This window comes from Aegilops tauschii, chromosome 6 (assembly GCF_002575655.3).
Source record: "Aegilops tauschii subsp. strangulata cultivar AL8/78 chromosome 6, Aet v6.0, whole genome shotgun sequence".
In the NCBI taxonomy this organism is placed as follows: Eukaryota; Viridiplantae; Streptophyta; class Magnoliopsida; order Poales; family Poaceae; genus Aegilops; species Aegilops tauschii.
The window spans coordinates 55441545-55512765 of NC_053040.3; the positions used below are offsets into that span (position 1 = coordinate 55441545).

The 71221-nt window shown below is 47.8% G+C and overlaps 5 protein-coding genes and 1 pseudogene across 5 annotated transcripts; 4 read left to right on the top strand and 2 right to left on the bottom strand.

Annotated features, from left to right (window-relative positions):
- Positions 1 to 2344: 2344 nt before the first annotated feature.
- On the bottom strand, positions 2345 to 3330 carry LOC109771421 (F-box protein SKIP19-like). The gene is made up of 2 exons (XM_020330111.1): positions 3002 to 3330; positions 2345 to 2819 (listed from the first exon to the last, which is right to left on the bottom strand). Exons 1-2 carry the CDS (start codon positions 3328 to 3330, stop codon positions 2345 to 2347), a joined length of 804 nt encoding a protein of 267 aa, XP_020185700.1.
- A 17886-nt stretch (positions 3331 to 21216) lies between these two features.
- LOC109771422 (BTB/POZ and MATH domain-containing protein 2-like) lies at positions 21217 to 22737 on the top strand (annotated as a pseudogene).
- A 245-nt stretch (positions 22738 to 22982) lies between these two features.
- LOC109771408 (protein LPA2) lies at positions 22983 to 25137 on the bottom strand. Its single transcript, XM_020330099.4, has 3 exons — positions 24642 to 25137; positions 23803 to 23960; positions 22983 to 23244 (listed from the first exon to the last, which is right to left on the bottom strand). The coding sequence occupies exons 1-2, from the start codon at positions 25039 to 25041 to the stop codon at positions 23821 to 23823; spliced, it is 540 nt and encodes a 179-aa protein (XP_020185688.1). The 5' UTR covers positions 25042 to 25137; the 3' UTR covers positions 22983 to 23244; positions 23803 to 23820.
- Positions 25138 to 27273: 2136 nt separating this feature from the next.
- On the top strand, positions 27274 to 27813 carry LOC109771423 (uncharacterized). The gene has a single exon (XM_020330113.1). It carries the CDS (start codon positions 27274 to 27276, stop codon positions 27811 to 27813), a length of 540 nt encoding a protein of 179 aa, XP_020185702.1.
- A 2154-nt stretch (positions 27814 to 29967) lies between these two features.
- LOC109771409 (uncharacterized) lies at positions 29968 to 33917 on the top strand. Its single transcript, XM_020330100.3, has 6 exons — positions 29968 to 30510; positions 30678 to 30837; positions 30950 to 31132; positions 31218 to 31301; positions 32895 to 32976; positions 33199 to 33917. The coding sequence occupies exons 1-6, from the start codon at positions 30203 to 30205 to the stop codon at positions 33627 to 33629; spliced, it is 1248 nt and encodes a 415-aa protein (XP_020185689.1). The 5' UTR covers positions 29968 to 30202; the 3' UTR covers positions 33630 to 33917.
- A 4934-nt stretch (positions 33918 to 38851) lies between these two features.
- LOC120966821 (uncharacterized) lies at positions 38852 to 39277 on the top strand. The gene has a single exon (XM_040393373.1). It carries the CDS (start codon positions 38852 to 38854, stop codon positions 39275 to 39277), a length of 426 nt encoding a protein of 141 aa, XP_040249307.1.
- Positions 39278 to 71221: the final 31944 nt, after the last annotated feature.

A 71221-nucleotide genomic window follows, 5' to 3' on the forward strand; every position in this document is an offset into this window, starting at 1 on the left:
CGGCTTTGTGGAGTCGGCGCGCTTCATGGCTGGCTCTTGGAAGTCGGTCCTCTTGGCGCCGGCTTCCTGGAGTCGGCCATCTCACAACTATCTTGGGGGAGGTTACCAAGGCCGGGTCGCCTTTGGAGAGTCGGCCCCTGGGGTAGTCGGCCAGGGGAAGTCGGCCCAATGCTTCGAACGCTTGAAGGCTCAATCGGCCTGATAATTTTTGAAGAACCATGGGTAGTCGGTTAGGCTACCCATGGCCATTTACTCCGATACCGTGCGACTGCTTGGGACGAAGAGCGAGCGAGGAGAGAGGAGGGAGAACGAGAAGGAGAGGAGGGCGCGTGCGACGTGGGGGTGCGTGCATCATGGGTGGATAAGTGCGTCTGACAGTAGTGGTGGGATGGGGTCGTGCGTTATGGGCTGGTGTGGCTGAGTTTGCCATGTCATCGATCCAGGAGATCAATCCTCATGCTGTGCTTCTTCTTTGCCGTCTGTCAAAAAACACAGACGACAAAGGGTTCAGTTTGCCGTCTGTTAATAAAAAATAGACGGCAAAGATTCTTTGCCGTCTGTGGATAAAAACATACACGGCAAAGATTTTTTGCCGTCTGTGTTTTTATTGGCAGATGGCAAACTAAGGTCTTTGCCGTCTGTGTTTCTTTTGGCAGACGGCAAAGTACACTTTGGCGTCAGTCATTCTTTGCCGTCAGCTGCTGACGGCAAAAGTTGTCTTTGCCGTCAGGCACGACAAAAAGCTGACGGCAAAGACCCCCACGGACGGCAAAGACCCCACAGACGGCAAATTAGCTGATTCCTGTAGTGACATGCGCGCGTTGACTAAGTCTTCTTCCTTCTCCTCCCCCCCCCCCTCTTACAGAGCAGTGGATGGCGGCGCTCCACAGAACCTGCAGAACGGCGCCAATGGGCTCTCATCGCCAGCTTGGGGAGGCAGATGGACCTCACCAGCGTCGAGGTCAAGGACCACCTCTTCTCTCTGCTCGACTATGCAATGGAGAGCACTATATAGGATGTGCGATGGCGGCCATGAGGACAAGCACGCAGGGCGGCTGAGGCAGTGGGGAGGAGGCCAAGGACCACTAGGGCGAGCCCAATATGGAATTCGACGGGGAGCAGCCCCAACCTCGCTGGGCGATGAGATCATGAGATCCGTCTCTGCCCGTGCGCCGCGACCTGCCAGCGGCAAGCCGCCATGGTTCAGTTCAAGGTGGCACAGATCAATGAAGTTACTAGATCTCTCCATGAGCTAGAGATCCACATTGGAATCTTTTTTGTCATCCATCTCTCTGATTAGGTTCAAATAACCACCCAAAACACGACAACGGCCTAGTTGGGTGTTAACTGGTGTCTCACTTCTTTCTTTGACCTTCAATCTTACTCTCATTCTCTTGCTGGTCAAAATAGACGCTTCTCCTGGTTCGGTTTTGCAGCTATGTCCTGGGCCCTATGGACTACTAGGAATAAGTTTACTATTGAAAACACATTCATGTCTAAACATGTTGATTGTCTTTTCAAATTGATTTCTTTTCTACAGCAGTGAAAATTATTGACTAAGGACCAGGATTGTGGAGCAACTGAAGACATGATCGCACGGGTGCATTCTACAGCTTCTTCCTTGCTACAGAACGACCATGCCAATGCTAGCTGACCTAGTTCTTTTTGGTTCGTTATGCCCCTTGGGCGTAGGTAGTTGGCCTGCGTGCCTATTCCGGCTCTTTCATGCCGTGCAACCGTATTGTCTTAATCTCGCTATGTTTGGTTGTACGCTCTAAACTTTTCTGGTGGCTTTATTTATAAAGTTGGGTGTGTGGATTTTCTCTAAAGACCCGACAAGAGCCACAAACAAAGTTGGCCAGCATGCGCAGGCCACATGGGCCACAACCCGGAGGCGGATCCGCATGGGGGCATCGAAGGAGCCAGCCAAAGCTATGTGAGGCCGCACCGCCATGCCTGGAACCCCCGTAGCTAGGTCTAGCCACAGGGCCACTTGCAAGGGCGGAATGATGAGGCGACACCAAGGAACCGATGAGAGGAGAGACAAAGCTGCGCAGGGGTAGAGCGGCGTGGGAGGCATATTTAGCTGGCTACACGACGTCATGTGCGTGACGTGTGAGGAAGCAAACTGTAGGACGACGCCAAATTTTGCAATATCGGCCACGCATGTCATGCACAAAGCAGTTTCGTACCTCTAAAATTCCAGCAGCAAAAGACAAAGCTAATCGACGACGACAACGACATTAAATTTTAACAAGCACCAAAGCATAGACATATGTGAAAAGGAAACGGCAACATTACTTAAATTTGCAGAATAATTACTAGATTATAGTAGCCCGAAGAACTAGCGGGCCAGCAATGTCCGGTGCATCCATGTCACTTCACTAGATGAAATCGGTTCTGGCGTAGTCCAGGATTCAATGCTTGCATCCTCTGATGACCACGAGTCATCGGAGTCATTGGAATCATTAGAATCATAATAAGTGTCATGGATGTCATAATAACTGTACTCATAATCATAACCATGATCGGCTGCATAGTCCCATTGGTTACCCATGTGGAAAGTCTTGATCCTGTCACATTTTGCTCGCAGGACTTCTTCGTCGTCGATCTCGATCTCGCAGCAATTGTAAATATCAACGATCTCCAGGCAAGGACAGTTGTCGAGTATGGCCGTCAGCCCTTGATTGGAGAGTTGAATATCGGCGACCTCAAGACACTGCAGCTCTACCAGAGGCGACTTTTGCATCACCTCGATGAATACTTCGTCAGTGATGTCGTGGCAGTCTTTGAGGCAAAGACTCTTCAGCGAGGGCGACCTATATAAGATTAGCAACTGGCTGTAGTTAGTACTCAACAACTAAACAGGGAATCAGATATGTTTTTTTTTTTGCGGGAAAGGGAATCAGATATGTTTAGTGACGGATACTTTTAAGATTTTAACTCTAATTAAAAAGACACAAATAATGTAGTTAGTACTTCACTGACACTGAGTACGTACCTTTGAGCAATATAGATGAGGAGCTCATTGGTAACAAAACGCTCTCCCGCAAACATTTGAAGCTGCCCGTCGGAGCGGTCGACGGCCACCTTGGCCATCGCCAACAGTCTGGCAGAATACTTGAACCTCCGCACGAACTTGTGGCCCTCCATCTTCACGCATCGCCACACGTCGGGCAGCTTGGCCGCCTGGAGCCACGAGTGGCACACAAGGCCCCCACCCATGAGGACGTCGATGGCGCCGAGCTTGGTGAAGAGGAAAGAAAGCACGTCGATGGGAAGCTCCGACCAGTCCCGGGCCGGCGGCACCGGCGAAGGTGCCACGTCCATTTGGCAGGATACCTGGAACGGATTCAGATAAGTAAGAATCGGGTGAGGACCGAAAAGCTTTGTAGTACTCCGCCGGGAAGAAGAGGAGTATCACTGTAAGTTGATCCGTACCTAGGCCGACATGCAGCGTGTTGATCAACTCGGCCGGGAAGATGCGGAGCTCTATCTGATTCATCGTTTGTGCTCTTGGATGCAGTTTATAGAAGTGTCTGAAGCCTAGGGGTTTGCCGGGGTAGCTGAAGGGTGAGAGTTGGGCGATTAATTAGCAGGAACGCGATCGGTCGGTGACTGGAGAAGAGCGAAGGTTTTGCGCGGGAATGGAGGGGGTCGTGCGCTGTGCGCGCCCCGTCGTGTTCTACGCCAAATACTACTACCCAGCATTAACTACATCTAATTAGAGGGGAAGAAGAGGGGCCTGGCCATGGCAGTAGTACAAAGTAATTCTTCGGTGACCAATTTCGCAACATAATATGACAGATTTTATTGCCTGGAGTTATACGAAAAATGGTCTGTTTTCGGTACGGTCTGCTTACTCTGTGGAGTGGAACTATCAGTATGGGAGCAAACTAAAATATTCCAACGGGATGGGACGGAGCACACGTAACCCTATATGGTGTCAGATATGGAAGTTATCTTGTCCGGCTAAAGTCAAAATATTTTTATGGCGGACACTACATGGTACTCTTCCATGTCGGACAACACTCACTAATAGACGCATGAAGGTCTCACCCTTGTGTCCTACATGCTCCCAGGGTGCAGAAGATACAAAGCACTTGCTTTTCCTATGTAGAAAAGCGAAGGAGGTTTGGAAAAGGTTAGGGTTGGATATGATTATTGAGAGAGCTTGTGAGATTGATCGTGCTGGGGAGGCAATACTGGAATACTTATTACTTCTTCCAGATCAAGATCTGCGCATTATGGGGTAGAAAAATGTTCGAGAAATAGTAGCTATCTCTGCTTGGTATCTATGGTGGGAAAGAAGGAAATTAGTGCATAAGGAATTCACTCAAAATGCGACTCAGATCTTAATGGGGATCATAGCTCTTACATATAATTTTGTAAATGCATCATCTTCAAATGTGTCCATAAAAAAGGGGTTGGCAATGTCCTCCTAGGGGCTTTGTGAAACTCAATGTTGACGCCTCTTTGCTGTAGGGTACGATGGGGGCAGTATTGAGAGACGACAAAGGTAGGTTTATTGCAGGAGGGAATGGAAAGATAGACTACTGTGCGGACGTTCTCATGGCGGAGGCCTTAGCTCTCAAATTTGGCCTAAATTTAGCGCAAAGGGCGGGATGTAATCGCCTAATCATCAACTCTGACAATCTGAAGGTGGTTGAGACAATGCAAGACGGAGGACAGTCAGCGGGAGCGGCGGTGGCAATCTTCGATGACTGCTATCACTATGCTTGTGATTTTATCATGACTAAATTCGAACATTGTAATAGAGAGGCAAATAAAGTAGCACATGAACTTGCTAGATTAGCTAGATTTTTTTCGACTTCGGTTTGGTTTGAGAAGCCTATTAGTGAAATTGTAACATTTCTCACAAACGATGTATTGGTTATTGCTAATGAATAAAATTTCGTTTATTTAAAAAAAAAATCTTCGGTGAGACCTGGAGGAGGCGAAACGCAGGAGTGGATGCATCGATCTGAAACCACGCAAGCTCAATCGACGGTCTCCTCGGAAATGTAAAGCCTCTGCATTAACCTAGCAGTAATTAACTCGTTCTCGAAACAAAGAAAAACTTAACCAACTCGGCCTGCGTGTGCTCAGTTCTTGACGGGACGGAGTAGCGCTGGACTTCGTTTGAATTTAACACGAACGCGACTAGGTTCTCCAGAGAGAGGTAGCCCGGCATCTCGCTGCTATATATATATATGGACTGTGATATTTGTCAACCGTGTGACAGACTGCAAAAATACCAACCGATCCTGCCAGCGAGGCCCAGCTCGCTGGATGCGTCTAAGGAGGCCCGAGTGCGTTCGATCCAAAATTTTCTCTCGTCCCTATTGCCCTCGCACCTCCCACGTTCTCTCGGCCAGTATTGTTTTCCACCTTTTTTTCGCGTTCCCAAATTTTTTCTCTCGTCCCATTAGCCTCCCACTTCCCCATGTTTTTCCCAGTTAGTTTTTTCTTACCTTTTTTCGAACTCAAGCCCTCCCTCGTTTGATGCTGCAGGGCTTACACAAAGCCCAATAACCAACTAGCCAACACACAATTTCTGTTCACATTCTAAAGAATTATACTACTTCACCGCTGGGGCATATTATTATCATGACATTTACACAGTAGTAATTCAAGGTTTGCTTCCAACAATTTTTTTCCTATGTTAAAAAGTTACCGCGTGTGAATTATCAGGTCTCCGGTGCATATATTATCATGTCATCTACACAAAGATAACCGATGAATATTTTCCACAATTTTTTCCCCAGGGTCAAATGTTACCACGTGTTTTGTACCTAAGTTATCATGTGTGTGATGCGTATATTACCATACTATTTACACAGAAGTTATTGAGGGTATTTCAACAATTTTTTTAGACAAATACTAAAACATGGCTTTGATACATCCGTATTTAGACAAATCTAAGACAAGAATTTTGGGACGGAGAGAGTATATATCTAAGTCATCACACTAGTAGAAAAAGAGGCTTCCATACGCCCCCATTAGTCCCCAAAATAATCGAACCGCGACAAAAGGGTTCTTTAGTCGCGGTTCGGGAGGAGACCCGCGACCAACTATCTAGGCCCAGCGCGCTCGGTCGACAGCTGGCGGACGGGAGGGGCTTTAGTCCCGATTGGCCTGGCCAACCGGGACTAAAGGTCCTCAGGCTGGCCCGAAGGCCTTTAGTCGCGGTTGGCCAGACCAACCGGGACTAAAGGTTAGTCCTTTAGTCCCGGTTGGTGCCACCAACCGGTACTAATGGGATTTGAGGCATTAGTACCGGTTCATGGCACGAACCGGTACTAAAGGGCCCATCAAACTCTACCCCCCCCCATGGACCGCCTTTTTAGTTTTAGAAAAACCAAAAGAAAATGATGGAAATGTCAAAAAAATAAAATAAAATAAGTTTCTCATGTGATATGTGGTCTAGTTGTTGGGAAAATTAACAAATATGAATTTCGACTTTATTTGCAAAATCTCTCTGGAATTTCTTAAAATGGGCATAACTTTTGCATACGAACTCGGATGAAAAAGTTTTTTATATGAAAAATCATCTACTCGAAAAGTTACATCCGAATTTAATCGAGGGAACCCCGTTAAACATTTTCAAAATCCTCAAAAACCTAACAAAAAAAAGATACGAGGCTTTTAAGATCTGGAGAGGCAAAAAATTCAAAAAAATTCAAATTGTGGTCAAACTGTGGTCAAACAATGGTCAAACTAATTATTCTAGAATATTAGTGTTACTAAATAATTATTTCAGTTTTTTTTAAATTTTGGTCAAATCTGGTCAAACTATGGTCAAACAGTGGTCAAACAATGGTCAAACTAATTATTCCAGAAATATTAGTGTTACTAAATAATTATTGTTTTTTAAAACAATAGTTTCAAACTTAAACAGTGAAATGTGTCACTTCATGCTCAAGCTAAATTCCTGAGGGTTAATAGAATTGACATCCTACTATTGTCAGGAAAACAACAAGTGCAGACTTGGAAACGAGGGAGAATAGAACCCGGAAGTTAAGCGTGCTCAGGCTGGAGTAGTAAGAGGATGGGTGACCGTCCGGGAAGTTAGACGATTTGGAATGATGAGGGGTGATTAGAGATTAGAGGATAAATTGAGCAGTGATGAGGAGTGGTGATTAGAGATTAGAGGTTACAATAATTCAGAAATTTGAAAATAAAAAAAAATTAAAAAAATTCGCAAAAAAACCAGGTTTAGGGGTGCTAAAACCCTAAACCTGCGGAGGAGGCCTTTAGTCCCGGTTAGCCACGAGAACCGGGACTAAAGGTCCTCCGCCCCGACGAACTAGGCCTTTAGTCCCGGTTAGCCACGAGAACCGGGACTAAAGGTCCTCCGCCCCGACGAACTCCTGGCGCCCACGTGGACGAGCCTTTAGTCGCGGTTCGTAAGAGGCGCGACTAAAGGGGGGCTTTAGTCGCGCATATTTAGTCCCGGTTGCACAGCCGGGATTAATGGCCTTTGCGAACCGGGACTAAAGGCCTATTCTCTACCAGTGTCATGTCTGTAGTGCATAAATCACCAATTCACCATCAAATGTACAAAAAGAGTTACAACGTTATGTTATCAACAACTTTTCTCCCCGGGTGAAAGTTATCATCGTGTTTCTACGCAATTTATCAAAAATTATCATGCTATTTACACCGAAATTATTGGCCGTATTATCATTTCTGTTTGAACAGAAGTTATTGTATGTAAGTCATCAGGTCCATGATGCGTATATTTCCGTGCTATTCACACAAAAGTTATCGGGAGGTATGTTTCCAACAACTTTATTCCCGGGTCAAAAAGTTATCATGGTGTATGTATTTGAGTTATCAGCTCCGTGATGTGTAAATTATCATATTATTTTCATAGAAGTTACTGCACGCATGCTTAGAGCATCTCCAGCCGCGCCCCCAACAGGCCCCCCGGCGACTTTTTCGGCGCCGGCGCCAAAAAAACGTCCCAGTCGCGCCCCCAGGACGACGAAAAGCGCCGGTTCGGCCCTTTTTCCGCCCGGCGGCCGCAGGCCGAACCCGGCGCGCTGGGGGCGCTTGGGGGCTCCGACGCAAGGGAAAAGCGCGGCTGGCCCATGCCGTCAGGTGAAAAGTCAAGATTTTCTTCCCCGACTCGCCTCCCACCCCCGCGCTCTCGGCCACCACTAGGTATATCCCGGCGCCGCCCCGCTGCCCTTCACCGGTAGATAGCCATTCCCCACCGGAAAAATAGCAGAGGTTCGCCGCGGCAGCCCCTCCGACACCAGCTGGGCGTTTCCGGCCGCCTTTTCCGGCCGCGGAGGGGCAGTTTAGCGGCGGGTGCACGCCCACCGCGCGCAAGGTGTTCGGCGATTTGCCTACCTCGGCGATGGACTCGGATGACGAGGAAGTGCTCGCCGCGCTGCTGGAGGAGGAAGCCGAGGCCGACGTCCAGGAAGAAGAGCATCTCATGGTGCTCGCCGCCCTCGCCCAGCTGCTGGCGAGCAATGAAAAGCCGCGGTGAGGTGGCTCGGCGCCGGGGCGGGTGAAAGCAAAGAACCAGCATCGTCTCGAAGGCTACTGCATGCTCTAATCCGACTACTTCGCCGATGCTCCACTTCACGGCGACAGAACATTTCGGCGCCGTTATCGGATGAGCAGAAAGCTTTTCCTCAGGATTGTGAATTCCATCCGGGAGTTCGACAACTACTTCAAATGCAAGAGAGATTGCACCGGCAAACTTGGATTCACCTCCATCCAGAAATGCACGACAGCGATGAGGATGCTTGCATACGGAGCTCCCGGTGACTCACAGGACTGTTGGGGATCGTACAAGAATTTTAAAATTTCCTACGCCTCACCAAGATCCATCTATGGAGTATACTAGCAACGAGGGGAAAGGAGTGCATCTACATACCCTTGTATATCGCGAGCGGAAGCGTTCTAGTGAACGGGGTTGATGGAGTCGTACTCGTCGTGATCCAAATCACTGATGACCGAGCGCCGAACGGACGGCACCTCCGCGTTCAACACACGTACGGAGCAGCGACGTCTCCTCCTTCTTGATCCAGCAAGGAGGAAGGAGAGGTTGATGAAGATCCAGCAGCACGACGGCGTGGTGGTGGAAGTAGCGGGGATCTCGGCAGGGCTTCGCCAAGCTTCTGCGAGAGGGAGAGGTGTTGCAGGGGGAGAGGGGGGCGCCGGCCCTGGGAGATCAGATCTCCAAGGGGGGCGGCGGCCAAGGGGGAAAGGGGGGTGGGCTTCCCCCCCAAGCCAAGTGGGGCGCCCCCCACCCCTAGGGTTTCCAAACCTAGGCGCAGGGGGAGGCCCAAGGGGGGGCGCCCCAGCCCACTAAGGGCTGGTTCCCTTCCCACTTCAGCCCATGGGGCCCTCCGGGATAGGTGGCCCCACCCGGTGGACCCCTGGGACCCTTCCGGTGGTCCCGGTACAATACTCATAACCCCCGAAACTTTCCCGGTGGCCGAAACTGGACTTCCTATATATAATTCTTCACCTCCGGACCATTCCGGAACTCCTCGTGACGTCCAGGATCTCATCCGGGACTCCGAACAACTTTCGGGTTTCCGCATACTAATATCTCTACAACCCTAGCGTCACCGAACCTTAAGTGTGTAGACCCTACGGGTTCGGGAGACATGCAGACATGACCGAGACGCCTCTCCGGTCAATAACCAACAGCGGGATCTGGATACCCATGTTGGCTCCCACATGTTCCACGATGATCTCATCGGATGAATCACGATGTCGAGGATTCAATCAATCCCGTATAAAATTCCCTTTGTCAATCCGTATGTTACTTGTCCGAGATTCGATCGTCGGTATCCCAATACCTTGTTCAATCTTGTTGCCGGCAAGTCTCTTTACTCGTACCGTAATGCATGATCCCGTGACTAACTCCTTAGTCACATTGAGCTCATTATGATGATGCATTACCGAGTGGGCCCAGAGATACCTCTCCGTCATACGGAGTGACAAATCCCAGTCTCGATCCTTGTCAACCCAACAGACACTTTCAGAGATACCCGTAGTGCACCTTTATAGTCACCCAGTTACGTTGTGACGTTTGGTACACCCAAAGCACTCCTACGGCATCCGGGAGTTACACGATCTCATGGTCTAAGGAAAAAATTCTTGACATTGGAAAAGCTCTAGCAAACGAACTACACGATCTTTGCGCTATGCTTAGGATTGGGTCTTGTCCATCACATCATTCTCCTAATGATGTGATCCCGTTATCAATGACATCCAATGTCCATAGTCACGAAACCATGACTATCTGTTGATCAACGAGCTAGTCAACTAGAGGCTTACTAGGGACACGTTGTGGTCTATGTATTCACACATGTATTACGATTTCCGGATAACACAATTATAGCATGAACAATAGACAATTATCATGAACAAGGAAATATAATAATAACCATTTATTATTGCCTCTAGGGCATATTTCCAACAGTCTCCCACTTGCACTAGAGTCAATAATCTAGTTACATTGTGATGAATCGAACACCCATAGAGTTCTGGTGTTGATCATGTTTTGCTCTAGGGAGAGGTTTAGTCAACGGATCTGCTACATTCAGGTCCGTATGTACTTTACAAATATCTATGTCTCCATTTTGAACACTTTCACGAATGGAGTTGAAGCGACGCTTGATATGCCTGGTCTTCCTGTGAAACCTGGGCTCCTTGGCAAGGGCAATAGCTCCAGTGTTGTCATAGAAGAGAGTCATCGGGCCCGACACGTTGGGAATCACCCCTAGGTCGGTAATGAACTCCTTCATCCAGATTGCTTCTTCCGCTGCCTCTGAGGCCGCCATGTACTCCGCTTCACATGTAGATCCCGCCACGACGCTTTGCTTGCAACTGCACCAGCTTACTGCCCCTCCATTCAAAATATACACGTATCCGGTTTGTGACTTCGAGTCATCCAGATCTGTGTCGAAGCTAGCGTCGACGTAACCCTTTACGACGAGCTCTTCGTCACCTCCATAAACGAGAAACATATCCTTAGTCCTCTTCAGGTACTTCAGGATATTCTTGACCGCTGTCCAGTGTTCCATGCCGGGATTACTTTGGTACCTTCCTACCAAACTTACGGCAAGGTTTACATCAGGTCCAGTACACAACATGGCATACATAATAGACCCTATGGCCGAGGCATAGGGGATGACACTCATCTTTTCTCTATCTTCTGCCGTGGTCGGGCATTGAGCCGTGCTCAATTGCACACCTTGCAATACAGGCAAGAACCCCTTCTTGGACTGATCCATATTGAACTTCTTCAATATCTTGTCAAGGTACGTACTCTGTGAAAGACCAATGAGGCGTCTTGATCTATCTCTATAGATCTTGATGCCTAATATATAAGCAGCTTCTCCAAGGTCCTTCATTGAAAAAACACTTATTCAAGTAGGCCTTTATACTTTCCAAGAATTCTATATCATTTCCCATCAATAGTATGTCATCCACATATAATAAGAGAAATGCTACAGAGCTCCCACTCACTTTCTTGTAAACACAGGCTTTTCCATAAGTCTGTGTAAACCCAAACGCTTTGATCATCTCATCAAATCGAATGTTCCAACTCCGAGATGCTTGCACCAGCCCATGGATTGAGCGCTGGAGCTTGCATACTTTGTTAGCATTCTTAGGATCGACAAAACCTTCCGGCTGCATCATATACAATTCTTCCTTAAGGAAGCCGTTAAGGAATGCCGTTTTGACGTCCATTTGCCATATCTCATAATCATAGAATGTGGTAATCGCTAACATGATTCGGACGGACTTCAGCTTCGCTACGGGTGAGAAAGTCTCATCGTAGTCAACCCCTTGAACTTGTCGATAACCCTTAGCGACAAGTCGAGCCTTATAGATGGTCACATTACCATCCGCGTCTGTCTTCTTCTTAAAGATCCATTTATTTTCTATGGCTCGCCGATCATCAGGCAAGTCAGTCAAAGTCCATACTTCATTTTCATACATGGATCCTATCTCGGATTTCATGGCTTCTAGCCATTTGTCGGAATCCGGGCCCGCCATCGCTTCTTCATAGTTCGAAGGTTCACCGTTGTCTAACAACATGATTTCCAGGACAGGGTTGCCGTACCACTCTGGTGCGGAACGTGTCCTTGTGGACCTTCGAAGTTTAGCAGTAACTTGATCCGAAGCTTCATGATCACCATCATTAACTTCCTCCCCAGTCGGTGTAGGCACCACAGGAATATCTTCCTGCGCTGCGCTACTTTCCGGTTCGGAAGGGGTGACTATCACCTCATCAAGTTCCACTTTCCTCCCACTCAATTCTTTCGAGAGAAACTCTTTCTCCAGAAAGGACCTGTTCTTGGCAACAAAGATCTTGCCTTCGGATCTGAGGTAGAAGGTATACCCAACGGTTTCCTTAGGGTATCCTATGAAGACGCATTTTTCCGACTTGGGTTTGAGCTTTTCAGGTTGAAGTTTCTTGACATAAGCATCGCATCCCCAAACTTTTACAAACGACAGCTTAGGTTTCTTCCCAAACCATAATTCATACGGTGTCGTCTCAACGGATTTCGACGGAGCCCTATTTAAAGTGAATGCGGCAGTCTCTAAAGCATAGCCCCAAAATGAGAGCGGTAGATCGGTAAGAGACATCATAGATCGCACCATATCCAATAGAAAGCGATTACGACGTTCGGACACACCATTTCGCTGAGGTGTTCCAGGCGGCGTGAGTTGTGAAACGATTCCACATTTCCTTAAGTGTGTGCCAAATTCGTGACTTAAATATTCCCCTCCACGATCTGATCGTAGGAACTTTATTTTCCTGTCACGTTGATTCTCAACCTCACTTTGAAATTCCTTGAACTTTTCAAAGGTTTCAGACTTGTGTTTCATTAGGTAGACATACCCATATCTACTTAAATCATCAGTGAGAGTGAGAACATAACGATAGCCACCGCGAGCCTCAACACTCATTGGACCGCACACATCAGTATGTATGATTTCCAATAAGTTGGTTGCTCGCTCCATTGTTCTGGAGAACGGAGTCTTGGTCATCTTACCCATGAGGCATGGTTCGCACGTGTCAAATGATTCGTAATCAAGAGATTCCAAAAGTCCATCTTCATGGAGCTTCTTCATGCGCTTGACACCAATGTGACCAAGGCGGCAGTGCCACAAGTATGTGAGACTATCGTTATCAACTTTACATCTTTTGGTATTCACACTATGAATATGTGTAACATCACGTTCGAGATTCATCAAGAATAAACCATTGACCAGCGGGGCATGACCATAAAACATATCTCTCATATAAATAGAACAACCATTATTCTCGGATTTAAATGAGTAGCCATCTCGAATTAAACGAGATCCAGATACAATGTTCATGCTCAAAGCTGGCACTAAATAACAATTATTGAGGTTTAAAACTAATCCCGTAGGTAAATGTAGAGGTAGCGTGCCGACGGCGATCACATCGACCTTGGAACCATTCCCGACGCGCATCGTCACCTCGTCCTTCGCCAGTCTCCGCTTATTCCGCAGCTCCTGTTTTGAGTTACAAATATGAGCAACCGCACCAGTACCAAATACCCAGGAGCTACTACGAGTACTGGTAAGGTACACATCAATTACATGTATATCACATATACCTTTGGTGTTGCCGGCCTTCTTGTCCGCTAAGTATTTGGGGCAGTTCCGCTTCCAGTGACCACTTCCCTTGCAATAAAAGCACTCAGTCTCAGGCTTGGGTCCATTCTTTGACTTCTTCCTGGCAACTGGCTTACCGGGCCCGGCAACTCCCTTGTCGTCCTTCTTGAAGTTCTTCTTACCCTTGCCTTTCTTGAACTTAGTGGTTTTATTCACCATCAACACTTGATGTTCCTTTTTGATCTCCACCTCCGCTGATTTCAGCATCGAATATACCTCAGGAATGGTCTTCTCCATCCCTTGCATATTGAAGTTCATCACAAAGCTCTTGTAGCTTGGTGGAAGCGACTGAAGGATTCTGTCAATGACCGCGTCATCCGGGAGATTAACTCCCAGCTGAGACAAGCGGTTGTGTAACCCAGACATTCTGAGTATGTGCTCACCGACAGAACTATTTTCCTCCATTTTACAACTGAAGAACTTGTCGGAGACTTCATATCTCTCGACCCGGGCATGAGCTTGGAAAACCATTTTCAGCTCTTCGAACATCTCATATGCTCCATGTTTCTCAAAACGCTTTTGGAGCCCCGGTTCTAAGCTGTAAAGCATGCCGCACTGAACGAGGGAGTAATCATCAGCACGTGATTGCCAAGCGTTCATAACGTCTTGGTTCTCTGGGATGGGTGCTTCACCTAGCGGTGCTTCTAGGACATAATCTTTCTTGGCAGCTATGAGGATGATCCTCAGGTTCTGGACCCAGTCTGTATAGTTGCTGCCATCATCTTTCAGCTTGGTTTTCTCTAGGAACGCGTTGAAGTTGAGGGCAACGTGGGCCATTTGATCTACAAGACATATTGTAAAGATTTTAGACTAAGTTCATGATAATTAAGTTCATCTAATCAAATTATTCAATGAACTCCCACTCAGATAGACATCCCTCTAGTCATCTAAGTGAAACATGATCCGAGTTAACTAGGCCGTGTCCGATCATCACGTGAGACGGACTAGTCAAGATCGGTGAACATCTCCATGTTGATCGTATCTTCTATACGACTCATGCTCGACCTTTCGGTCTTCCGTGTTCCGAGGCCATGTCTGTACATGCTAGGCTCGTCAAGTCAACCCTAAGTGTATTGTGTGTGTTCCGAGGCCATGTCTGTACATGCTAGGCTCGTCAACACCCGTTGTATGCGAACGTTAGAATCTATCACACCTGATCATCACGTGGTGCTTCGAAACAACGAACCTTCGCAACGGTGCACAGTTAGGGGGAACACTTTCTTGAAATTATTATAAGGGATCATCTTACTTACTACCGTCGTTCTAAGCAAATAAGATGCAAAACATGATAAACATCACATGTAATCAAATAGTGACATGATATGGCCAATATCATTTTGCTCCTTTGATCTCCATCTTTGGGGCGCCATGATCATCTTCGTAACCGGCATGACACCATGATCTCCATCATCATGATCTCCATCATCGTGTCTTCATGAAGTTGTCACGCCAACGATTACTTCTACTTCTATGGCTAACGCGTTTAGCAATAAAGTAAACTAATTTACATGGCGTTATTCAATGACACGCAGGTCATACAAAAATAAAGACAACTCCTATGGCTCCTGCCGGTTGTCATACTCATCGACATGAAAGTCGTGATTCCTATTACAAGAATATGATCAATCTCATACATCACATATATCTCATTCATCACATCCTTTTGGTCATATCACGTCACAAGGCACATGCTGCAAAAACAAGTTAGACGTCCTCTAATTGTTGTTGCAAGTTTTTACGTGGCTTCTATAGGTTTCTAGCAAGAACGTTTCTTACCTACGTAAAACCACAACATGATATGCCAATTTCTATTTACCCTTCATAAGGACCCTTTTCATCGAATCCGTTCCGACTAAAGTGGGAGAGACAGACACCCGGTAGCTACCTTATGCAACTAGTGCATGTCAGTCGGTGGAACCTGTCTCACGTAAGCGTACGTGTAAGGTCGGTCCGGGCCGCTTCATCCCACAATACCGCCGAAACAAGATAAGACTAGTAGTGGCAAGAAAAATTGACAACATCTACGCCCACAACTGCTTTGTGTTCTACTCGTGCATAGTAACTACGCATAGGCCTGGCTCATGATGCCACTATTGGGGATCGTAGCAGAATTTTAAAATTTCCTACGCCTCACCAAGATCCATCTATGGAGTATACTAGCAACGAGGGAAAAGGAGTGCATCTACATACCCTTGTAGATCGCGAGCGGAAGCGTTCTAGTGAACGGGGTTGATGGAGTCGTACTCGTCGTGATCCAAATCACCAATGACCGAGCGCCGAACGGACGGCACCTCCGCATTCAACACACGTACGGAGCAGCGACGTCTCCTCCTTCTTGATCCAGCAAGGGGGAAGGAGAGGTTGATGGAGATCCAGCAGCACGACGGCGTGGTGGTGGAAGTAGCGGGGATCTCGGCAGGGCTTCGCCAAGCTTCTGCGAGAAGGAGAGGTGTTGCAGGGGGAGAGGGAGGTGCCAGGGGCTGTGGTATTGCTGCCCTCCCTCGCCCCCACTATATATAGGGACCCCTGGGGGGCGCCGGCCCTGGGAGATCAGATCTCCAAGCGGGGCGGCGGCCAAGGGGGAAAGGGGGGTGGGCTTCCCCCCCAAGCCAAGTGGGGCGCCCCCCACCCCTAGGGTTTCCAACCCTAGGCGCAGGGGGAGGCCCAAGGGGAGGCGCCCCAGCCCACTAAGGGCTGGTTCCCTTCCCACTTCAGCCCATGGGGCCCTACGGGATAGGTGGCCCCACCCGGTGGACCCCCGGGACCCTTCCGGTGGTCCCGGTACAATACCGATAACCCCCGAAACTTTCCCGGTGGCCGAAACTGGACTTCCTATATATAATTCTTCACCTCCGGACCATTCCGGAACTCCTCGTGACGTCCGGGATCTCATCCGGGACTCCGAACAACTTTCGGGTTTCCGCATACTAATATCTCTACAACCCTAGCGTCACCGAACCTTAAGTGTGTAGACCCTACGGGTTCGGGAGACATGCAGACATGACCGAGACGCCTCTCCGGTCAATAACCAACAGCGGGATCTGGATACCCATGTTGTCTCCCACATGTTCCACGATGATCTCATCGGATGAACCACGATGTCGAGGATTCAATCAATCCCGTATACAATTCCCTTTGTCAATCGGTATGTTACTTGCCCGAGATTCGATCGCCGGTATCCCAATACCTTGTTCAATCTCGTTACCGGCAAGTCTCTTTACTCGTACTGTAATGCATGATCCCGTGAGTAACTCCTTAGTCACATTGAGCTCATTATGATGATGCATTACCGAGTGGGCCCAGAGATACCTCTCCGTCATACGGAGTGACAAATCCCAGTCTCGATCCTTGTCAACCCAACAGACACTTTCAGAGATACCCGTAGTGCACCTTTATAGTCACCCAGTTACGTTGTGACATTTGGTACACCCAAAGCACTCCTACGGCATCCGGGAGTTACACGATCTCATGGTCTAAGGAAAAAATACTTGACATTGGAAAAGCTCTAGCAAACGAACTACACGATCTTTGCGCTATGCTTAGGATTGGGTCTTGTCCATCACATCATTCTCCTAATGATGTGATCCCGTTATCAATGACATCCAATGTCCATAGTCAGGAAACCATGACTATCTGTTGATCAACGAGCTAGTCAACTAGAGGCTTACTAGGGACACGTTGTGGTCTATGTATTCACACATGTATTACGATTTCCGGATAACACAATTATAGCATGAACAATAGACAATTATCATGAACAAGGAAATATAATAATAACCATTTATTATTGCCTCTAGGGCATATTTCCAACAAGGACGACTATGGGCGCATGGCCGAGTCCACCAGCATAGAGTGTTTCTACAAGTTCTGTCGGGCAGTGGTGGCAGTGTTTGGACCGCAATACTTGAGAACACCCAATGCGGAAGACACTGCTCGGATCCTAGCACAGAATGCAGCAAGAGGATTTCCTGGGATGCTTGGAAGCATCGACTGCATGCATTGGAAATGGAAGAATTGCCCATTTGCTTGGCAGGGGATGTACAAAGGCGCCAAAGGCGGTTGTAGTGTGGTACTTGAGGCGGTGGCCACACAGGACCTCTGGATTTGGCACTCCTTCTTTGGTATGCCAGGAACTCACAATGACATCAACGTGCTGCAGTGCTTTCCTGTCTTTGCCAAGCTTGTTGAAGGTCATTCTCCTCCGGTGAACTTCGAGATCAATGGGCGGCACTACAACAAGGGGTACTATCTAGCTGATGGCATCTATCCGAGATGGTCGACATTTGTGAAGACCATCAAAAACCCTGTGCCTGGAGGCAAGAACGCCTGGTTTGCGAAGATTCAGGAGGCTTGCAGGAAGGATGTCGAGCGGGCATTTGGTGTGCTCCAATCTCGATTTGCTGTTGTCCGGTACCCTGCTCAGACCTGGTCGAAAGATCAAATGTGGGAGATCATGACCTGCTGTGTCATCTTGCACAATATGATCATTGAGAGCGAGCAGGAAGAGCCAGTGTTTGACACTGAACCATACCACAGGCAAGGTCCTCTTGCCCAAGTTGATCACCAGCTACCGGCAACCTGGACTGCCTACCTCAGTATGCGTCAGGAGATCCGAGACCCACAGGTGCATCATCAACTGCAGCAAGATCTGATAGAGCACCTATGGAGGCTCAAGGGCGACACTGGGCGCGACGTGTGATGAAATATGAGTTTTTATTTGTTGAACTATATAATTTGTATTGAACTATTTGTTGTTGAACTATTTTGTTGAAGTATTTGAATTTTCTGTGATGAAATATGTGATAAAAAATATTTATGTTGATAATTGAACGCCGAGCCACGGCGAACCACGCCGAATATGGGCCTATTCTCGCCCATATGGGCCTTCTTCGCCGAAATGGGGCTTCAAAAGTGGGCCAAAATCGACGACTGGGGGCGACGACTGGGCGCAAAACCGCCCCCAACACCGAACGAATCGCCGTCTCGCCCCCAGGGGCGATTTTTATGCGTCCTGGGGGGGCCAACGGCTGGAGATGCTCTTAGAAATAATTTTCCATGAGCCAAATTTACCACGGTGTTTGTACGTTAGTTATTAGGTCCACAATGTGTACATTACCATGCTATCAGATTCGCAGGCTTGACCTTACTTATAGAACACAACAACAAAACAAGGTATAACCTAGTTATGTATTCTCTACATGGGAAAAACGATGGGACTAGGAGATAAATCGTCAAAGCTCAAAATTGGAAAGAAAAAGAAATGCCTTTTACCACGTCCTATTTCCATCTCAGGCTCTCAGTCCTGACTTACAAAAACTACATAAAACAGTACCCAATCACAACATAGTGCATGCCTAGATGGTTGTCTCAGCTAGCGCACAACCTGTGAGTGCGGCGTTTGACTCCTGCTTTGCTCGTTTTTTTGCCATATTTATGAATTCGTGAGGGCGAGCCATCGAAATTAGCGACGGGGATTGTTGTATGTACGATCATCAATCAAACGGTAGCCAATGCATTCGGTCATTTTGCAAAAACCAGTTGGTGTGCCCATACATTAGTCGTTTCACATAAGTTACTGGTGGTATAATTTTTAATATATTTTTCTGCCTTGTCAAAGTTACCGCGGTGTTTGTACGTAAGTTATCGGGTATATGATTCGTATATTACTGTGATATTTTCACATAAGTTATCTAGGGTATATTTTTCAATAACTTTGTCCCCTCTTTGGTGAAAGTTATCGCGGCGTTTGTACATAAATTATCGGGTATGTGTTTCACATATTACCGTGCTATTTTCACATAAGTTACCGGGGTATGTTCTTCAACAACTTTCCCCCCTTAGTCAAAAGTTACCGCGTTATTTGAAGGTAAATTATTGGGTATGTGATACATATATTACCATGTTATTTTGACATAAATTATCGAGGGGGTATGTTTTTCAACAAATTGCCCCCCTTGGTTAAAGTTACCATGGTGTTACATATATATCGATGATATATTTTCAATAACTTTTGTTTCCGGTGCAAAAGTTGCCATGGTGTTTGTATGGTGCTTATTACCATGTTATTTAAACAGAATTATCGGGGGTATGTTTGAACAGCCCCCCTCGCCCCGGTAAATCTTACCGCAATGTTTGTATGTAAATTATCATATATGCGTTTTGTATATCACCATGTTATTTTCACATAAAGTTACCGGGATAGCTTTTTTGAGATACTTAATATGTGTGTTTGTAGGTAAGTTATCAGGAGGTCCGCGGTGCTTAAAATACCTGTTGTTTACACAAAATTTATCGAAGTATGTTTCAACAACTTTTTTCCTCTAGGTCAAACAACCTTTTTTCTGGGTCAAAAGTAATACCGTGATGGTATCAAAGTTGTCAGGATCAAAGTAGAAAACATCGTCGAAAGATAGTTTACTGCGAGAGAGATGTGTATCTGACAAAAACATCATTCTTTTTGTAGCTTTTTTTCTTTTAATTTACCACAAAAAATGGAAGAAAAGTGCATAGAAGCTAGTAGATTGCATCGGCTACTAGCATGAAATAGCAGCACCACTCGGGGATATTCCCTTTTGCTCCTACGTGCATATGCACCCATTATCGAAATACACATTTCGAAAAGTTGAAAAATTCGGAACAAAAATCCCGCGTGTATATCCGGACATTTTATGTCCGTTCACAAGGTTTCGGTGAAAAACGACGTTTTTTGTGGCTTGTGTAAAAAAGACAATTTCTGATGCTTCATTCTAACTATTCACGAGGCATTTCTTTATCTTTTTTACACAAGCCACAAAAAACGTCGTTTTTCACCGAAACCCTGTGAACGGACATAAAATGTCCGGATATACACGCGGGATTTTTGTTCCGAATTTTTCAACTTTTCAAAATGTGTGTCTTCGACAATGGGTGCATATTCACCTAGGAGCAAAAAAGCCTAGTAACTAGCCTAATTAGCAGACAGCAGCTAGCCTAGCTAGCCTAACCTAGCTAGTAAACAGCAGCAGATCGCATATGGAACAGTGACAGGAACAACAAATAGCAGCAAGCGCATGGAGCACCCTCAAAAAAAAACAAGCGCATGGAGCCACGGGAGGAGCTGCACATGGAGCAGCAGCAGAAAAGTCCACGCGCGTCTTGCGCGGAAGGGGAAGGAGCAGCGCGCAGCCCACGCGCGGGCGTTTGCGGAAAAAAAGCGTTGACCGCTTGATGCAAATCGTACGGCGCTGGATGCGGTAGGTAGTTTTGCAGAAAAACTTCCGTGTGCCAGATACATATTTCGTATATATATATACATATCTGCACTACCTCGGGCGATCTCCTCGACCGGCTCGTACCATCCTGTCCCACTCCCACCCCGGCCGCCCGGCGACGGTGATCGGCGATCCTCTATTTCTTCGATCAGTAAGCATATATGTAATCTAGATATGCTTCCCCCGATCGACCCCGATCGACCCAATGCAGCACCACATCTCATATCATATAGCATGCGTTTCTTGCAGCTCTACTATTCGAGGCTTGCCCAACATGGCCTTTGCTGGCGTATCTCTCATTGCTGACTGCAAGCTGTGCGCCTCCACCAAGTCGGCCATCAACTCCGGTGCAGATAGCGGGTACCACTTGCTCGTTGTCGAAGGTTACTTGCGCACCAAAGAGACTACTCCCAACCGCGAGTCCATCGGGTCTCGTCCTTTCATTGTTGGGGGCCGTCGCTGGGCCATCGGCTACCACCCTAATGGTTTGGACAAGGATGCTGAAGAATTTATATCGGTTTCCCTTGTCCTTGAAGACGATACCAGGCCAAGCGTTGAGGTTCAGTATGCCTTCAGTTTCATTGACCAGCCCTAGTTGCGGGTGCCAAAGCACATCCGCCAAAGCCAACCAGTTTGCTTGGGCTTCTATGATTCTTTTGATGGCCAGTTTGAATTCATGAAAAGGGAGGGTTTTGAAAGATCAAGGCATCTCAAAGACGACAGCTTCGTCATCCGGTGTGACCTTGTTGTCCTCAAGCCGGCCGCGGACAAGGAGCAGGGCACCACCGCTCTTCCTTTCACCGAATTGCCACAGGCCGACTTACCAAGCCATCTTGGCGATCTCCTCCTGAGCAAGGAGGGTGCTGACGTCACGTTTGAGGTTGACGGCAAGGAGTTCGCTGCGCACCGGTGGATGCTTGCAGCCCGATCTACCGTCTTCAAGGCACAGCTCTTTGGCACCATGAATGTGGGCAATGCTACGTCAAGTGTTGTCAAGATAGACAACATCAAAGCAAACGTCTTCAAGGGCTTGCTAACTTTCATCTACACTGATGGAATGCCTGAATTCGAGCATGACGATGACGATGAGGCTGGTGACATGGAACAGGATGATGACTCAGAAGAAGATGGAATGAAAGAAGACTGGCTGCTACAGCTCCTTGAAGCTGCAGAAAAATATGGTCTCCAAAGGCTCAAGTCAATCTGTGAAGAGAAGTTGACCGAATTGATTTGCAAGGACACGGTGGCAGACATCATTGTCGTGGCTGAGCGGAACCAGTGCCTCTGGTTGAAGGAGTCTTGCTTGGAGTTTGTCAAAACTCGCACAAATTTACACATAGTTTTCACCGCTGATGGCTTGGAGCAAATAATCAGGACCTGCAGCCCCTCTGTTCTCAAGGAGCTTCTCTCCAAGTTTGCTTCCTGAATTGCTTGAGTTCTAGACCTATGGTTCATGATTCCTCTATATAAGGTTATTATTGTGTCCCTGATGCATATCCATATTATGACATACAATTGTGTCGTCTACCACTACTATTCTAAATGTGTGCTCAGTACTGAAATATGAAATGCAGCAAAATAATCTATTCTATGTGCTTTGCTTGAATTCATTTGATCATGCATGCATGGCTCTATGTTGAAATGTTGAGATGAAAAAGTTTGTGTTGGGTGCATCCATGGATAACCTGCATCAGCTGCAAGTGTAAAAACTAGCCAGCAGCATACAAGTTCGTTAGCATGCTCCCTTCTCTGATCCAATTGAGGGTGCATGATGTTACAAATAACCTAGATAAATCTCGTGGATAACCAAAGCAATGGTACGAAACAATCACAATAAGATAAATAATTTGACTACAACGACCACACATTTTACTCGAGATAATTGGCGACATCCTATGATACATAACTGATTTTGATTTGGATTCTTTTTCTTCATGAAAATAAGCATAATTAAACTCAGTTAGCATCATTCTGACAGTACCATATCCATGCACTCCATGTACACTGTACAGGGCACAATTGCTCGATACGAGTAGCATGTACGGACAGCCAGGTGACTAATGTGTAGGAACCAATATACAGCTCAGTTCACATGAATATACAATGGCTATTACCTTTACATAGAAGATCATCAGTAATTCAGGATTGGCGACAAAAGGAGAAATTCTTTTACAGCAACAGCCTAGCTCAGTCTCTGGGACTCATCTCCTGCCTTAAGCTAATTCTGAGACACTTATGTGCCCTTACCACACAGTAACAACGAACTCCACCTCTCAAAGTTAGCAAACTCTGCTCCGAGATGCTGTATCAGATGGAATGAACAGGGTCATGAAAAAGAAGAATGGATGAGAGGGTCATAGTGTGGACTATGGAAAAGACACCAAACGGAAAATCAAGTTTCAAATCATGTAGCTAGACAATAAGGCTGGTCTCAGTTCAGTTGTAACAACTGAAGAATGTGGAGCTGCATAAAACATGACAGGGAAGGCAAACACCATGTATGTACTAGGTAGCTATTGTTTTAGCAACCTCTGTATCTTTGGGGGATTATGATTTATGACTAGTTCTTTCTAAATAAGAGGAGCACACGTGGTGCTTTCCGCAAATGTAGATGATCTGTTACAATGTGAAATGTGTGGATGCAAGCACATATATACGATAATATAGTAGTCAATGATGATGAGTCTATTGTGTTGTAGCTTTCTAAAGCTGGAACAAGAGATCTTATCCAACAATAGCTACATAATATATGAAGTAGGCATGTAGTTCAGACTATCTGGAGAATACCTCAGGTGGGGTGAACAAAACGAACGTAGCAAAGAACACCACATATTCACGGGATGATGATATTTAGCCTCACCTTTGTTTTGAAATGAATCTAGTCTTTGCTTTTCTCGCCTTCAAAGTACTTGAAAACGCCATATCCAGTCGTACCCCCGAGGAACAAGAGTACTGTCGGAGTGAACGACGGATACAGGTACTTAACTAAAAAACTGTCCCATTCTGTGGGCAGAAAACCTGCATTTTTCATAAGAAGGTTCAGATATGATTAGTTGAGTCAACAATTCTACAGTAGCAAAACCTTTCCCACCCTTAGCAAATAAAAATTGAAACAGAGGCCAAAGATTTGCCTCATTCATTAATTAAGGGAAAAATATAGTGTTATGGTTACAAAGATAACGCCCAAACGTCCACCAACATAGAACAAGGACACTACTCTCCCGGCATGATTAGACCTAAGTGTTTCGCCCCCGCGATGACCCAAAGTTTTGCCTCTTTCACCCTCAACGAGGATTGTCGGCGGAGCGGACTTGTGGCGGAAGACCCTAGCATTTCTCTCATTCCAAATGGTCCAACTTAGATAATTTAGAACGAACCAAGGCGACGATGAGTTATATGCATCGCTCAGCATCACGCAAGAACAATTTCAGTTCAGTTAAAATCACCAAGTCAACGGCATGATGGCAAACCTGAAAACTGCATCCAACATTTACAGAGCAAAGGGTGTTTCTTCACACCAGACGCCACTCAAGTTAGTAATACGTAGTACTCCACTGCGCCACAATGCTTCTTAACTCTTATCGTATCATGGCATCCCCCTAAATTTCAAATACCTATGATGTCTACGGACAATGTCCACCAGATTCCCCATAGCACAAGCTTAAATCAGCTACTAGATAGCATAGGTAGGTGAATTACCGGAGGCGGCCAGCGCGAGGCCCTGGAAGAGGATGATCCCGCCGAGGCCCAGCCACGCGAAGAGGAAGGCGCTCTCGGTGGCCTGCCTCTGCCGGACCTCGTCCTCCGTGAACCGATTCCCGCGGCCGCCGGGGTTGAACCCGGCCTTCGTCCGCTGCTGCTCGAACACCGACGCGCTCCCCGCCGGGGCGCGGCGGACCGCCACGTCGGGCGGCGGCTCCAGCGCCTTGTCCTTGCCCTTGCCCTTGCTGCTGCTGCTCTTGGACTTGCCGGGCTTCTTCTTGCCGCCGCCCGAGCCCGAGGCCGCGAGGGCGCGGAAGAGGGGGCGGGGTTGCGGGCGGGGTGGGGCTGGGGAGAGGAAGGACGCGGCGGAGAGGGAGGCGGAGGCGGCCGTGGCCATGGCGACGGCGTGCGGTCGCTGCGCTGCCGGCGCGTCCGAGTTGGTTATCCCTGGCTTGGCTCGCTCGGTGGAGTGGGCGGTGGAGGTGGAGGCGACGAGGCGGGTTTGGTGGGCTGGGCCGTGGAGAAGAGACAGTGGGTTTTGTGCTGGCGAAATGGAAGTCCGTTTTGTTTTGAGAGCTCAGGCCCGGTAGTTTCGGCCTGGCCTTTCTACTAGTAGCATGCACCCACGATCAGATTTCTCAAAAAATAAATGCACCCACGATCATCACATTTTTTTTGCGGAGCGGAATTTTGTGCATGCCTTGTAGGTTTCCATATTGCTTTGGCTTTACATAGCCCCATCACTCTAGAAACAAACTGCCTGATCCTAAAAAAAAAAACTGCCTTTTTGTGAAGAACTATTTAGCCGATGGAATCCTCGACGCATCAGCTCTCATGGACTTGAAAAAAGAGGCTAAAGGGGCCATCCGCCTTCTGTAGCAATTCTTCCCGGTCAATAGGGGGCACTAATATGATGGCGCATAAGATTGCAAAAAACAATTATGATTTATAAAATGGATGGGGTTTTTAATGGGTGATGCGCCGTCGTGTGTAACGTCCTGTGTAACAAATGATTATATGCCTTTGATTTAATTAACATATGGGTGTTTTGAAAGACAGGTAGGAGTAATTCCAGTTGAGAAAATGTGTGCTATCAGGTAACAAAAATTACAAGTAAATAAATGAAACATTTCATGTGTGCGCGTGGTCTTTTTTTTTTTTGAATGATTTGAGATTGCTCGCCATGTGTGTCATGCGGTAGTTGTGTCCTATGTGTGTGCTTTTGTAAAATTTTGGAAGAAAATAATTACACGCACGCACAAAAGAAAGAAAAACACAAATAACATGCACATGGTAGCAAAATCAATAATTACCTGAAATGCTAAACAATGTTTTCACTAAGGTAGCCCCAGGAGCTAGCATGTGCTTTTGGGAGCCATTTCGTCGTGCCGGTCAATATAATTAACAGGACGGAGGTGCCCATACACAGCCGCTAATTTCATATCACAAACAACGTGTAACACACCCGAGCATATGCATGCACACACACGCACAAAGCTTTAGCTAGCAGCCATGCATTATTAGCTGTCCCTTGACCTGAGACACGGATGCGCGTCGCACACCAACTAATCAACTAAACAATTAATCAGTGGGAGCTTTCGCACCCATGACCCCCAAGGACTACGAAACCTTGTTAATTTTTAGTGCTAGTAGTACTACTTTTAGTGCCCTTCACTCACCGCCAGTCACGATCACTACTCATTTGTATAACTAGTTAAATTAAATTGCTAACCCCTTTAGCACGGCCCCGTGCATTATATAGTAGTACTAGAAGTTTAGCAATGGATGGTAGTACAACATATGGATCGTCCGTTTTGTCTGCCCTTTGGCAAGTGCAGGGGTTGCAACCATCAGAAAAGTGACTTTAAGCCGAAGCGTTTTGCAGGTGCTTAAGCTAAACCATATCGTTTAGCTCGACTATGGACTATAGGTTGGCGTCATGTAGTATCTTTTACTCCTCTGTAAACAAATCCAATATGAACAAACTGGTCGGCCGTGATCACCACAACTAATTTGTTTTCGTGTTAAATACCTGGGACTGTGGTAGTAGTATTTACATAGTTGCACGGCAGCACCTAGACTGACTGAAGTGTAGTAGTAATAGACACATGTACTACTAGCATAATTAGTCTTCCAGAACCTCAATTGTCCGATTCGGCGAAGATGCCAGGGGAGAAACACTGATAATGATATCTAAAGAAAAAGCATCATGATAAAAACAATATTTTATAGACACACGGGCGCCATTTGTCAATCGAGCAGGATAAGGATTAGTGTCTGAATTAAGCATATAAGAGCAACTCCAACGGGCCGACCCAAACGGACGGCGTTTTTGTCCGCTTTTTGTCCGTTTGGGTCGGCCGTCCGCCCGCCGTCCCCCCTCTTCTAGTTTTGGGTCAGCAGTGCGCCCAACGGGCCGACCCATTTCATGACCGCACGCGTTTAAGATCATGCCGTTGCCCTGATTTTGGCGCTCCAGCGCGCGGGAAAGGTTCGCGCGCGCGGGGGAAAGCGGCCTAGCGCGCGCTGGTTTTGGCGCTCCAGCGCGCGCCGCGGCCGGCGCTCGTTATAAAGAAGGCGCTCTCTCCACACTCTGTCCGCCGCCCACTCTCGCCGCCTCTGCGCCACCATGTCGATCCGCCGCCTGGGCGCTTCGGATTTTCGCGGAGTCCGCGAGCCCTGCTCCGGCGCCTTCTCCTCCGAGATCTGGTTTTGCGAGAAACGTCTCATCCTCGGCACCTTCGACACTGCAGAGGAGGCGGCCCGCGCGCACGACGCGGCGGCGTGGCGCCTCCGGAGGCCTTGTCGGGATATGAATTTTCCCAACGTGTCGAGCCAGCGGGCGCAGGATCTGGCGCCTCTCCCACGGCTTTTCACCAACGAGGATCGTCGTGTCCACCGGAGGCGGCAGCGTCGCCTCGCCATCGCAGAGAAGGACGTGGAAGCCTTGGTGGTGTGGCGCGGAGGCTTCCCGCAGGACATCGTCGACGAGCGCCAGTTCTACAAGCAATTGAGGTTGGAGAGGGACGCGAGGAGGAGGGAGCGAGCCGCCTATCGGGAGGACAAGCGTTCGCGGAAGCAGGCAGCTCAATTGAAACTGAAGCTACGAGAAACGTCGGGTTGGAACTTTGAAGACGAGCAGCTTGCTGACGCCTACATTCAGACGTAGGAGGAAGATATTACCGAGTCGGAGTCAGAAAGCGACGAGTAGTGGTCTTTTTCTTTTATCTGTGTACGCTAGAACTATCTATGTATCCATTTTAATCTGAAAAAATGGCCGGCGGGGTCAGCGACGTAGCAGGCGGGCGAATGTGTGAATCTAATGTGCCACCGACCAGCGGGCCCGGTGAGGAAAGAGGGCGAGCGCGCGCGTCCGTCTTGTGTCCGCGCCGACACAAATCAGGCTAAAAAATGGACCGGGAATGGGTCGGCCGGCGGACGAAAGCGACGCGCGTCCGTTTGGATCGGCGCGTTGGGCCGGCTTTTTTGTCCGCGCCGACCCAAACGGACGGCCGCGGACGAAATGGGTCGCCCTATTGGAGTTGCTCTAAATTAGCCTAATTTTATCTTTGGTGATGATGTTCAGTAGGTGAGGCACCAACCCCACAACCAATCAGAAGCTGGCCTCCGCCGTTCTAATTTTGTTGGCTGCCTGGCTGGCCAATGGTCACACGACCCGACTGACCCTACTCGCCTTCGGCGCGCGTACGCGGCGACGCGCGATTGGACGGCGTGGGGGCTAGGACCCCACAGGAATCAGACACGCGCCACCCCGACCTCTATCCCCAAATCGCCTTATCTCTTGGGGGTGCTGCCCTCCACGTCTCTGCGCCAAGTCCATACACCACCAGCATTCACATGTACGGTAGTAAAGTATCTATCTGCTGTGTTTTGGCCTTGTGTGTGAGGGAGGAAAATTCGTGTGACATGTACGTATTTGTGAGTGGATAGAGTGACACGTCCCTACATAAAATAGAGGATAGGGTGAGAGGTTTTCATTTGGTTCAGTACATGCTATACTCAAAATGATCGTATACGCAAGCCGATGTGTGTACGTTTACACGCCGCCACCTCCTTGTTAAAAGAATAGAGATCCTCTGCCTCCCACCGGCATCGTCACTTGCCTGTCTCGTCTCCGGTGGCCTTAGGGCCATGGAAGCATGATGGATCCCTGCCCTTGCCAGTGGGAGGGCTTCGTTTTTAGACGTTTCGTCGAGATTTGTTAGGGTTTGTGTCCTTCTCAAAAAGATGAGACGACGACACGGCTCCTGAAGATTGAATAGAGTTCTCCTAGTCTAGCCCTGTTCCGGTGGTGCGCCTAGCATCGTTGGTGGGTGTGTAGAGGTGTGTCTTCGGCGGATCTGTGTTTAGCAGATTTGCTCGAATCTGGTCGTCATTCGTCTACGTTTGTGCGTCTTGAGGTTGGATCCTTTCGATCTATGCCACTCTTCATGAGCGGCAGTTGCTGTTCAGGTGCACTGGTCCTATGGGGCCTTAGCACGATGACTTCTCGACTGTCTACTACAACAAGTTTTGCTAGGCTCCGGCGAGGAAGGGGCGATGACGACAGCGCGCCTTCGACTCGCTTTAGTGCTTGAAGTCGTCACTAGGTGGTCCAAGGATCTGGTTGTAATTTTTTATTATTTCTAATGTTCGTTGTACTGTCATGATTGAAGATGAATAGATCAAAAGTTTTCTCACATAAAATGAGTGTGGTGTATTTTAAATCATGGACAAAGTGGAAAAAGGCGACAAATGGACTTTAATACTTTTACCGACTCAAAATCAACTCGTTGGTAGAATCAACACGGTAAAATCCACATTTCCACATTTCTTTGCAGTATATGTACCATAGATCTAGGTCATCACCATCGGACCACTTGTTTCGAGAGAAAAGATTCGAATTTAGCTCCAGCGTGTTACACATTTTTATGGAAAGTTATATCTAAAACTTTGATTGTTATAAGACCGAACGTGCGTTTCTTAGTCTCTATAGAAAGGCTTTGATACCCCTGGACCATCTTTTGTACCTTAAAGGAACAACATGAAAAACATATTAAACACCCATCTGAAAATGACTCCTGAACCAACATTGAATTGACCGAAGTTTATACTATTGTACTTTTTATTTCCATCTTTTGTACATCGCCTCGGAGACTTATTTTCTTTTTACTATATGCACATTACAATTTTTTTATAAATATCGTGGAGGCCAAAAAGATCTTGATTGGAAGTAAGCATCCTATGGCTACAAATATATACTTCTTCTGCAACTGAAAAAGAGTTCCACAAAAGGCAGAATATAGATGGAAATAGATAGAAAAGGAGTTCCAACAGACAGAGTCCATGCGCCGTGTCCACACACCAGTCGTCACATCGCTACTCGTGCACCACACCTCACCGTTCCTTTCCTCCACCAACGAAACCCAATAAAAGAGAAGATAGGGAGCGAAAAAATCGAGTCTTTAATCCTCTCCGGTAGGCCGCAAAGCCTCCCCCATTCCGTTCTCCCCTCGCCGCAATCCACAGCTCCGCCCCCGGCTGCGGCTGCGGCGCCGATGGGGTACGTGCTGTCGGCGGTGGCGAGGGTGCTGGAGCAGCCGACGGCATGGGGCGCGGCCTGCGAGATGGCGCTGCTCGCGGGGCCGCTCTGGGCGGCGGCCCTCGTCGGCCTCCTGCTCGGCTGGGCCTGGCGCCCGCGCTGGGCCGCCGGCATCGTCGCCCCCGCCGCCGACCCGCCGCAGCTCGCCACGCTCGACTTCTGGAGGGCCCAGCTCCCCGCCCGCATCCGCGCCCCTCTCGACTACCTCGCCGGCGCGCGGCAGCAGGAGCAGGAGCAGGAGGACGACGAGGCTTCCCTGCAAGGGTACGTTGCCTAGCAGGCCCGCGAGATGTTCGTTGAAATGCGTGCCTGGTTCTTCTTGGTGTGCGGGGAGTAGCTTTTGGTCAAAGCCGCGTGTTCTTTAGTGGGGATTTGGCGAAATTGGAGTGGTCTTCGACCCCTGACCTGCTGCTGCTGCTTCGCCTTGGCAGGTCGCCGGAGATGGCGAACGAGGATCTGGCGGTGGGGAAGGCTGACCTGGTGAACCTCTGGAGGCTGGTGGAGGGCAACGACGGCGGCCCGGCGTGGATCAAGATGATGGAGAAGGCGCTGCCCAACATGACCTACCAGGCCTGGAGGAGGGACCCCCAGGTGAATATCACTTCTCAGTAGACTGATTGGGTTCTCTTATACTTGTTGATGTGAAGTACTGAATGCCTATTTGGGAGCTAATTATGGGTGTACTGTACTTGGATGAAATCAGAATGGGCCTCCGCAGTACCAGAGCAGCACAATCTTTGAGAATGCAACCCCTGATGAAGTAAGAGACTTCTTTGGAGATGATGAGTTCCGGATGTCCAACAAGTGGGATGATATGCTCATCTCTCACCAGACGCTGGAGGAGTGTCAGACAACCGGGACGATGAAAGTGCATTGGGTTCGCAAGGTAGATGGCCTTGAGATGGTGAATTAGCTCTGAGTCCTGCTAGGTTGTCACTTCATGCTTATCGTTTGCTCTCTCTTGCTCGCAGTTCCCCTTCTTCTGTAGTGACAGGGAGTACATCATTGCTCGCCGGATATGGAAACTGGGAAGCGCTTACTATTGTGTTACAAAGGTAAGGAAACTTGGGAACTTACTAATGCTCATCAATGATGCTTCCTTCTATTCTTCGGGTTTGAGATTTATAGGAGAACCGTGCTTGATCCTTAGCATATGATGGTGCTGACAGAAATTATGTAAAATTGCAGTTACATCACTGCAATGTCCATAATTCAAATTTATATGTTTCCTTGTTTGCAATGGGAATTTTATTTACTCCTTTTGCATTAAAAGAATGCACAGCAAGATGCTCCAAAATACAAGGGACTAGTGTGAAAAATCCTGTGGGCAAAATCTAGAGTTCTGCTGCTTTAACATCCTTGTAAACAAATCGATGATGTTGACAAAAAGTTGCATCGTATCCCATCACGCAACTCAGTTCAGAATAGGCATTGCTAGGTAAATTTAATGATATTGTTGACTGGACAACGACGCTTCTGTGGATACCTTATAAATGATAATGAGGTATCACGTATGGTAACTTGGTAAGATCAGCTTTTCTCTGTCAAGCGTGCTGATATCTTTTTCTAATGATAATGATATGAGGCCACTTCTCCATCCTTTGAGTACATGTACAGATGTACCAGGACAGACTTCTAACATCATGAGTCTTGATATTAATGTTAAGTTGTTGATAAAGTGGAAGTCTCCAGTTTTTTCTTTTTCCGCTATTATTTGGTTGAAATTAAACAATGGGGACAGCTAGATAACCTCTTGCATTAAGTTACATTTAATAGTGGTAACCACACAGTACAAAGGAACGAAGAAACTAGGAAGAGTTGGTACATCAGTGTCAAACTTAAAAACATGTCAATACCAGTTCTGGTTGTAGTTTTATTCCATGCTGTCTTCCTCATCTTAAAATCATCTCAATAAAGACACGTGCAAGTACCTGTGTGTTTGAACTCAGTACCTGGACCACATTTCAGCAGTAAATCCATGTTTCCTTGTCTTGGTTTCATTCCTGATATAACAAAATCTTATCTGATGTCAATACTTATCATGTGCCTTATAGAAAGTTCTATGCATACTATCGTTTCCCTTGACATGCATGTTCATGTCATCTGACCTTTTTGTCTTCTGTTATTGCATCCTTCTCCTTTTTCCTATCTTTAACCACCCCTCTGCACCCAGTTATTCATTCTTTGATAAATTGGTATGCTTATGTTTTATATGGCTTCATTGAATTGCCTATTTTATCTTGATGAGAGTTCTCTCTTGGTTGCTTTTGTAGCTTGTAGGCACATGCATACTAAACTAAAGTAAGAATCAGTTATGTAATTCTGATTTCCCTAAAAGGAATGGTTTAGATTTGGTGGATATCAAGTCCCTCAACAGTTCTTATTTCAGTTATTTGCACAGCATAAAGTGATTCTTTAGAATATTTCTCAAAACTCTAGATTCTTCACATCAGCCAGAAAGTAGCATGACTTTAAAACTGGTGCAGAACAGTAAAGTGAAATAATTTGTTAATGATCAGCAGTTTAGACTCTTGAACTAATGTCACCTTGCATGAAGTGAATTACTAGAACATGTTGATGTGCACATGTATACAAGTTACATCGTCTTGCTCAGCTACTTATCTGTCTCCGTTTTATGCATGGTGCAGGGTGTGCCATGTTCATCCATCCCGCGGCGCAGCAAACCTCGCAGAGTAGATTTGTATTACTCAAGCTGGTGCATCCGTGCAGGTAACCACTTCCCTTCACTACCTTGTTTGCATATGAGTGGTAAGAGGTGAAACAGAGCTATTTGAATAGTGAGGTTAAAGGAAATACATTTTATACATGACATGAGAAAGGAACAAAAATGAGACAACATATTTTCTAGAAATTAATGAAAAGAATACCTCTTTCTTTCTTCCATTCTTTCTTTGATAACTAAGAATTTCTTTTGTTTTGATCTTGGAACAGTGGAGTCAAGACGAGGCAACGGTGGCTCGACTGCCTGCGAGATTCTCTTGTTCCACCATGAGGATATGGGCATCCCATATGAGATAGCAAAGATTGGCATTCGGCAGGGCATGTGGGGATGTGTGAAGAGAATTGAACCTGGACTCCGGGCCTATCAGAAAGCCAGGGCTGCTGGGGAGCCACCTTCGCCGAGCGCCTTGATGGCCCGGATCAACACCAAGGTCGGCGACAATTTTGTCCGAGGACTGGAGTCCAACAGTGACCAAGACATCATGGAGGCCGAAGAGAAACCTGTGAAAAACCGCATGGCGAGGTTCCTTGTGCTCGGTGGGGCCGTCGCCTTGGCGTGTACTCTCGACCAAGGGCTCCTGACAAAGGCTCTCATCTTCGGCGTGGCACGGAGGTTTGTGGGGCAGAGGAATACATTGTAGGATCTGACATCTTCCTCACAATCCTCTGAGCCAATTTGCGTGGAGAGAGCGGAGATGATCTGGCTAACTGTAGCACATGCCATTGACGGCAGATGAAGGACATTGGTGTATATATGCTGCCGGCACTTGATGAGAGAGGGGGAGGCAACGGAGTAAAAAGATGTAATTTACATTTGGAAAATGGATTCCAGCTATATATGAATTTTTTATCTTTGTTTCACGCGATCTTCTATGTGAACTGGATATATGAGAAACCGTAAATCAGAATGTAATTACTTTTTTGGCTCATTTTATGGAGTATCTATGCAGTGGCTCTTCCATTCTAATGGTGAAAACGAGTAAAATGGTTTTCCAATCATAGTTACATGGTACAAAATGCATACATGCCAGCGTAGATGTACAAAATAATATTCACTTATCATTATTTGACTAGAACAGTGCCCGTGCGTTGCATCGGGATATAAATATTCTAGTATGTTAGGTTGTGATTTAGCTACAAATAATAATGCGATTGTGTAAATAAATGTTTATCAAATTCTACCTGTGAATTATCTTATATTTTGATTAAAAGTCTGATAAGTAAATTAAAATAGAATTAGTTTAGAAGATAAGTAAATTAAGGTGATTGATTATTATATACATGAAAGGTTGGACGAAGGATGATGGGAAGAAAGGTGAAATGAAAACCTTACGTTTTTTTTATGTAGTAGAGATTTGGTCAGAGGCGATACACCCTGATAATTTTGTTTGCTTACTCATGCATGAAGTAGTAGCTTTGATTTGCTATGGTTCAATGCTTGTGTAGTTCGTGCTCACATTTCTTTTAAAATTGCTGGTTTAATGCCGGATCACATACTTTCAAAATGAATGTAATTACGTTTTTGTTCTTTACGGAGTATGTAGTGGCTCTTTCATTCTAAGGCCCCTGTTCAGCAGCCTATTTTTGGATTAAAAAATCAAGGTAAAATACAGGCCTGTAAAATGGTTCATTTCAGGCCCCGCTTGGAATGGGGCTTGCTCTCGGTCCGTGTGCTGGAGGCAGAGCTCCTCCACCTCTTCGAAGGCGAGTGGGATTGGCAAGTTACTCCGGTGGGTGCGTACAGTTTCTTGGTGGTGTTTCCAACAAGGCGATGCTGCGGATGGCGACGCGGAGTGGCAAGCTCTTCCTCTCCCTCAACAACATCATGGCAGACATTCGGGGGTCGCGCGAGGAGGAGCCCAAGGCCATGTTCATGCCGGAAGTTTGGGTGAAGCTGGGGGGCGTGCCTCCCAAGCAGCGGCGGGTGGGTCGGCTCATGGCGGCCACCACCATGATTGGCCGCCCAATCGAGGCCGACGAGCTCTCTCTGTCTCGGGCGGGCTCTGTGCGGTTGCAGTTTGCTTACCGCTCTCACGCCAAGCTGCGCGACCGTGTCGAGCTGTGGTTCAGCGGGGAGGGGTACGGCATCAAGCTTGAGCCCGAGCTCGCTCCTCCGGGCCATGGCGCGGCCCCTCCCCCCCACCCCAACGGCAAGGGCCCTGGCGACAAGGAAGCGACCCAGGACCAGGATGAGAGCATGGGTGATGACTCCATCGACACGACGGCGTGGGACAAGCTGGGCCTCCACGACAAGATTCTGGACAAGGCGGCGGGCTCTCCCAAGGCGGGGGCACGGCGGCGGCCGCGGCGCTTGCTCCGTCTGGCGTCTCCCTGACCCTGGATCAGTATGGCTCCAACATGCTCCTGGATGTGGAGGCGGACAAGGGCGCGACGGCCTCGTGCGACTCGGGCCATCTCTCGTCCTTGCTCATGGGCGTGCTCTCCCCGTGAGCGGCTGCTGGGGGCTCGGGATTGGGTTCTGACATGTGGTCATCCCCTCCCTCTGGTGGCTTGAGCAAGAGCGGCTCGGTGCGGCAGGCGAAGAAGCCGTCGGGTCGCAATGCGGCCGTGGCGTTGATCCCCGGCTATGGAGAGCCTCGGCGCTTCGGCCACGCCTAAGCAGGTGGTCATGGCGCTGGCCTCCCCGACAACGACGGCAGGGGGCGGGCTGGTGGCTGCTCCTGTTGGCCCAGTTGCTGATCTGCTGGCGGAGGCCGTGGTGCCTACAATCTCCAAGGCCAGGCGTTCCAAGGCGGTGGCCGCTGCTTCGACCCTGACGCGCGCACGTGGCCATCCCAAGGGTGCCAAGGGCAACCTCCCCTCGCTCCAGCGCGCTCAACTCCTGCAAGCTGAGAACAACATGGAGATTGAAGGTAATCCCCCCTCGCTTTACGATCCTTGAATCCTTTTAGGATGACCACTTGTGCGAGATTTTGGGGGATAGCGGGGTAGATCTTGCTAATGCGGGTGAGGCTCGAGAGTTGATTGCCCTCATTTGTTCGAAAGAGCTTGCGCACGTAGCTTTAGCTCAAGCTGCGGCTGCGCGTGCAGCCGCTCCGGTAGGGGATGTGGGGGCATCCTCGACCGTGGCTGTACAACCCGATCAAGGAGTGGTGGTAGCAGGGGCTGCTACCAACTCCCCTCATCGTCAACAGGCGAAGACGAGGCGCGTGGCTAAAGCGGTGACCTCTCGAGGGATCCGTCTCCGCAACCGTAAAATCTAAATGCAGTTCCTCTTTCAGAATATCCGTGGCTTCGGCCACGCTGGGAGGCGGACCCAGCTCAAAGAATATATGCGCAATGAGGGCATTGACGCGGTAGGCATCCAGGAAACCATTAAGGCCGAGTTCCATCACCACGAACTGCTGGCTATAGATCCCCTCAAATGATTCGCGTGGAAGTGGGTCCCAGCCCGGGGCCATTCAGGCGGCATGTTGCTGGGTCTTAATATCAAATGCTTTGAGGTGTTGTCCTGGGGGCAGACACTTTCTTTATCTCTGCTCACGTCCGGCATTGGGCGTTGCTTCGCGAGTGGGTGGTGATCGTGGTTTACAGCCCGGTCGACCATTCGCGATCCCTTGAGTCCCTGGATGAGATCCAGGCTATAGTGGGAAACACGGTCTCCCTCAACCTACCTCTGGTGGTGGGGGGTGATTTTAACTTGATCCGCTCGGAAGCGTATAAGAACAATGCGAATATTAACTGGACAAGGGTCTCCTTGTTTAATAACGCTATCGCGGCTATGGCTCTTAGGGAAATGCCCAGATCCGGTGCTCGGTTCACGTGGACGAACAAACAGATGTCGTCAGTCCGATCTGTTCTGGACCGGGTTTTCGTTACGTCTGACTGGGAGGTCTTGTTCCCCATGTGCTCGTTTGTGGCCGAGACCCGTATTGGGTCCGACCACATCCCTCTGGTCCTGTCTACAGGGGAGGACAGGCTGAGGCGTAGCCCATGTTTCTTCTTTGAAATGGCCTGGTTTGAAATTCCGGATTTTGACCAGGTGTTTAGGCAGAAGTGGGATGCTTGCCTTCAAAGGCTGGGCCCCCAGCGGGGGCCCATGGAGTTCTGGGTCGCGATGGGGGCGGGCCTCCGCGCATCCCTTAAAGGCTGGGGGCCAACCAAGGGCGGGACGACAAACTGCAGAGGGCACGTTTAGTCCAGGAGCTCATTGTTATTGATGCGCAGGCCGACTCACGTTCGTTTTTCGCGCAGGAGTGTGCGCATCGCTACAACCTGGAGGGCCAGGTGGAGGCTCTCCTTCGGAGCGAGGAAGAGTACTGGCGTAGGAGAGGGGGGCTCAAGTGGACCCCGAAAGGGGATGCGAACACTAAATATTTCCACGCCTACGCGAACGGCCGTCGCCGCAAATGTGCCATCCTTCGGTTGCAATCGGAGCAGGGGCTCCTGTTGCGTCAAGTGGACATCACACGCCACGTGTATGATTTCTACATTCAACTGATGGGCGCATGCGAGCCTCCCTTAGCGCGCATTCGCAGGGATCTGTGGGATCCTTCGTGTAAGGTGTCTGACACCGAAAATGAAGAGCTGAGCCTGGCATTCACCCCTCAGGAAATCGACTCAGCCATCCTCGACATGAAGACGGATACGGCCCCGGGTCCCGATGGATGGCCGGTGGCTATGTTCAAACGCTTCTGGCCCTTACTTAAGGGTCCGATTTTCGCGATTTGCGACGGTTTCATGCGTGGGGAAGTTGATATCTCTCGCCTGAACTTTGGGATTCTCTCACTAATCCTGAAAGTTCAGGGAGCGTATAACATTAGGCAATTTAGACCCATTGCGCTGATAAACGTCCCGTTTAAAATTTGCTCCAAAGCATGTTCCACGCGATTAACCCCAGTTTCTCACCATATCATTAGTAGACACCAATCAACGTTCATTCGTGGTCGTAACATTCTGGAGGGGCCCCTTGCTCTCCTTGAGATAGTTCATGAACTCAAACGCACGCGGCAGCTGCCAGCGATTCTTTTGAAACTTGACTTTGAAAAAGCGTACGACCGTGTTAACTGGGACTTCCTTAGACAGGTCCTCTTGGGAAGAGGATTCTCGTCGATGTGGGTCCACCGCATGATGCAATTGGTCTCGGGGGGCCAAACGGTAATTGTGGTCAACAGAGAAGTCGAGCACTTCTTCCGCAACAAGCAGGGACTGCGTCAGGGCGACCCAGCTTCCCCGCTCTTGTTTAACTTCGTGGCAGATGCCCTCGCAGCAATGTTAGACAGAGCTCGAGCGGCAGGCCATCTAAGGGGGGTGGTTAACCACTTGTTCCTTGGAGGGGTTTCCCACCTACAGTATGCAGATGATACACTGCTGCTGTTTGAGCCGGACAGACATAGCATAGATACGGTCAAAGCTATCTTGTTGAGCTTCGAGCTCATGTCCAGCCTAAAAATCAACTTCCAAAAATGCGAAGTGGTTTCCATGGGGATGGAGACCGCCGAGGTTCAGGAAGTGGTAGATCTGCTCAATTGCAAAATGGGCTCTCTCCCATTCCAATACCTTGGGCTACCGATTGGGGCTAGAGCTCCTACCATCCAGGACTAGGCCCCCCTTTGCACCACGGTAGCGGGCCAGGTTAGCCCATGGAGAGGTAAATTTATGTCGTCGGGAGCACGACTCATCCTTACCAACTCCAGCCTCTCTTCATTGCCCATGTTCACTATGTGCCTCTTTCTTTTGGCTGACGGTGTGCATACCAAGCTAGACACGCGTCGTCCCGGTTCTTTTGGGAGGGAGCCGGCACTAAACGCAAGTATCATTTGGTCAAATGGACAGCCGTATGCCGCCCCAAGTCCCAGGGGGTCTTGGAGTTATGAATTCCAAACTGATGAACGTGGCGCAAATGTGCAAGTGGATCTGGAGACTGTCTCAAGGGGAGACAGGGCTCTGGCTTGATTTTCTCAGGGCCAAATACTTCCCGTCCGACAACTTCTTCGCGTCCACGGGGAGCGGCTTTCTTTTCTGGAACTCTATTCAAGCGCTCAGACCTATCTTTGCCATGGGGGCGAAGTTTTCGGTCAAGGGCGGGCGCTCGACGCGTTTCTGGTTGGACCTTTGGATTGGTGACCAACCCCTCTGGTCCAGATTCAGAGACCTCTACAACATAGCTCTTGAACCCAATTTCTTTGTGGCTCAAGCTATGGGCGTGTCCCCACCAGGGTTGCTGTTCCGTCTTGAGCTCACCGGTTCGGAGACAACAAGTTTGGGAAACTTGTTGACTCTTGTTGGGGAGGTAACAATATCCCAGGGTCCAGATATCGTGTCCTAGCACCTCAACGCCTCCGAAAAATTCTTGGTTAATTCCCTCTACCGAGCATTTGCTCAGGGACCTTATCAACATGTGGCGTCCGGGTTGTGGAAGGCTCGGATGCCCCTCAAGATTAAGGTGTTTTTGTGGCAGCTGTGTCGTGATAGACTCCCCACGTCCGTCAACATAGCCAAGTGCAACGAGCCGGCCAACGGGCCCTGTGTGGTTTGCGGGGCGCCAGAGACCGCCAACCATGTCTTCTTCAACTGCCACCTGGCCCGTTTTGCGTGGAGTACGGTCCGCGAGGCTGCTGGTCGGGATTGGGATCCCCGGTAGTTCTGAGCTGAGTGCTCTTCTTTCGTCGGTTAGCAGGAGTGCTAGGCGTGTCATGTGGTGCTGCGTTGGGGCTTTTTTATGGGCTCTGTGGCATGTTAGGAACAAGCTAACAATTTAGGGTTCCTTCCCGTCTCATCCCGCTGAAGTGATATTCAAATGTGTCATCTTTTTGCAGCAGTGGGTGCCGCTGGGAAGGAACCAAGACGCTGATCTTCTGCAGCTCGCCCTTGCCCGTCTCCGACAAGTCTATGTTTTGGCAAGAGCTCCTGCGCCGCCTCCCTAGGGTCGCGAGGCATCTTTTGGCAACAACTTCGCGAGCCTGTGTGCTCTGATTCAGCCGGCTGTGGCCTGTAATCCTAGACTATTCCCCTCCATTCGCTCGATCTTTTGAGGGTGTTTGTTGCGTTGTAAAACTCTGGTTTCGCGTACGCTGCCTGTTGTGGGTTTTATTAAGTTAAAACCTGACGCTTCTAACGTCTTCATTCTAATTCTTTTATTTTACATATGTAAGTTACAGGTCAACACTCAATATTAGCCTGGAACGAAAACAGCCAAAGGAGGTCGATACAGGCCAGAAAACGAGCGGAAACGCTAATCAAAACGGGGCCTCAATTATAATATAAACTTGTATGGAACATCAGTATTTGGCCGTCTAAAACCGATTGTTCACAGTTTACATGCGGGAGTAAATAACTTGGGAAGTAAGAGTACACATGTGTGCGTTCACCAAAGCCTTTCGAAATCTAGTTTCAAAGATATTGATGCAAGAAACAAAATGATTCTTCGGTTGGACTACTTGGTTCAAAAGATAAGTTCATAATTGGCTAACCCAAATGATAAGTGCCAAACGTGTGGCACGAAGCACTCTGGCCCTGACGTTTTTTACAACTAAAATTGCCATCCAAAAATAAAAAAACAAACCTAAAACAAATTGAAACTTACCATCCGAAAGTAAAAGCTATAATCCAACACCAACACCATGCTACTATGCTCGCGTTTCATGTGTCCATCTAGAAAGCCCGGTGTCGCAAAATGAGCGTAGCTCAGATGACTAGGTTTCTTGTGGTGGAAAATGCCCATTAGGGTTCGAGTCTTAGACTTGACACGAGTGTTCGCATATTTTCTAGATTTATTCCAATCTTTTCGGCCCTACTCTTTCAGTTGTATAGCATGTTTGCCAACTACAAGGCATCTATGGTTTCGTCAATTTTAAAATCTGTCGGCTCAGTCTCTTAGAGGTGCTCATACACGTAAGTTGTGTGTGCGTGCACGTATGTGAGTGTTGTGAGTATGGTTGATTTGCCATTGATACATATTGGCAATACTAAGACTTGCCAAATATTGACAACTTTATGTGAAATCGAAGAGACAACTTGATAACCAACCAATTAGTGGCCAATATTTGACACAAAACCGAACATCGGCATTACCAATTTTTGGCATCAAATCAATCATGATATGTGTTTAAAAAAACCTAGTACCTTCTTCATTATTTCTTGGGAACAAAGAGTACAATATAAACACGTGTACACACACTACCACCTCACGCACAACATCTACTAAATACCAAAGTTTTTCCTAACTTTAACATGGAAGTATTGTGTTTCAAATCGTGTGCCGCTTAGCCCTTCAAAATATTAGCTAACTGCCCGTGCATTGCAATGGACGCATGCATATTCTAGCTGTTAAACATCAATCGTGTCTCATATATACCTTCACCCACTATCACCACCTCCCCAATCCAATCTCACAATCTATGTCAATGTCCCATCCTTGGTAGTACTCGCAAGAAGATTTAGTACTATCAAATGTTACAAACTAATGGATTAGGCATGACAGCCAGCTGAATATTTAACTTCCTTGTAATGTGGTAAAATAAAGGCAAGAGTAATAAGTCTCAATTTGCATAACAAAAAAGGGTGTCTAGGGCACATCTAGATGTGCTCTAGTTATTGCACATCTAAGTGAGTGAATCAAGAATAAAGTGGTAAAGAAAAATGAAAAAGGAAATATCCACACGAATCTCAATGTAAGATGAGTGACATAGAACTTAGATGTGCAATACTTATGGCACATCTAGATGTGCTTTAGCAAAACTGAATAAAAAAAAGATTAGTTTTCATATTATTGCAAGATCTTACGAATTCGGAATAGGCACGGGTGAAAAAACAACAGGCGAAGTATATAAAGGCAAGAGTACTAAGTTTAATTTGCATAACCAAAATAAAATTAGTTTTCATTTCATTGCAAGATCTTACAAATTCGGGCTAGGTACAAGTGAAAAAACAACAGGCAAAATAAAGGAAGGGAATGAGTAGGACATGGAAAGAAAAGTACCGATTTGGTTTAGTTTATTTCAGGTTAGTCTATGTATGTACATTAAAAAACAAAGTATGTACATTTTTTTACGAAATGAGTAGGACAAAAAAAATGAAAACATCGACTTGATTTAGAAAACTCTGTCGGTGTCAAAACCGGCGGATCTCGGGTAGGGGGTCCCGAACTGTGCGTCTAGGTCGATGGTAACAGGAGACAGGGGACACAACGTTTACCCAGGTTCAGGCCCTCTCTATGGAGGTAATACCCTACTTCCTGCTTGATTGATCTTGATGAATATGACTATTACAAGAGTTGATCTACCACGAGATCGTAATGGCTAAAACCCTAGAAGTCTAGCCTGTATGACTATGATTATGATTATCCTCCGGACTAAGCCCTCCGGTTTATATAGACACCGGAGGGGACTAGGGTTGTACAAAGTCGGTTACAGAGAAAAGAATCTTCATATTTGGACGCCAAGCTTGCCTTCCACGCCAAGGAGAGTCCCATCCGGATACGGGAGAGAGTCTTCGGTCTTGTATCTTCACAGCCCACTAGTCCGGCCCATGTCCAACAGGCCGGACACCCGATGACCCCTTAGTCCAGGACTCCCTCAGTAACCCCTGAACCAGGCTTCAATGACGAGCTGTCCGGCGCGCAGATTGTCTTCGACATTGCAAGGCGGGTTCCCCTTTGCGAATACTCCAAGATAGTCTTCGGACGCAACGAATGTGTCCGGATCTGCAACACAAGTACCACACACAACCGCAGAGAGTATAATATTTCATGAATCCAATCCGCTGACAACTTTTTTTAAGGTGACATCACATCTGCCCGGTCATTATTTCGAACCGTTTTTATCTGCCGTTCCACGTTTCGAGATGCGGTTTTCATTGGCACATCTCGTCAAAGCAGAGATCGTGTCCCCTTATTGCGGGATTCTCATCAATACGGGCGTGGGTAATCCAACCGTGCCGTTTGCACAGCCCTTGGGTACAGGCGAGTTTTAAGGCGAGTGGGGAGGCGCTTGATATTCACTGCCTCTATAAAGAGATAAGGATTCCCTCTTCTTCACCCACGCCTTCTCTCTTTCTCTGCCCTTCCATTCTCGAGCTCCAGCGCCCAAGTCCTCATCTTTTCCGCCTTAAGAAAGCACTCAACCATGTCCGGATCTAGAGCGCAAGGCAAGTGGATGGCCTCCTCCGTCAAGGAGAAGGACATCATCGAGCTTTGGGAGGCCGGGTATCTGGCGAAAGAGATCGCTCACCGGCTTCCGGCCAAGGGGCAAGTCGTCCCCACCCCGAAGCCCAATGAGAGGGTGGTGTTCATCCCCCATTTCGTTCGCGGGTTAGGGTTTCCTCTCCACCCTTTCGTCCGCGGACTTATGTTCTATTACGGGCTAGATTTCCATGATCTAGCCCCAAACGCCTTCCTCAACATCTCGGCATTTATTGTCGTGTGTGAGGCCTTCCTCCGCATTGCTCCCCACTTCGGACTATGGCTCAAGATCTTCAACGTGAAGCCGAAGGTGGTGGATGGCCAACACGCGGAGTGCGGAGGTGCCATGGTGAGCAAGATGCCCAATGTCACATGGACCAAAGGCACGTTTGTGGAGACCATCAAGGAGTGGCAGAAACTGTGGTTCTATATCACAGAACCCCGCGACGCCACCTGGGCCGCGGCTCCCGAGTTCAAATCCGGAGCTCCAATGCGGCTCACCTCCTGGATTGAGAAGGGCCCAAATTGGTCTTCGTCAGACGAACTGATAGCGCTGCAAACGCGCATCCAAAGCATGGTGGATAAAAACATCAAGCTCGTCAACGTGGTCCAGGTGATGCTAGTTCGCCGGATCCTTCCATACCAAAGCCGAACATGCCCTTTATGAGAATTCGATCCAGAGAAGCACCAGACCTTGGAGGGCTCTTCGGAACCACTTTCGAAGATGTCTGGAAGTTGCTCTTTAAAGGCAACGAGACACCGCCGACCATAGACTCGGACCGCGGGAACGATCTAGCCCATCCTGCTATTGCGGTAAGTCCTTCACATCGAGGTGCATCCTCTACTTGCTTGTTGAAGGAAGATGTCTAAAACTTCACTTTTTATTTTTTCAGGTATGGACAGAGAAAGCGGAGCGGATTCGGTGCCCGGCTCCGCTGCCCGAGGAACCAGTCATCCCGCTCCTGGCGAAGATGCTGGTTCCGGTGCCCTCCAAGGCGCCGGAGAAGAAGGCCAAGAAGAAGGCCAAGGGGGTCAGTGTTGGGGAACGTAGTAATTTCAAAAATTTTCCTACGCACATGCAAGATCATGGTGATGCATAGCAACGAGAGGGGAGAGTGTTATCCACGTACCCTCGTAGACCGACAGCGGAAGCGTTATCACAACGCGGTTGATGTAGTCGTACGTCTTCACGATCCGACCGATCAAGTACCGAACGCACGGCACCTCCGAGTTCTGCACACGTTCAGCTCGATGACGTCCCTCGAACTCCGATCCAGCCGAGTGTTGAGGGAGAGTTTCGTCAGCACGACGGCGTGGTGACGATGATGATGTTCCACCGACGCAGGGCTTCGCCTAAGCTCCGCAACGGTATTATCGAGGTGTAATATGGTGGAGGGGGGCACCACACACGGCTAAAATATCGTATATCAAGTGTGTTAAGAGGTGCCCCCCTGCCCCCGTATATAAAGGAGCAAGGGGGAGGCCGGCTGCCCTAGGCGCGCCAAGGAGAGGGGGGGAGTCCTCCTCCTAATAGGAGTAGGACTCCCCTTTCCTAGTCCAACTAGGAAAAGAGGGGGGGGGGGGAAGGAAAGAGAGGGAGAGGGAGAGGGAAAGAGGGGCTGCGCCCCCCTCTCCTAGTCCAACTAGGATTCCTCATAGGAGGGGGCGCGCCACCTCCTGGCTGCTGCCCTCTCTCTCCCCTCAAGGCCCACTAAGGCCCAATACTTCCCCCGGGGGTTCCGGTAACCCTCCGGCACTCCGGTTTAATCCGAAACTTCTCCGGAACACTTCCGGTGTCCGAATATAGTCGTCCAATATATCAATATTTATGTCTCGACCATTTCGAGACTCCTCGTCATGTCCGTGATCACATCCGGGACTCCGAACAACCTTCGGTACATCAAAACATACAAACTCATAATATAACTGTCATCGTAACGTTAAGCGTGCGGACCCTACGGGTTCGAGAACTATGTAGACATGACCGAGACACCTCTCCGGTCAATAACCAATAGCGGAACCTGGATGCTCATATTGGTTCCCACATATTCTACGAAGATCTTTATCGGTCAAACCGCATAACAACATACGTTGTTCCCTTTGTCATCGGTATGTTACTTGCCCGAGATTCGATCGTCGGTATCTCGATACCTAGTTCAATCTTGTTACCGGCAAGTCTCTTTACTTGTTCCGTAATACATCATCCCGCAACTAACTCATTAGTCACAATGCTTGCAAGGCTTATAGTGATGTGCATTACCGAGTGGGTCCAGAGATACCTCTCCGACAATCAGAGTGACAAATCCTAATCTCGAAGTACGCCAACCCAACAAGTACCTTTGGAGACACCTGTAGAGCACCTTTATAATCACCCATCTAAGTTGTGACGTTTGGTAGCACACAAAGTGTTCCTCCGGTAAACGGGAGTTGCATAATCTCATAGTCATAGGAACATGTATAAGTCATGAAGAAAGCAATAGCAACATACTAAACGATCGGGTGCTAAGCTAACGGAATGGGTCAGGTCAATCACGTCATTCTCCTAATGAGGTGATCTCGTTAATCAAATGACAACTCATGTCTATGGCTAGGAAACATAACCATCTTTGATTAACGAGCTAGTCAAGTAGAGGCATACTAGTGACACACTGTTTGTCTATGTATTCACACATGTATTATGTTTCCGGTTAATACAATTCTAGCATGAATAATAAACATTTATCATGATATAAGGAAATAAATAATACTTTATTATTGCCTCTAGGGCATATTTCCTTCAGTCTCCCACTTGCACTAGAGTCAATAATCTAGATTACATAGTAATGATTCTTACACCCATGGAGTCTTGGTGCTGATCATGTTTTGCTCGTGGAAGAGGCTTAGTCAACGGGTCTGCAACATTCAGATCCGTATGTATCTTGCAAATTTCTATGTCTCCCACCTGGACTAAATCCCGGATGGAATTGAAGCGTCTTTTGATGTGCTTGGTTCTCTTGTGAAATCTGGATTCCTTTGCTAAGGCAATTGCACCAGTATTGTCACAAAAGATTTTCATTGGTCCCGATGCACTAGGTATGACACCTAGATCGGATATGAACTCCTTCATCCAGACTCCTTCATTTGCTACTTCTGAAGCAGCTATGTATTCCGCTTCACACGTAGATCCCGCCACGACACTTTGCTTAGAACTGCACCAACTGACAGCTCCACCGTTCAATGTAAATACGTATCCGGTTTGCGATTTAGAATCGTCCGGATCAGTGTCAAAGCTTGCATCAACGTAACCACTTACGATGAGCTCTTTGTCACCTCCATAAACGAGAAACATATCCTTAGTCCTTTTCAGGTATTTCAGGATGTTCTTGACCGCTGTCCAGTGATCCACTCCTGGATTACTTTGGTACCTCCCTGCTAAACTTATAGCAAGGCACACATCAGGTCTGGTACACAGCATTGCATACATGATAGAGCCTATGGCTGAAGCATAGGGAACATCTTTCATCTTCTCTCTATCTTCTGCAGTGGTCGGGCATTGAGTCTTACTCAATCTCACACCTTGTAGTACAGGCAAGAACCCTTTCTTTGCTTGATCCATTTTGAACTTCTTCAAAACTTTGTCAAGGTATGTGCTTTGTGAAAGTCCTATTAAGCGTCTTGATCTATCTCTATAGATCTTAATGCCTAATATATATGCAGCTTCACCGAGGTCTTTCATTGAAAAACTCTTATTCAAGTATCCCTTTATACTATCCAGAAATTCTATATCATTTCCAATCAGTAATATGTCATCCACATATAATATCAGAAATGCTACTGAGCTCCCACTCACTTTCTTGTAAATACAGGCTTCTCCAAAAGTCTGTATAAAACCAAATGCCTTGATCACACTATCAAAGCGTTTATTCCAACTCCGAGAGGCTTGCACCAGTCCATAAATGGATCGCTGGAGCTTGCACACTTTGTTAGTTCCCTTTGGATCGACAAAACCTTCCGGTTGCATCATATACAACTCTTCTTCCAAAAATCCATTCAGGAATGCAGTTTTGACATCCATTTGCCAAATTTCATAATCATAAAATGCGGCAATTGCTAACATGATTCGGACAGACTTAAGCATCGCTACGGGTGAGAAGGTCTCATCGTAGTCAATTCCTTGAACTTGTCGAAAACCTTTCGCAACAAGTCGAGCTTTATAGACAGTAACATTACCATCAGCGTCAGTCTTCTTCTTGAAGATCCATTTATTTTCAATGGCTTGCCGACCATCGGGCAAGTCAACCAAAGTCCATACTTTGTTCTCATACATGGATCCCATCTCGGATTTCATGGCTTCAAGCCATTTTGCAGAATCTGGGCTCACCATCGCTTCTTCATAGTTCGTAGGTTCATCATGGTCTAGTAACATAACCTCCAGAACAGGATTACCGTACCACTCTGGTGCGGATCTTGATCTAGTTGACCTACGAGGTTCAGTAATAACTTGATCTGAAGTTTCATGATCATTATCATTAACTTCCTCACTAATTGGTGTAGGTGTCGCAGAAACTGATTTCTGTGATGATCTACTTTCCAATAAGGGAGCAGGTACAGTTACCTCATCAAGTTCTACTTTCCTCCCACTCACTTCTTTCGAGAGAAACTCCTTCTCTAGAAAGGATCCATTCTTAGCAACGAATATCTTGCCTTCGGATCTGTGATAGAAGGTGTACCCAACAGTCTCCTTTGGGTATCCTATGAAGACACATTTCTCCGATTTAGGTTCGAGCTTATCAGGTTGAAGTTTCTTCACATAAGCATCGCAACCCCAAACTTTAAGATACGACAACTTTGGTTTCTTGCCAAACCATAGTTCATAAGGTGTCGTTTCAACGGATTTCGATGGTGCCCTATTTAGAGTGAATGCAGCCGTCTCTAAAGCATAACCCCAAACGATAGCGGTAAATCAGTAAGAGACATCATAGATCGCACCATATCTAATAAAGTACGATTACGACGTTCGGACACACCATTACACTGTGGTGTTCCGGGTGGCGTGAGTTGCGAAACTATTCCGCATTGTTTCAAATGTAGGCCAAACTCGTAACTCAAATATTCTCCTCCACGATCAGATCGTAGGAATTTTATTTTCTTGTTACGATGATTTTCAACTTCACTCTGAAATTCTTTGAACTTTTCAAATGTTTCAGACTTATGTTTCATTAAGTAGATATACCCATATCTGCTCAAATCATCTGTGAAGGTGAGAAAATAATGATATCCGCCACGAGCCTCAATATTCATCGGACCACATACATCTGTATGTATGATTTCCAACAAATCTGTTGCTCTCTCCATAGTTCCGGAGAACGGTGTTTTTGTCATCTTGCCCATGAGGCACGGTTCGCAAGTACCAAGTGATTCATAATCAAGTGATTCCAAAAGTCCATCAGCATGGAGTTTCTTCATGCGCTTTACACGGATATGACCTAAACGGCAGTGCCACAAATAAGTTGCACTGTCATTATCAACTCTGCATCTTTTGGCTTCGACATTATGAATATGTGTGTCACTACTATCGAGATTCATCAAAAATAGACCACTCTTCAAGGGTGCATGACCATAAAAGATATTATTCATATAAATAGAACAACCATTATTCTCCGATTTAAATGAATAACCGTCTCGCATTAAACAAGATCCAGATATAATGTTCATGCTCAACGCTGGCACCAAATAACAATTATTTAGGTCTAATACTAATCCCGAAGGTAGATGTAGAGGTAGCGTGCCGACCGCGATCACATCGACTTTGGAACCATTTCCCACGCGCATCGTCACCTCGTCCTTAGCTAATCTTCACTTAATCCGTAGCCCCTGTTTCGAGTTGCAAATATTAGCAACAGAACCAGTATCAAATACCCAGGTGCTACTCCGAGCATTAGTAAGATACACATCAATAACATGTATATCACATATACCTTTGTTAATCTTGCCATCCTTCTTATCCGCCAAATACTTTGGGAAGTTCCGCTTCCAGTGACCAGTTTGCTTGCAGTAGAAGCACTCAGTTTCAGGCTTAGGTCCAGACTTGGGTTTCTTATTCTGATCAGCAACTTGCTTGCTGTTCTTCTTGAAGTTCCCCTTCTTCTTCCCTTTGCCCTTTTTCTTGAAACTAGTGGTTTTACTGACCATCAACACTTGATGCTCCTTTTTGATTTCTACCTCCGCTGCCTTTAGCATTGCAAAGAGCTCGGGAATTGACTTATTCATCCCTTGCATGTTATAGTTCATCACGAAGCTCTTGTAGCTTGGTGGCAGTGATTGAAGAATTCTGTCAATGACGCTATCATCCGGAAGATTAACTCCCAGTTGAATCAAGTGATTATTATACCCAGACATTTTGAGTATATGCTCACTGACAGAACTATTCTCTTCCATCTTGCAGCTATAGAACTTATTGGAGACTTCATATCTCTCAATCCGGGCATTTGCTTGAAATATTAACTTCAACTCCTGGAACATCTCATATGCTCCATGACGTTCAAAACGTCGTTGAAGACCCGGTTCTAAGCCGTAAAGCATGGCACACTGAACTATCGAGTAGTCATCAGCTTTGCTCTGCCAGACGGTCATAACTTCTGGCGTTGCTCTTGCAGGAGGCCTGGCACCTAGCGGTGCTTCCAGGACGTAATTCTTCTGTGCAGCAATGAGGATAATCCTCAAGTTACGGACCCAGTCCGTGTAATTGCTACCATCATCTTTCAACTTTGCTTTCTCAAGGAACGCATTAAAATTCAACGGAACAACAGCACGGGCCATTTATCTACAATTAACATAGACAAGCAAGATACTATCAGGTACTAAGTTCATGATAAATTCAAGTTCAATTAATCATATTACTTAAGAACTCCCACTTAGATAGACATCCCTCTCATCATCTAAGTGATTACGTGATCCAAATCAACTAAACCATGTCCGATCATCACGTGAGATGGAGTAGTTTCACTGGTGAACATCACTATGTTGATCATATCTACTATATGATTCACGCTCGACCTTTCGGTCTCTGTGTTCCGAGGCCATATCTGCATATGCTAGGCTCGTCAAGTTTAACCTGAGTATTCCGCGTGTGCAGCTATTTTGCACCCGTTGTATTTGAACGTAGAGCCTATCACACCCGATCATCACGTGGTGTCTCAGCACGAAGAACTTTCGCAACGGTGCATACTCAGGGAGAACACTTTATGTTGAAATTTTAGTGAGAGATCATCTTATAATGCTACCGTCAATCAAAGCAAGATAAGATGCATAAAGGATTAACATCACATGCAATCAATATAAGTGATATGATATGGCCATCATCATCTTGTGCTTGTGATCTCCATCTCCGAAGCACCGTGCTCGTGATCTCCATCTCCGAAGCACCGTCATGATCACCATCGTCACCGGCTTGACACTTTGATCTCCATCGCAACATCATTTGTCGTCTCGCCAACTATTGCTTCTACGACTATCGCTACCGCTTAGTGATAAAGTAAAACAATTACATGGCGATTGCATTTCATACAATAAAGCGACAACCATATGGCTCCTGCCAGTTGCCGATAACTCAGTTACAAAACATGATCATCTCATACATCAAATTATATCACATCATGTCTTGACCATATCACATCACAACATGCCCTGCAAAAACAAGTTAGACGTCCTCTACTTTGTTGTTGCAAGTTTTACGTGGCTGCTACGGGCTTAGCAAGAACCGTTCTTACCTACGCATCAAAACCACAACGATAGTTTGTCAAGTTGGTGCTGTTTTAACCGTCGCAAGGACCGGGCCTAGCCACACTCGGTTCAACTAAAGTGAGAGAGACAGACACCCGCCAGTCACCTTTAAGCAACGAGTGCTCGCAACGGTGAAACCAGTCTCGCGTAAGCGTACGCGTAATGTCGGTCCGGGCCGCTTCATCTCACAATACCGCTGAACCAAAGTATGACATGCTGGTAAGCAGTATGACTTATATCGCCCACAACTCACTTGTGTTCTACTCGTGCATAGCATCAACGCATAAAACTAGGCTCGGATGCCACTGTTGGGGAACGTAGTAATTTCAAAAAATTTCCTACGCACACGCAAGATCATGGTGATGCATAGCAACGAGAGGGGAGAGTGTTGTCCACATACCCTCGTAGACCGACAGCGGAAGCGTTATCACAACGCGGTTGATGTAGTCGTACGTCTTCACAATCCGACCGATCAAGTACCGAACGCACGACACCTCCGAGTTCTGCACACGTTCAGCTCGATGACGTCCCTCGAACTCCGATCCAGCCGAGTGTTGAGGGAGAGTTTCGTCAGCACGACGGCGTGGTGACGATGATGATGTTCCACCGACGCAGGGCTTCGCCTAAGCTCCGCAACGGTATTATTGAGGTGTAATATGGTGGAGGGGGGCACCGCACACGGCTAAAATATCGTATATCAAGTGTGTTTAGAGGTGCCCCCTGCCCCCGTATATAAAGGAGCAAGGGGGAGGCCGGCTGCCCTAGGCGCGCCAAGGAGAGGGGGGGAATCCTCTTCCTAGTAGGAGTAGGACTCCCCTTTCCTAGTCCAACTAGGAAAAGAGGGGGGGAAGGAAAGAGAGGGAGAAGGAGAGGGAAAGAGGGGCTGCGCCCCCCTCTCCTAGTCCAACTAGGATTGCTCATGGGAGGGGGCACGCCACCTCCTGGCTGCTGCCCTCTCTCTCCCCTCAAGGCCCACTAAGGCCCAATACATCCCCGGGGGGGTTCCGGTTACCCTCCGGCACTCCGGTTTAATCCGAAACTTCTCCGGAACACTTCCAGTGTCCGAATATAGTCGTCCAATATATCAATCTTTATGTCTCGACCATTTCGAGACTCCTCGTCATGTCCGTGATCACATCCGGGACTCCAAACAACCTTCGGTACATCAAAACATACAAACTCATAATATAACTGTCATCGTAACGTTAAGCGTGCGGACCCTACAGGTTCGAGAACTATGTAGACATGACCGAGACACTTCTCCGGTCAATAACCAATAGCGGAACCTGGATGCTCATATTGGTTCCCACATATTCTACGAAGATCTTTATCGGTCAAACCGCATAACAACATACGTTGTTCCCTTTGTCATCGGTATGTTACTTGCCCGAGATTCGATCGTCGGTATCTCGATACCTAGTTCAATCTCGTTACCGGCAAGTCTCTTTACTCGTTCCGTAATACATCATCCCGCAACTAACTCATTAGTCACAATGCTTGCAAGGCTTATAGTGATGTGCATTACCGAGTGGGCCCAGAGATACCTCTCCGACAATCGGAGTGACAAATCCTAATCTCGAAATACGCCAACCCAACAAGTACCTTTGGAGACACCTGTAGAGCACCTTTATAATCACCCATTTACGTTGTGACGTTTGGTAGCACACAAAGTGTTCCTCCGGTAAACGGGAGTTGCATAATCTCATAGTCATAGGAACATGTATAAGTCATGAAGAAAGCAATAGCAACATACTAAACGATCGGGTGCTAAGCTAACGGAATGGGTCAGGTCAATCACGTCATTCTCCTAATGAGGTGATCTCATTAATCAAATGACAACTCATGTCTATGGCTAGGAAACATAACCATCTTTGATTAATGAGCTAGTCAAGTAGAGGCATACTAGTGACACACTATTTGTCTATGTATTCACACATGTATTATGTTTCCGGTTAATACAATTCTAGCATGAATAATAAACATTTATCATGATATAAGGAAATAAATAATACTTTATTATTGCCTCTAGGGCATATTTCCTTCAGTCAGGAGTGGCCCCCGCCGCAAGGGAGCTTCGGACGTGTCGTCTGAAGACAAGAGTCACTCCTCTACCGCCGAAGATGACGAGGAGGAGGAGGAAGAAAGCAGCTCTCCCCCTTATGGGGGAAGGAAGAAGAGGGCGGCCTCCACAAATCTGGAGGCGGAGGCGCCCAAGAGGGGAAGGGCCCCCTCGCGGATAACCCCGCGTGGGACGTCGACAGCAGTCCAGCGCGACCCCCTCGAAGCAAGCCCCTGGCCGCATCGTAAGCACTAAAAATCCTGATGCGTCCATATATCCGGACTATCTTCTTCATAGTTTTAATATGTTGGATTATGCTATTGCAGTCCGGCCCACGACAGCTTCCTGCGATCCTCATCAGGAGGTTCGCTGGATTCAAAGGCGATGGCCAGCGAGTCACCACCGGCCGCTCACTCTCCCACGGCCAAGGGCGACGACGAGGTGCTGTCCCAAAGGACCTTCCCTGGCTAGGGAGAGGTTCAGGAGGCCATCAGGGTAGCGCTAGAGGGCGAAACCTCGGCCGCCGGACACATGGGGGAGCAGATCCCCATGGAGACTGGCGACGGGGGCCATGTTCAATTCGGCCCCCAGCTGAAGACGGTTCTGGAGACCTATACGGCTCCGGAATCCGGCGAGCATCCTCCTTCGAGAGAAGGAGGTGTGCCTATCCCGCCAGTGACCTCTGTCCAACCAGAGGCACCGGATAATCTGCTGGAAGCGCTACGAGGCGCTTCCATTATGGAGGAACACCGTGTCCTTATGGGTACGGTGGTTGAGAGGGTTCAGTCCGTCAAGAGCGGACTGACCGAAGCCTGCACCAGTCTGCTGACAGGCTTTGAGGTAAGCGACACAAAAGAAAAAAGTCATGGTATAGATAGTAGCCCCTGAGACACTGTCCGGTGTTTGGAAAGAAAAGCCGGACAGAGGATCAAGTAATTTTCGCAGGAAACCAACTAAATATGTCTTGTGTGAATGTGCAGGCGTCGTTGCTGGCCGCAACCTCTCATGCTGCTGAGGTCTCCGGACTAAGCAGAGTCTGGAGCCGGCCGAAGAAGAGCTCGGCCTTGTGAAAAGGCAGCTGGAGGACAAGCAAGGTATGTGGTGGCTTGCTGTATATTCGAAAAGAATAAATGATATGTGCTGACCGAAGTGTCATGATATTTGTAGGGGCGACGACCGAGGTCGAGGTCCTTAAGAAGGCGCTGGCCGAGGCCAAGGAGAAAGCTGCCAAGGAACAAGCCGCTCGTGAGAAGCACGAGGCCAGGGTTGATGAGGTCCAGCAAGAGCTCCAGGATGCCATGAAGAAATGCGAGATCTTGGAGCGCGATGTTTCGACTCAAAAGACCGAACTCGCCAAGGCTCGCCAAAACGCAGAAGCGGCCCGGGTTGAAGCCAAGGGCGTCCTCCAGGAGATCCAGGAGGCCAAGAAGATCGCGGCATGTAAGGCGTTTAGTATGCAAAGCAAGTATGTGGAGAAGAAGTATCTCTTACTAACCCGGATTTCGAGTTCTCCACGGGCGTTTGTGGATCTGCCGCGCAGTGTTTCTAACGCTGCGGAATTCTTCCGAGCCGAAGAAGGGAGATCAAGGGAGAAGCTGTTCTGGTCGCAATACCTTGCGCCAGAACATCCGGTGCCCTTTAGCGATCAGCTAAAACAGCTGGTCGAGCTGCATAGGGTTGCCGAACTGGCCATGAAGGATTTAATAATCCGGCTGTGGCCTGCCGAAGCTATACCCAGTAGCTACTTCAGGCTCGTGAAGCGGCTAGTGAATGTCTGCCCTCGGCTGGACGTCGTCAAGCGGTCGGTCGGCATCGAGGGCACGCGCATGGCCTTCGCCCGCGTCAAAGTGTGGTGGGCGAAGATGGACGCCGTCAAGCTTGTGACCGAGGGACCGCCTGAGGGCAAGGAGCACCGCACGCCCGAGCGGTATTTTGAAGATGTCCTGGAGGGGTCTCGTATTGTGGCGACGCAATGTGCGCAAGACATTATTTTCGAATGAATACATTCATGTTGTCTCTGCCTTGTATGATGAAACAAAGTCGTTACGTAATATAATGTTTGTTTAAAAAATTTCACCTCCTATGCGGCCGTGTTGTGTGAAATCTTAGAGTTGGCCAGTCGTCGGCTTCTGCCCCCACGTAGGTAGTACGGGGGTGTTCGGGATGCAATCTAAACACTCTTGATCCAATTGTTTGGTCCTTGAAGGAGGTGTTTAGCACAACGAACCAGGCAATCGGACTATGCGGCTTTAGCACCCTCACTTAGCCATAGGAGTTTGACAATAAAAATATAGGCGCAGCCCCTAGTATCCGAACTAGGATGCTGTAAACACCTGATCGGGTAAGTACCGGTCCCTCGCGTAATGCGGGAAAAAAAATCTCTATTTGAGACCTCCGAAGAGCAGACCGGCTCTCGCCGCATCATGACAGTCAGTTTTCGGCTTTCTCTACTGAGGTGCTCATCCGGGTAAACCAGGGCACAATCGCAGTAGTTCTCCCTTTACTACCCTAGACGATATAACGGAACGTAAGGTAGCAAGCACAGGAGCCGGGCAACCCAACTATTGACCAAAGACATGATTCGGAGCCAATGCGTATAGTGCTAAATTCGGGGTGCCGAACTATACTGTAAAAAGTGTTCGGACTTTGTTGCCGTATTGCGGGAGCTGTGAAGCCCCTGGCAAATTGAAACGTACCAAAATGTACGGGTGCTATCTGATAAAGTTATCAACATAAAAGGAAAACAGGAAAGAAGAAAGGGTAGTAAGCTAGGGCCGCAGAATTTGGGCCACAAACTGTTTTTGTTATAATTTGGTTAATATGTCAAGGCGCATTCATATAAATAGTGTAATAAGCAAAAGGCTATTTAACATGCCACAACCAAGGGAGAGCTGTGTGTGGGTCCTGAAAACAGGTAGAGTGATCGTTAAAGATACCACCCAGAAATTCCCCTATACGTCCATGCTTACTGCCGTCTTGGTGTATGTATCCTTCGAAAGGAACTGTGATCAGGCCATCAAGGAAGGCCTGTGGAAGAGAAACCTAAAAAGGAGAAAAAGGAAACAGTGAAAGTATGTGTGTCCGGGGGCGGTCGAGCCGTATTGTGGATCACAAGCTAGTTATGCCTCTGTCTATGCCCATGGTATTTTGAGTGCATAGTTATGTACGCGCGGTATGAATGCCGCCATTTGACCGGGACTGGGACGGAGGCCGGATTGCTAGTCGAGCTCTTGACGAGCCGAGCTGTCCTGCTGCAGAATGGTCCGGACTCTCTTTACAGTTGCTACCTCTTGAGCATGCGTTGGTTTTCCCTTGAAGAGGAAAGGGTGATGCAGCAAAGTAGCTTAAGTATTTCCCTTAGTTTTTGAGAACCAAGATATCAATCCAGTAGGAGGCCACGCTCAAGTCCCTCGTACCTACACAAACAAATAAGAACCTTGCAACCAACGCGATAAAGGGGTTGTCAATCCCTTCACGGCCACTTGCAAAAGTGAGATCTGATGGAGATGATAAGATAATATTTTTGGTATTTTTATGATAAAGATTAAAAGTAAAGATTGCAAAGTAAACAAAGATAGAAATAGCTTGTTGACGGAAGATTAATATGATGGAAAATAGACCCGGGGCCATAGGTTTCACTAGTGGCTTCTCTCAAGATAGCATAAGTATTACGGTGGGTAAACAAATTACTGTCGAACAATTGATAGAATTGAGCATAGTTATGAGAATATCTAGGTATGATCATGTATATAGGCATCACGTCCGTGACAAGTAGACCAACTCCTGCCTGCATCTACTACTATTACTCCACACATCGACCGCTATCCAGCATGCATCTAGAGTATTAAGTTCATAAGAATGGAGTAACGCTTTAAGCAAGATGACATGATGTAGAGGGATAAACTCATGCAATATCATATAAACCCCATCTTTTTATCCTCGATGGCAACAATACAATACGTGTCGTTTCCCCTACTGTCACTGGGATCGAGCACCGCATGATTGAACCCAAAGCTAAGCACTTCTCCCATTGCAAGAAAGATCAATCTAGTAGGCCAAACCAAACTGATAATTCAAAGAGACTTGCAAAGATAACCAATCATACATAAAAGAATTCAGAGAAGATTCAAATATAGTTCATAGCTAATCTTGATCATAAACCCACAATTAATCGGATCTCGACAAACACACCGCAAAAGAAGATTACATCGAATAGATCTCCAAGAGAATCGAGGAGAACTTTGTATTGAGATCCAAAGAGAGAGAAGAAGCCATCTAGCTAATAACTATGGACCCGAAGGTCTGAGGTAAACTACTCACACATCATCGGAGAGGCTATGGTGTTGATGTAGAAGCCCTCCATGATCGATGCCCCCTCCGACGGAGCGCCGGAAAAGGCCCCAAGATGGGATCTCACGGGTACAGAAGGTTGCGGCGGTGGAATTAGGTTTTCTTGGTGCTCCTTGATGGTTTGGGGGTACGTAGGTATATATAGGAGGAAGAAGTAGGTCGGTGGAGCCACGAGGGGCCCATGAGGGTGGAGGGCGCGCCCAGGGGGGTAGGCGCGCCCCCCTGCCTCGTGGCCTCCTCGTTGGTTACTTGACGTCCACTCCAAGTCCTCTGGATCACGTTTGTTCCAAAAATAATGCTCCCGAAGGTTTCATTCCGTTTGGACTCCGTTTGATATTCTTTTTCTGCGAAACACTGAAAATAGGCAAAAAATAGCAATTTGGGCTGGGCCTCCGGTTAATAGGTTAGTCCCAAAAATAATATAAAAGTGTATAAATAAGCCCATTAAACATCCAAAACAGAATATATAATAGCATGGAGCAATCAAAAGTTATAGATACGTTGGAGACGTGGCAACAGTATCCGGGAGCTCAGCCGCCGATTTAAGGTTCTGCTTGAAAAGGCCGCTCTGTAGTTCTGCTACTAAGGCCACGGTGTGCTCCTCAGTGCGGAGGGAGCGTTCCGTGTTTCCATTAGCTGTTATGACGCTGCGTGGTCCGGGCATCTTGAGTTTGAGATAAGCATAGTGTGGCACTGCGTTGAATCGAGCAAATGCGGTCCGTCCAAGTAGTGCGTGATAGCCGCTACGAAAGGGGACGATACCGAAGATTAACTCTTCGCTTCGGAAGTTATCCGGAGATCCGAGGACAACCTCTAGTGTGATTGAGCCCGTACAGCGGGCCTCTGCACCTGGTATGACCCCTTTAAAGGTAGTCTTGGTGGGCTTGATCCGTGATGGATTATTGCCCATTTTCCGCACTGTATCCTGATAGAGCAGGTTGAGGCTGCTGCCGCCGTCCATTAGGACTCGCGTCAGGTGGAATCCCTCAATTATTGGGTCGAGGACCAGTGCGGCTGACCCGCCATGACGGATACTGGTCGGATGGTCTCTGCGATCAAAGGTGATCGGACAGGAAGACCATGGGTTGAATTTTGGGGCGACTGGCTCCATCGCATAGACGTCCCTGAGTGCGCGCTTGCGTTCCCTCTTGGGGATGTGGGTAGCGTATATCATGTTCATCATTTTGACCTGAGGGGGAAACTTCTTCTGCCCCCCTGTGTTCGGTGGCCGAGGCTCCTCGTCATCGTCCTCACTTTGTGACCCCTTCTCCTTGTTCTCGGCATTTAACTTGCCGGCCTGTTTAAAGACCCAACAATCTCTGTTGGTATGGTTGGCTGATTTCTTTGGGGTGCCATGGATCTGGCACGGATGGTCGAGTATGTGGTCCAGGCTGGATGAGCCCGAATTGTTCTTTTGGAACGGCTTCTTCCGCTGACCGGACTTAGAGCCACTGAATCCGGCATTGACGCCATATCATCGGTGTTGCCACTGTTGTTTCGATGCTTGTGCCTGTTGCGTCGGGGCTTGCCATTGCTATTTCTGGCTTCAGATGTGCCGGCGTCGCTTGCATTGTTATTGCTACATGCCAGCCAACTATCCTCGCCCGCGCAAAAACGAGTCATGAGTGCCGTGAGGGCCGCCATAGACTTCGGCTTTTCTTGGCCGAGGTGACGGGCGAGCCATTCATCGCGGATGTTATGCTTAAAGGCCGCTAGGGCTTCGCCATCCGGGCAGTCGATGATATGGTTCTTTTTAGTTAAGAACCTAGTCCAGAATTTCCTGGCTGACTCTCCGGGCTGTTGAACTATGTGGCTTAAGTCGTCGGCATCCGGAGGTCAGACGTATGTACGTTGGAAGTTGTCGAGGAAGGCGTCTTCCAGGTCCTCCCAACTGCCATTTGAATTTTCGGGCAGACTGTTCAACCATTACCGAGTTGATCCTTTGAGCTTTAGCGGGAGGTATTTGATGGCATGAAGATCATCACCACGTGCCATATGGATATGGAAAAGAAAATCCTCAATCCATACCGTGGGGTCCGTTGTCCCGTCATATGATTCGATGTTCACGGGTTTAAACCCTTCCGAGAATTCATGGTCCATTACTTCATCAGTGAAGCAAAGAGAGCGTGCGGCGCCTCTATATCGGGCCACATCGCGACGTAGCTCCGATGGAGTCCGTCTGCGGTTTTCGGCCTAGGCGTGACTAGGCTTGTCACGTCCGAATACATAGCCGTCGTCACGTGTCGGGGCACGTCCTCGTGATCCGTAGATCGATCTAGTATGTCCTGCTCTATTGTCCAGTTTCTGCTGAAGGTCATATGTATGACCACGAGCTATTTTATCTCTGCCTTTTCGATGAGGCGGGGCAGGCTGGTGTTCGGCTTGAGTTGCCCTTTTATCTCGACCGCGTGGTGGTCGGTCAGCCGCATTGCACGATGATGGAACGGGATCCGGCGCCTCTATTGGAAATATGCCCTAGAGGCAATAATAAAATGGTTATTATTATATTTCCTTGTTCATGATAATTGTCTATTGTTCATGCTATAATTGTGTTATCCGGAAATCGTAATACATGTGTGAATACATAGACCACAACATGTCCCTAGTGAGCCTCTAGTTGACTAGCTCGTTGATCAACAGATAGTCATGGTTTCCTGACTATGGACATTGGATGTCATTGATAACGGGATCACATCATTAGGAGAATGATGTGATGGACAAGACCCAATCCTAAGCATAGCACAAGATCGTGTAGTTCGTTTGCTAGAGCTTTTCCAAATGTCAAGTATCATTTCCTTAGACCATGAGATTGTGCAACTCCCGGATACCATAGGAGTGCTTTGGGTGTGCCAAACGTCACAACGTAACTGGGTGGCTATAAAGGTGCACTACGGGTATCTCCGAAAGTGTCTGTTGGGTTGGCACGAATCGAGACTGGGATTTGTCACTCCGTATGACGGAGAGGTATCTCTGGGCCCACTCAGTAATGCATCATCATAATGAGCTCAATGTGAACAAGTGTTTGGTCGCGGGATCATGCATTACGGTATGAGTAAACTGACTTGCCGGTAACGAGATTGAACAAGGTATTGGGATACTGATGATCGAATCTCGGGCAAGTAACGTACCGATTGACAAAGGGAATTGTATACGGGATTGATTGAATCCTCGACATCGTGGTTCATCCGATGAGATCATCATGGAACATGTGGGAGCCAACATGGGTATCCAGATCCCGCTGTTGGTTATTGACCGGAGAGTCGTCTCGGTCATGTCTGCATGTCTCCTGAACCCGTAGGGTCTACACACTTAAGGTTCGGTGACGCTAGGGTTGTAGAGATATTAGTATGCGAAAATCCGAAAGTTGTTCGGAGTCTCGGAAGAGATCCAGGACGTCACGAGGAGTTCCGGAATGGTCCGGAGGTGAAGAATTGTATATAGGAAGTCCAGTTTCGGCCACCGGGAAAGTTTCGGGGGTCAGCGGTATTGTACCGGGACCACCGGAAGGGTCCCGGGGGGTCCACCGGGTGGGGCCACCTATCCCGGAGGGCCCCATGGGCTGAAGTGGGAGGGGAACCAGCCCCTGGTGGGCTGGTGCTCCCCCTTGGGCCTCCCCCTGCGCCTAGGGTTGGAAACCCTAGGGGTGGGGGGCGCCCCACTTGGCTTGGGGGGCAAGCCACCCCCTTGGCCGCCCCCCTTGGATATTGGATATCCTAGGGCTGGCGCCCCCCCAGGGGCCCTATATAAAGGCGGGGGGGAGGGAGGGCAGCCGCACCAAAGCCCCTGGCGCCTCCCTCTCCCTCCCGTGACACCTCTCCCTCTCGCTGAGCTTGGCGAAGCCCTGCCGAGATCCCCGCTGCTTCCACCACCACGCCGTCGTGCTGCTGGATCTCCATCAACCTCTCCCTCCCCCTTGCTGGATCAATAAGGAGGAGACGTCTTCCCAACCGTACGTGTGTTGAACACGGAGGTGCCGTCCGTTCGGCGCTCGGTCATCGGTGATTTGGATCACGACGAGTACGACTCCATCAACCCCGTTCACTTGAACGCTTCCGCTCGCGATCTAAAAGGGTATGTAGATGCACTTATTTCCCTCTCATTGCTAGAAGACTCCATAGATTGTTCTTGGTGATGCGTAGAAATTTTTTAATTTCTACAATGATCTCCAATAGTGGCATCATGAGCCAGGTTTATGCGTAGTTTCTATGCACGAGTAGAACACAAAGTAGTTGTGGGCGTCGATATTGTCAATTTACTTGCCGTTACTAGTCTTATCTTGATTCGGCGGCATCGTTGGATGAAGCGGCCTGGACCGACCTTACACGTACGCTTACGTGAGACAGGTTCCACCGACTGACATGCACTAGTTGCATAAGGTGGCTAGCGGGTGTCTGTCTCTCCCACTTTAGTCGGATCGGATTCGATGAAAAGGGTCCTTATGAAGGGTAAATAGAAATTGGCATACCACGTTGTGGTGTTGGCGTAGGTAAGAAACGTTCTTGCTAAGAAACCTATAGCAGCCACGTAAAAATTTGCAACAACAATTAGAGGACGTCTAACTTGTTTTTGCAGCATATTCCGTGTGATGTGATATGGCCAAAAGGATGCGATGAATGATATATGTGATGTATGAGATTGATCATGTTCTTGTAATAGGAATCACGACTTGCATGTCGATGAGTATGACAACCGGCAGGAGCCATAGGAGTTGTCTTAATTTATTTATGACCTGCGTGTCAACATATAACGTCATGTAATTACTTTACTTTATTGCTAAACCGTTAGCCATAGTAGTAGAAGTAATAAATGACGAGACAACTTCATGAAGACATGATGATGGAGATCATGGTGTCATGCCGGTGACGACGATGATCATGGCGCCCCGAAGATGGAGATCAAAAGGAGCAAAATGATATTGGCCATATCATGTCACTATTTGATTGCATGTGATGTTTATCATGTTTTACATCTTATTTGCTTAGAACGATGGTAGCTTAAATAAGATGATCCCTCGAAATAATTTCAAGAAAGTGTTCCCCCTAACTGTGCACCGTTGCGAAGGTTCGTTGTTTCGAAGCACCACGTGATGATCGGGTGTGATAGATTCTAACGTTCGAATACAACGGGTGTAAGCCAGATTTACACACGCAATACACTTAGGTTGACTTGACGAGCCTAGCATGTACAGACATGGCCTCGGAACACGGAAGACCAAAAGGTCGATCATGAGTCATGTAGAAGATACGATCAACATGAAGATGTTCACCGATGTTGACTAGTCCGTCTCACGTGATGATCGGACACGGCCTAGTTGACTCGGATCATGTTTCACTTAGATGACTAGAGGGATGTCTATCTGAGTGGGAGTTCATTGAATAATTTGATTAGATGAACTTAATTATCATGAACTTAGTCTAAAATCTTTACAATATGTCTTGTAGATCAAATGGCCCATGCTAATGTTGCCCTCAACTTCAACGCGTTCCTAGAGAAAACCAAGCTGAAAGATGATGGCAGCAACTATACGGACTGGGTCCGGAACCTGAGGATCATCCTCATAGCTGCCAAGAAAGATTATGTCCTAGAAGCACCGCTAGGTGACGCACCCATCCCAGAGAACCAAGACGTTATGAACGCTTGGCAGCAGCGTGCTGATGATTACTCCCTCGTTCAGTGCGGCATGCTTTACAACTTAGAATCGGGGCTCCAAAAGCGTTTTGAGCAACACGGAGCATATGAGATGTTCGAAGAGCTGAAAATGGTTTTCCAAGCTCATGCCCGGGTCGAGAGATATGAAGTCTCCGACAAGTTCTTTAGTTGTAATATGGAGGAAAATAGTTCTGTCAGTGAGCACATACTCAAAATGTCTGGGTTACACAACCGCTTGACTCAGCTAGGAGTTAATCTCCCGGATGACGTGGTCATTGATAGAATCCTTCAGTCGCTTCCACCGAGCTACAAGAGCTTTGTGATGAACTTCAATATGCAGGGGATGGAAAAGACCATTCCTGAGGTATATTCAATGCTGAAATCAGCGGAGGTGGAGATCAAAAAGGAACATCAAGTGTTGATGGTGAATAAAACCACCAAGTTCAAGAAAGGCAAGGGTAAGAAGAACTTCAAGAAGGACGGCAAGGGAGTTGCCGCGCCCGGTAAGCCAGTTGCCGGGAAGAAGCCAAAGAATGGACCCAAGCCTGAGACTGAGTGCTTTTATTGCAAGGGAAGTGGTCACTGGAAGCGGAACTGCCCCAAGTACTTGGCGGACAAGAAGGCCGGCAACACCAAAGGTATATGTGATATACATGTTATTGATGTGTACCTTACCAGCACTCGTAGTAGCTCCTGGGTATTTGATACCGGTGCGGTTGCTCATATTTGTAACTCAAAGCAGGAGCTGCGGAATAAACGGAGACTGGCAAAGGACGAGGTGACGATGCACGTCGGGAATGGTTCCAAGGTCGATGTGATCGCCGTCGGCACGCTACCTCTACATTTACCTACGGGATTAGTTTTAAACCTCAATAATTGTTATTTAGTGCCAGCTTTGAGCATGAACATTGTATCAGGATCTCGTTTAATTTGAGATGGCTACTCATTTAAATATGAGAATAATGGTTGTCTTTACTTATATGAGAGATATGTTTTATGGTCATGCCCCGCTGGTTAATGGTTTATTCTTAATGAATCTCGAACGTAGTGTTACATATATTCATAGTGTGAATACCGAAAGATGTAAGGTTGATAATGATAGTCCCACATACTTGTGGCACTGCCGTCTTGGACACATTGGTGTCAAACGCATGAAGAAGCTCCATGCAGATGGACTTTTGGAATCTCTTGATTACGAATCATTTGACACGTGCGAACCATGCCTCATGGGTAAGATGACCAAGACTCCGTTCTCCGGAACAATGGAGCGAACAACCAACTTATTGGAAATCATACATACTGATGTGTGCGGTCCAATGAGTGTTGAGGCTCGCGGTGGCTATCGTTATGTTCTCACTCTCACTGATGACTTGAGTAGATATGGGTATGTCTACCTAATGAAACACAAGTCTGAGACCTTTGAAAAGTTCAAGGAATTTCAGAGTGAGGTTGAGAATCAACGTGACAGGAAAATAAAGTTCTTACGATCAAATCGTGGAGGGGAATATTTGAGTCACGAATTTGGCACACACTTAAGGAAATGTGGAATAGTTTCACAACTGACGCCGCCTAGAACACCTCAGCGAAATGGTGTGTCCGAACATCGTAATCGCACTCTATTGGATATGGTGCGATCTATGATGTCTCTTATCGATCTACCGCTCTCATTTTGGGGCTATGCTTTAGAGACTGCCGCATTCACTTTAAATAGGGCTCCGTCGAAATCCGTTGAGACGACACCGTATGAATTATGGTTTGGGAAGAAACCTAAGCCGTCGTTTCTAAAAGTTTGGGGATGCGATGCTTATGTCAAGAAACTTCAACCTGAAAAGCTCGAACCCAAGTCGAAGAAATGCGTCTTCATAGGATACCCTAAGGAAACCATTGGGTATACCTTCTACCTTAGATCCGAAGGCAAGATCTTTGTTGCTAAGAATGGATCCTTTCTGGAGAAAGAGTTTCTCTCGAAAGAAGTAAGTGGGAAGAAGATAGAGCTTGATGAAGTACTGCCTCTTGAAGCGGAAAGTAGCGCAGCTCAGGAAAATGTTCCTGTGGTGCATGCACCGACTAGAGAGGAATTTAATGATGATGATGATCAAGGTACTTCGGATCAAGCTCCTACTGAACTTCGTAGGTCCACAAGGACACGTTCCGCGCCAGAGTGGTACGGCAACCCTGTCTTGGAAATCATGTTGTTAGACAATGGTGAACCTTCGAACTATGAAGAAGCAATGGCGGGCCCAGATTCCGACAAATGGCTAGAAGCCATGAAATCCGAGATAGGATCCATGTATGAAAATGAAGTATGGACTTTGACTAACTTGCCCGATGATCGGCGAGCCATAGAAAATAAATGGATCTTTAAGAAGAAGACAGACGCGGATGGTAATGTGACCATCTATAAGGCTCGACTTGTCACTAAGGGTTATCGACAAGTTCAAGGGGTTGACTACGATGAGATTTTCTCACCCGTAGCAAAGCTGAAGTCCGTCCGAATCATGTTAGCAATTGCCGCATTCTATGATTATGAGATATGGCAAATGGACGTCAAAACGGCATTCCTTAATGGCTTTCTTAAGGAAGAATTGTATATGATGCAGCCGGAAGGTTTTGTCGATCCTAAGAATGCTAACAAGGTATGCAAGCTCCAGCGCTCCATCTATGGGCTGGTGCAAGCATCTCGGAGTTGGAACATTCGATTTGATGAGATGATCAAAGCGTTTGGGTTTACACAGACTTATGGAGAAGCCTTTGTTTACAAGAAAGTGAGTGGGAGCTCTGTAGCATTTCTCATATTATATGTGGATGACATACTGTTGATGGGAAATGATATAGAATTCTTGGGAAGCATAAAGGCCTACTTGAACAAGTGTTTTTCAATGAAGGACCTTGGAGAAGCTGCTTATATATTAGGCATCAACATCTATAGAGATAGATCAAGACGCCTCATTGGTCTTCCACAAAGTACGTACCTTGACAAGATATTGAAGAAGTTCAATATGGATCAGTCCAAGAAGGGGTTCTTGCCTGTATTGCAAGGTGTGCAATTGAGCACGGCTCAATGCCCGACCACGGCAGAAGATAGAGAAAAGATGAGTGTCGTCCCCTATGCCTCGGCAATAGGGTCTATTATGTATGCCATGCTGTGTACCAGACCTGATGTAAACCTTGCCGTAAGTTTGGTAGGAAGGTACCAAAGTAATCCCGGCATGGAACACTGGACAGCGGTCAAGAATATCCTGAAGTACCTGAAGAGGACTAAGGATATGTTTCTCGTTTATGGAGGTGACGAAGAGCTCGTCGTAAAGGGTTACGTCGATGCTAGCTTCGACACAGATCTGGATGACTCTAAGTCACAAACCGGATACGTGTATATTTTGAATGGTGGGGCAGTAAGCTGGTGCAGTTGCAAGCAAAGCGTTGTGGCGGGATCTACATGTGAAGCGGAATACATGGCGGCCTCAGAGGCAGCACAAGAAGCAATCTGGATGAAGGAGTTCATTACTGACCTAGGAGTTATTCCCAATGCGTCGGGCCCGATGAATCTCTTCTGTGACAACACTGGAGCTATTGCCCTTGCCAAGGAGCCCAGGTTTCACAGGAACACCAGGCATATCAAGCGTCGCTTCAACTCCATTCGTGAAAATGTTCAAAATGGAGACATAGATATTTGTAAAGTACATACAGACCTGAATGTAGCAGATCCGTTGACTAAACCTCTCCCTAGAGCAAAACATGATCAACACCAGAACTCTATGGGTGTTCGATTCATCACAATGTAACTAGATTATTGACTCTAGTGCAAGTGGGAGACTGTTGGAAATATGCCCTAGAGGCAATAATAAAATGGTTATTATTATATTTCCTTGTTCATGATAATTGTCTATTGTTCATGCTATAATTGTGTTATTCGGAAATCGTAATACATGTGTGAATACATAGACCACAACATGTCCCTAGTGAGCCTCTAGTTGACTAGCTTGTGGATCAACAGATAGTCATGTTTTCCTGACTATGGAATTGGATGTCATTGATAACGGGATCACATCATTAGGAGAATGATGTGATGGACAAGACCCAATCCTAAGCATAGCACAAGATCGTGTAGTTCGTTTGCTAGAGCTTTTCCAAATGTCAAGTATCATTTCCTTAGACCATGAGATTGTGCAACTCTCGGATACCATAGGAGTGCTTTGGGTGTGCCAAACGTCACAACGTAACTGGGTGGCTATAAAGGTGCACTACGGGTATCTCCGAAAGTGCCTGTTGGGTTGGCACGAATCGAGACTGGGATTTGTCACTCCGTATGACGGAGAGGTATCTCTGGGCCCACTCGGTAATGCATCATCATAATGAGCTCAATGTGACCAAGTGTTTGGTCGCGGGATCATGCATTACGGTATGAGTAAAGTGACTTGCCGGTAACGAGATTGAACAAGGTTTTGGGATACCGACGATCAAATCTCGGGCAAGTAACGTACCGATTGACAAAGGGAATTGTATACGGGATTGATTGAATCCTCGACATCGTGGTTCATCCGATGAGATCATCATGGAACATGTGGGAGCCAACATGGGTATCCAGATCCCGCTGTTGGTTATTGACCGGAGAGTCGTCTCGGTCATGTCTGCATGTCTCCCGAACCCGTAGGGTCTACACACTTAAGGTTCAGTGACACTAGGGTTGTAGAGATATTAGTATGCGGAAATCCGAAAGTTGTTCGGAGTCCCGGAAGAGATCCAGGACGTCACGAGGAGTTCCGGAGGTGAAGAATTGTATATAGGAAGTCCAGTTTCGGCCACCGGGAAAGTTTCGGGGGTCACCGGTATTGTACCGGGACCACCGGAAGGGTCCCGGGGGGTCCACCGGGTGGGGCCACCTATCCCGGAGGGCCCCATGGGCTGAAGTGGGAGGGGAACCAGCCCCTGGTGTGTTGGTGCGCCCCCCTTGGGCCTCCCCCCGCGCCTTGGGTTGGAAACCCTAGGGGTGGGGGGCACCCCACTTGGCTTGGGGGGCAAGCCACCCCCTTGGCCGCCGCCCCCCTTGGAGATTGGATCTCCTAGGGCCGGCGCCCCCCAGGGGCCCTATATAAAGGGGGGAGGGAGGGCAGCCGCACCCAAGCCCCTGGCGCCTCCCTCTCCCTCCCGTGACACCTCTCCCTCTCGCTGAGCTTGGCGAAGCCCTGCCGAGATCCCCGCTGCTTCCACCACCACGCCGTCGTGCTGCTGGATCTCCATCAACCTCTCCCTGCCCCTTGCTGGATCAAGAAGGAGGAGACGTCTTCCCAACCGTACATGTGTTGAACGCGGAGGTGCCGTCCGTTCGGCGCTCGGTCATCGGTGATTTGGATCACGACGAGTACGACTCCATCAACCCCGTTCACTTGAACGCTTCCGCTCGCGATCTACAAGGGTATGTAGATGCACTCTTTTCCCTCTCGTTGCTAGAAGACTCCATAGATTGTTCTTGGTGATGCGTAGAAAATTTTTAATTTCTGCAACGATCTCCAACAGCCTCATCATCGAACTGAGGTAGTAATTTGCGCTTCGGGAAACTTTTGGCTGGGCGCTTGAGGCCGTATTCTTCGGCTGCTAGGACATCAGTCCATCTATCGTTTAGAAAATCTTGATTAGCTTGAAGCTGCTGCTACTTCTTTTTCAGGCTCCTTGCGGTGGCTATTAGCTGGCGCTTAAAGCGCTCCTGCTTGAGAGGTTCCTCAGGCACGATAAAATCCTCGTTGCCGAGGCTCGCCTCCTCCTCGGAGAGCAGAAGATAATTACTGTCCTCCGAGTCTTTGTTTATGACCTGTTCATCAAGGCTAACTTGCCCATCTTCCCGTTCTTCTTGTTCGGAAGTTGCTTCAACGGGGTCTTCATTATCTCGGCACCTTCTGGAGTGTTATTTTCTCCTGTGCCGGTGTTACTATCTTTGTTGCGGCGTGATTTAGAGCGGCGCCATTGACGCCGGCGCTTTGGTGGTATCTCAGGAGGTTTATCCTCAACTAGATCCTTCTTGTCGTTGCCCTTGTTCTCTTCACGTGTGTCCACCATGTATACGTCATAGGAGGAGGTGGTCGTCCAACGTCCGGTAAACGGCGGGTTTTGGGCCTCCTCTTCTCCGGCATCGTCGTCCATATCGTCGATGTCTTTGGAGCCGTAAATCGAGTGTGTCAGTCAAGTCTTCAGCCTCCTGTTCGAATCGGATATTGTTCGGCTGTGAGCCCCCCGCTAAGGATAGTGCTCTTAAAGAGTTTAACACGTCGCCCAAAGGCGAGTGCCGAAAAATGTCCACGGAGACGAATTCAACGATCAAGGACTGATTGAGCTCGACGCTTGTGGACGCACATGGTTTGGAACCCGTAGCCAGAAACATGTCCGAGGTTCCGGTAACACATATCTCTTTTGAGGCTGGATCTGTGTGCGGCTCCAACGCCGCTGAGTCTGCGGCTTCCGTGGCGGGGTTGAGCTTCCCGTCCTCGGATGTCGCGATCTGCTCCGGACCTAAGGCCAGAGCAGTTACAGGTGCTATCTCCTGGGTATGGTCCGATGACATATTTAAGTCATGTTCATCGTGGTGACGGGGAGCGGCTGCCGGGGTCTCGAATCCGTCAAAGATCAAGTCTCCGCGACGTAGTTCAAGCTTCGAAATCTGACCTGACGGCCAGTGGTGTAGCTATCGATCTGCTCCAGGTGGCCAAGCGAGTTGGCCCGCAGTGCGAAGCCGACGAACACAAAGATCTGTCCGTGGAGGAAGACATCTCCTTGGACAGCATTGCTGTAGATGATTGAAGGGGCCATCAAACCTTTTGAGGACGACACAGTGGAACTCTCAATGAAAGCACCAATGTCGGTGTCAAAACCGGCGGATCTCCCTTAGGGGGTCCCAAACTGTGCGTCTAGGTCAATGGTAACAGGAGACAGGGGACACAACATTTACCCAGGTTCGGGCCCTCTCTATGGAGGTAATACCCTACTTCCTGCTTGATTGATCTTGATGAATATGAGTATTACAAGAGTTGATCTACCACGAGATCGTAATGGCTAAAACCCTAGAAGTCTAGCCTGTATGACTATGATTATGATTATCCTCCGGACTAAGCCCTCTGGTTTATATAGACACCGAAGTGGACTAGGGTTGTACAAAGTCGGTTACAGAGAAAGGAATCTTCATATTTGGACGCCAAGCTTGCCTTCCATGGCAAGGAGAGTCCCATCTGGACACGGGAGACAGTCTTCTGTCTTGTATCTTCACAGCCCACTAGTCCGGCCCATGTCCAACAGGCCGGACGCCCGAGGACCCCTTAGTCCAGGACTCCCTCAAATTCCAAGTTTTTTTGAACACATACAAATGCAGACGCTCATACACTCATCCCTATGAATGCACGGATGCACACCCTACCCTATGAGCACCTGTTCGCACACGAACACGTCACCGTGTACCCTTGACGCCGGGGGTGATACACCATAGCTCACATCGAAGGAGACCCGCCGAAAGCGCGGTACACAAGCAATCCGATGGGTGCTTTTGAAAACCCGAAACCCCACGCACCCGGGAGGGACCCCGTTAGGGAGCGTGGCGGCTATAGGCTGCCCTAGGTCGACCTGATCACCCCTAAGGCCTCGAGGTTCGCCACCTTGCAACAAGAAGAACAGACGAATAACGAGGAAGAAGAAGAACTAGGGTTAAGAAGACAAGATAAAAGATAAAACGTGGTACATGATTTGTTCGATTTGTGTGTTGTTCAATCGGCCATCACCCCTTAGGTATACTAGAGGCCGCTGGACTTCCCGTGCAAGGAAAAGGCTTGGATTTACGTCCAAAACCCTAGTCAAATTCGGATTGGTTTTTGTCCGAACTTTCAAAACTGTTCGGTTTAAACTGGCTGCACCTTGCGGGTAATTTTTGAGGTGGTAAACAACCTCCGATGGAAACGACTCCAAAAGGAATCTTGACCGTTTCGATGAGTTGAACAACTTTCATGTTGAATGTTTTTTGATCAGAGGTCATCTTGATGGTCAAATAGCTCGTGCAAAATATGCTATTATTCGCGCTACCCATCAGACATCGTGTCTGGTGGGGCGCGCCACTTTTGGCTCGTGATAGGGCTGTATTCGGATGGCTCTAACTTTTGTATATGAATTCGGATTGGGACGATTTTATATAAAAATCGACCGTTTCAACGAGACGAAGACAATTCGTGTAGAAAGTTTTCTCATATGAGGCCATCTTGGGGGTGTAATCAGCCGAATAGTATTCTGGACACAAAATCTCA

Excerpts from the sequence above, each read along its gene's own strand:
- LOC109771421 (XM_020330111.1), bottom strand. The coding sequence starts at position 3,330 with ATGGACGTGGCACCTTCGCCGGTGCCGCCGGCCCGGGACTGGTCGGAG. Across the intron at positions 2,820-3,001 it reads CTCATCTATATTGCTCAAAG|GTCGCCCTCGCTGAAGAGTC; the intron begins GTACGTACTCAG and ends AATCTTATATAG.
- LOC109771408 (XM_020330099.4), bottom strand. The coding sequence starts at position 25,041 with ATGGCCACGGCCGCCTCCGCCTCCCTCTCCGCCGCGTCCTTCCTCTCC. Across the intron at positions 23,961-24,641 it reads CCTCGCGCTGGCCGCCTCCG|GTTTTCTGCCCACAGAATGG; the intron begins GTAATTCACCTA and ends TGAAAAATGCAG.
- LOC109771423 (XM_020330113.1), top strand. The coding sequence starts at position 27,274 with ATGTCGATCCGCCGCCTGGGCGCTTCGGATTTTCGCGGAGTCCGCGAG.
- LOC109771409 (XM_020330100.3), top strand. The coding sequence starts at position 30,203 with ATGGGGTACGTGCTGTCGGCGGTGGCGAGGGTGCTGGAGCAGCCGACG. Across the intron at positions 31,302-32,894 it reads CTTACTATTGTGTTACAAAG|GGTGTGCCATGTTCATCCAT; the intron begins GTAAGGAAACTT and ends TGCATGGTGCAG. Across the intron at positions 32,977-33,198 it reads AAGCTGGTGCATCCGTGCAG|TGGAGTCAAGACGAGGCAAC; the intron begins GTAACCACTTCC and ends ATCTTGGAACAG.
- LOC120966821 (XM_040393373.1), top strand. The coding sequence starts at position 38,852 with ATGTGCAAGTGGATCTGGAGACTGTCTCAAGGGGAGACAGGGCTCTGG.